This window comes from Ipomoea triloba, chromosome 1, assembly GCF_003576645.1.
Source record: "Ipomoea triloba cultivar NCNSP0323 chromosome 1, ASM357664v1".
Lineage (NCBI taxonomy): Eukaryota > Viridiplantae > Streptophyta > Magnoliopsida > Solanales > Convolvulaceae > Ipomoea > Ipomoea triloba.
Window position 1 is genome coordinate 37,890,393 of NC_044916.1, and position 65,285 is coordinate 37,955,677.

Here is a 65,285-nt window from a genome sequence, read left to right on the forward strand (position 1 = left end):
CTTTAATTACTACTACTACTACTATTATTATTATTATTATTATTATTATTATTATTATTATTATTATTATTATTATTATTATTAATTATTATGATTATTATGTACTCAAATTATTTACTAATCATCATCATCATCATCATCATCATCATCATCATCATCATCATCATCATCATCATCATCATCATCATCATCATCATCATCATCATCATCATCATCATTATTATTATTATTACTAGTAGTAGTATTACTTGTGTTTCGTATTATGAAATTTGTATATGAAATCAGAAAATTGGAGAAATGGAAAACTGGAAAACTGGAAAACTGGAGAAATGGAGATGGAAAACTGGAAAAATTGAGAGATGGAAAACTGGAAAAGGAAAAACAGAAAAATGAAGTAAACGACCCCTATTTATTTGTATACCGCACAACAAAATGATGATCAAACGGTCAAACCATACATATAAATGTCGGCAAAAATCCTATTATATTATCATATAATATGACTAAAATTTTAAATATAAATTACAAATAAATTAAATCTAATCACCATGCATGTATTATTAGATTCGGTCCTCAATTTGCAAGAATGTTTGTTTATCAATCATTGATGTTTAATTTATAGTTATTTATCAATTTCAATGAAGAAGAAGAAAAAAGAAATTAGTAATATAATAGAACTCGATCTTCTTATGTCCACCCTTTTCCCATCCCAATACTTTTCAGGCTTTTTTTTTTTTTTTTTTTTTTTAAAAAAAAATTTGTTTATGCTGAAATTAACAAATAATCTAAATACTTAAAATAATTATTATTAGGTATAGACATATATATGGTCAGATAGATAATATTAAGTGTGGACAATAAGATCATGTCAATGCGCGACAATGAATTGAGACATTCTCAATTTTGATTAGTTTAATAAACTTCCAATACATGTATGATTTATATTACATTTGTTATCATATCCCTATTACTTTACACTAAAAATGTGAATCATTTGGGTGGATGTCAAATTGTCAATTGCATATCTTTTTCTTTGACAATACTTTTATATATATTCATGTGGGGCATGAAAATATCTTAGCTTCTCCATTAAACAAAATTATTATGATATGATATGATGAAGAATACAATTATGATGCTAATTAAGTTAGGTAGGAGATCGAACAATTAAATTTATTTTTACTTAATGAACAACTTATTACATATATATAGTCCATACTATCTAGCTAGCTAATTGAATTGTACATACATACATACATAATTACCTAGCTAGATTCATCTCACACAAAATAAATTGTACCGATCCGATCCAATCCCTAGCGGGCTGGCGGTATGTATACTATATCATGTATTCCATATATGCACGTACTGCACATTTATATATAAATAATGAAGTAGAGATCGATCGAAGATGGAGGATATGATGATGAGATCATATATTTCATAACAGCATCTTGATGATAGAGGTGGCGACAGCAGAGAGTTGGATTACATCCTTGTTAATCTCATCGATGGCGGATCCCGAGTACTCCAAAATTATATCTCCATTCTGCAGCTTAAACGCAGCCTCGCAGCTCTCCGCCTCCACCGCCGCATCCGCCATCCCATCCTCCGCGAACTTGGGGACGCCTCTCTTCAGAGCCGCCTCTGCTTCCGGCACGTCCGCGTGCACCACGGCGTAGTAGTAGTAGATGTAACACTGGCTGAGGGGAAGCCTCCACTCCACCGGCTTCGACTTTTCCAGTTCCCGAATCGTTTCTATCATCTCCTCCGCCTTCGCCTTCACGGCGTCCACCATCACAAGCCCTAAAGTCTCCACGTTCACCGCCTTGGAGCTGGTGCGGGGGTCGGACGCCAGGACGGAGACGCAGAGTGCGTAGTTGGGGGTGTTGTTGCAAGCGGTGTTGATCAGACCGCCGTTGCTACTACCATCATCATCATCACTACTGTAATTGTTATTGCCAATTTTTCCCCCATTTAGGACAGAGGAAATAAGCATCATCGCTGTGAATAAACTCTTCATCTTGCAGTAATTTGGTGTAGATAGAGACCAGATCGATGAGAAGCCTTTGAAGAAGAAGCTAAAATGAATTCAATTGAAGCCCGGCCTTTGAATATTTTAGCTAGGTTGCTGTATAGACTAGAGCGCTTCTTAATTGCATAGCCAGCCCTCTCTCTATAGTCTATATATATACACCAAGTCCAATAATATATGTATATATAATGTGGATGTATGGTTGGTACATATATACCATACCATTAATCAGAAAATCAAATTAAAGTTGTTTTTGTGACTCTGTTGGCTAACTAATAATAACACATATATTCACCTACTATTCAAGTATTCATCATGATATTTTTTGCTACCTTGTTTGTTGCTATATCTCCATCAATATGAATTCAATATATTTTTTTTTGTCTTGACAATTTTCAAGTGTTATTATCTTTTCTTTCCTTTCCCTTCACAATATATAATATAATGCAAGTTGGCTTAGTTTGCATTCATGTATACTAAGATTAGAGACAGATATAGTAAGGTGTTCCAATTTCTTATTACTCGAATATATAAATAGCCAATTTAATTTGTTGTTAATTATAGTTTTATATGGTCGATCGCTTATGGTGGACAAGGAGCCTCTGCCCTCTAGGCTCCCACACGGCTCCGACACTGTCGTTGATGAGACTCGACCCTTGGTATCTTGTGACAAATTTAACCTCTGCAACGATTAGTTGAGTTGCTCACACGGGCATGATCTGCATTATCTAGTTTGCTCAGTAGTTGTCATGGCCTTTATATATATAGTATAGTACATACATCACTAATTGATACAGAGTAGAATTTTTTGCTTTTTATAATAAAAGATAAGATTATAAGAGTATTATATAATACCGCATGTCATATTCAATAAACAGTTGAATTGTTGATTTTTTTAAAATTTTATTATTATTATTATTATTATTATTATTATTAAAGGTGGAATAGTTATATATTTAGATGGTATCCAACTATGGTGCGGAGTATAAAATATTGTTATATTGGTAGATATTTATACTTGAAATGATGGTTTTTTGGACTAGTGTGTAAACCAACAAAAACAGTGTGGTTGAGCATGGTGAAATGTCAAGTCTAGTCATTCTTTTTATTTTTTGGTGTGTCTTAAGTCATTCTTCTTTAAGTTCATTCGACAATGACAATTACTATGTATGATTTATTAATATCAATTAAAGATTACATAGATTATAATAAAGCAAAGCTAGCTAGCTGCCGTATTTTATTATTATGAATTAATAATGCTTATTTAAAGAAAAATGGCACTGTTAAGGCCAGATATTTAGAATCAACGGCGTCATTAGTGATCAGTAAACCACCAGGCCACTACGGGCAGTTTCAAGGATAAGAATGGCATCTTTTCTTATTTTTCTCTGGTTTTAGCTGTCGTGTCTGTCTTGATGGGTTCGGCATGAAGGACAATATGAAAGCTACACTTTCAAGTGTTTGGAAAATAACTTATTAGCCAAAATCTAGTTTATTTTATCAATTCTCACTTTTCTAAGTAATTAGTATGAGAATGCCAATAAGTTGAAAATAAAAAGAATTACTTTGATTAGTTTATTGATATCAGTTTATTGCATTATCGTTTTAAAAGTATAATTGTTGGAACACATGTACATGTTCATTATCACAATTCGTTTGTGAACAAAAAATAATGTATGTTCACAAACAATAATCAAACAAACAACACAACTATATATATATATATATTTGTTTATAAGCCGAACTCTAAAATTTATTCATTTATGTTTGTTTACCTTAATAAACGAACATAAATGAACATTACCGAACATGAACACGAGTAAGTTCTGTTCCCTGAATAGATGGTACATATGCATGCGGCGGCAGGCATCAAAACTCACAACCCTTTAAAATTTTGTGGCCCGCAGACCGCAGTAACTTTCTTCTTTTTCATGTTTCAGCAAAAGGGAAACACGTACACAAGTATTTACAAGACAGCATGAAATGAAATGAAATTTTACAATTAACCAAATCCATGCTTGTTTGTTTGTTTGTTTTGTCAGTCATGCATGTGTAGTACGTGTTGAAGAACAAAGTTACTCTTCCTCCGATCTATCCACCCTGTTTTCTGTTGTGTGTTTCTCTGAAATGTGTTAAACAAAGCTAGCTGTACAGCCCCCCTGCGAATCATCATCAACTTTTTTTTTTTTCTTTTCTTTTCTTTCTTTCTTTCTGCTTCTGCATATGAGAGAGAGAGAGCCTAAACTAAGCCCCCTCTGCACCATTTCCATTATTTGCACCCAAATATCTTCCTCCATCAATCTGTTGCCCCTTGTGCTTCACCGCCTTTGCAGATATTTCTTTCCAGCTCCTGTATCCACTGCAGCAGCTGCTGCTATTGCTATACTCTGCCTTCTTCAGCAGTTGGGACGATCTCACTATCGATAACTTCATTCTTCCAGTAGACCCTTGATATATGTTGCTTATATTCTTCATAAATTCATCCTCAACTGACTCTATGTCGATGAAGTTATTCCTTCCAGGTTGTAATCCCCAATAGAACACCACGTTCACCTCTGATTCATCAATGTCAATGTATTCTGTAGGGTTGGGATCACAAAAACCCTGTAATAATTCCTCCAGCTGCACCCACATAAACCAACACAACCCCCAACTCATCACTCATTTATTTCATAATAATAATGATTTGACAGAATAAACCAATAAAGATTATTATGATGAATAAAAGCCACTTTATAGTTACATCTTTTTCATTCATTTATGTCCACACAAATATACAAGCTACACGTAAACATACCTTAACCAGAAGCCAGCGGAAGCGAGACTTGACACAACCAACCCAGTTACCTAGTCCATCTTTGTCAGAAGCTGAAAGGTATATTTTGAGTAGTCGTCCGTACTTCTTTGAATAAGGAAAAGGTTCAAAGAGGATAGTCCAATCAAAAGCTGGACTCAACATGTCCTGTAACAAGAACCATTGTGCACAAGTATCCATTATTAAACAAAACAGGATATCCAGTAAGTATGCTATGCCTATGCTAGTGCAAGCACAATTGATCTTTACTATAGCAATTTATAAAAGTCTGAACTAGGAGTGAGTGTTTACTCAAGCAATGATTCATACCTTTGTCAAAACATGTCCCCTGAGAAACTCTGTTCGGATTTTCTGGAATGTACTTCTCGTAATGTTAGAATGGCAGAAATCGCATTCACTACCTGGCAACTGGATAGGCAGAAAGCCAAGCTTTTCGCTGGGAATGAATGGCCGTGTCAACCCATCGTGGAGAACTACTGGAGTTGGACAAGGCCAAAAGGCAAATGTCTTGAAAAATATAGAAACGAGGGTACTCAAGCTTGCTGTTGGATGCTTTTGACAAATGAATGCTGAAAGGACTGCTAAATGAATCCCTCCAAAAAATCCAACCAACTGAAGGTAATGCAATGCAATGTTAGACATGACCAAGACACAAAAAATGGAAAACCAGTATGATATGCAGACTGTAACAAATCAGTAAAACATGAACAAACATGGAAAGAAACAATCCTTACATTTCCATACAATCCTCGTCTCTTTGCCCATAATTTAATGCAGCGTAGCAGTGATTGGAATAGCTGTTAAACAGCAAGTTGAGAAATAAGAGATGTGAACACTTGTACCATCATGCTTGTATGTGAAAATAAACAGCAGATTCTGCTTATGGCATCCCCCAAAGCAAGATTGATTGATGCTACCAACTTATGATTGCCATAATTTTAAAATATTTTCAAGCAATCAATTTTCTGAAAGTTGAAATTAATATGCATATACAAGACAATTAAAGAATGCTTGGCTAGTATTTCAAAAGATTTTGGAACTCCATGTTCTAACACTAGATAAATGGTGGATTGATACAAACAAAATTGAATAACATATACTCAATATCATATAATTCTAAAGTTCTAAGAATCTAACATATCATGTTTGTTTGTATAATCATTTACCTCAATGTTTGGCAAAAGGTACATTATACTTCTATTAGCACGTATTCCGGATAAACTTCTCCAGCTGCTCTCATCAATATTCCTCATAAAGAATGGGTTGAAGACGTCCACATTCTGGATAACATAAATCAGTTGGCTTAGTAAAAAAACATTCAGTTGTTTATTCAGCACTATGCAACTACATTAGAGATGAAATAAAGGTCAAAGATCTTGATCAACAGAACCCCACAGCAGCAGCCATGAGAGAGATGGCATCAGAACTCACCTCTGGAATGGATACAACTTTAAGTTGAGCATATGGAAGATCAATGGGGATCCCATCAAATTTAAAACGCATTAGAGGAACTTTTGCATCCTTGATACATTGGATCTCTGATATTTCAGGTCTGCTTGCAAGTATGTTGTACAAAACAACGAAAAAATCTTCCTACAGTAGTCACAGTATAACACTAGTAAAAATTGTGGTACTGCAACATATGTGGATTGTGGACCCAAGAAAAATGATCAAAAGTAGAAAGACATACCACCATATTAGCAAAGCAAGGGACAACACACAATACATCAATGTCTGACTCTGAATTATGAACCTAAACAGAATGACACAAGTCAAAAGCAAAGAAATATCCAACCTTGTAAAAGTAAAATAAAATAAAATGATGCTGTTGTTTATCGGTGAGGCTATTGAAATTTCCAATTACAAACATCAAGAAATATACTTAAGTGGAAACAAAGTAAAATGGGACAGACTTACCCCAAGACCATACGATCCATATGTCAATATTGTAGCTGAAGCACTTCTGAGGTATCTTTTAGGGAGTTGGTGTCGATAAGCTACCCTCTTAATCCATTCCATTACTATCTGCGAGGTGTGATTGTATTTCATATGATACAAAAAAAATCATTCAGCTTACAGAAATTGAAGTCAACTTGGAATCACAATTAAAACAGAAAATTACACAACTTTAAAGAAGTGCCACTGCATTGCTGTAATATAAACAACATGACTATGACTTTGAGAAATAGCAAAAGATTACTATGTGCAGATTGTTGTTCGCAAAGAGAGGATTAAATGGGCATATTATATCCAAGAACCTTTTTTAGCTTGTGAATGGCATTTCTCCGCCTGATTTCCTCCTCTGGTGATGGCACCAAACCCTCGTTGATCATCATCTGAAACAAATTTGAAAAGAAAACAGAGAATCATAAAATGGAATGGAGGGAAATCAAGAAATAAATAAACGCGCATTTTTGCATCATACATGAAAAAGTAACCAACGAACCTGATACAGAGACAAGGACCTTTCCATCTCCATTCTGATGAACATATCAGGGCTGAATCCAAAGCCCAAAGGGGCAACTAGTTGAGGAAGCACGGGAGCAAGATTGATAGTCGCCAACCCAATTGGCTGCAGTCCAGGAATTACGCGTGGAACCGCAGGATTCCCAGCTCCAACACCAAGATCAATAGAATGCTGATTCGCAGGTTCCCCAAATTCCATACAAAACTTGAGCCAATACTCAAGGAAAATATCTTGAATCTCAACGATGGATTTCTAAAAGAAAAGGAAAAAAAAAACACAAAAAAAAAAGGAAAATCTTTTGCGATTATCTTCAAAAATAATGTTGGTAACAGTAAAAGAAGAAATGCATCAGAAATTCAAGAATTGTAACACAGTGATGGTTCTTTGTTTAACGAATTGAAACTGCGTGGAAACAGGGGAACTCCAGGGAGGAGATGGGTTGGGTTGGGTTGGGTTGGGGTTCCAAAGCTGGGGTGCCCGAAGTGACGAGGTATTTGGAATGTGGCTTGGGCGTTTTTGCTGACCACGTGTCTCCCTGCACTGCCTGCCAAGTGTATGAGCTGCGCTTTTCTTGGCACTCACCCTCTGCTCAATTCTCAAATGTTTCACATACTCATACTTACTACCCATTTTCATTACTTTAAATTATCAATTTCACAACTTTGATATATAGCATCAATAGCCTCAATTTTTTTTATAAAATTTGTGTATTTATATTATGAATTTTATAAAAATAGTATATAATGACCATCTTATTATATAAGATCAATCACCTCAAATTTTATCAAATTTGTTTGTATATATTCATTAATTCTATATAAATCGTATGTAATGTCTATCTTATTATATAAGATCAATCACTTCACTTTTATCAATTTTTTATGTATATATTCATGAATTCTATAAAAGTCGTATGTAATGTCCATCTTATTATACAATACCAATCACCTCAAATTTTATCAATTTTGTGTGTATATATTCATTAATTATGTAGAAATCGTATATAATATTGTTCATCATATTATATAAAATCAATCACCTCAAATTTTATTAAATTTGTGTGTATATATTCATGAATTATATCGTATACAATGTCCATCTTATTATATAAGATCAATCACCTCAAATTTTATCAAAATTGTGTATACTTATTCATGAATTCTATACAAATAGTATGCAATATCCATCTTATTATATACTACGTATTATATAAGATGAATCACTTCAAATACTATCAAATTTGTATGTATATACATTTTATTATATAAGATCGTAAATCACTTTGAACTTATCAAATTTTTGTGTATTTAACTATTTATTCATAAATTCTATACAAATCGCATGTGATGTCCATCTTATTATATAAGGTCAATCACATTAAATGTTAACAAATTTGAGTGTATATATTGATGATTTTTGTGCAAAATCATACATAATGTTTATCTTATTATATAAAATCAATCACTTCAAAATTAATCAAAATTGTGTATATTTATTCATGAATTGTATACAAATAGTATGTAATATCTATCTTATTATATATTATATAAATCGAATCACCTCAAATATTATTAAATTTGCATGTATATACATTTTATTATATAAGACCGTGAATCACCTCAAACTTATCAAATTTGTGTGTATTTATTCATGAATTCTATACAAATCATTTGAAATAACTATTTCAGTCTTAATAATGATCGTAAATTCTCTACATCTCGTTGTATGTTATCAACATCAAGGTTAATATGTTAGCGGATTAGTTTTCTCAAAAAAAAACAAAATGTTAGCGGATTAGTCCATCTAATTAATATTTTAAGTGGAGCGCAGCATATGGGCAAGCTAAGGTCAACCAAAATCCCTGGTGCTTAGTCCAATTCATCAAGCAACGATAAGAATGTAGCTGAGGCGGTGTGGGCCTAATGGCCTATTATAAATAAATTAAAGAGAAGTGATGTGCAACACCCACAGGTACCAAAACTGGTGTCGGTGGTACACACAGGCCGATTCACCCTCACTCCGACTGCTAAATTCCCTCCATCATTTATTTAATTATTTTAAATGATTGAAGTTGAATATATATGATATATCCCATTGTATGTATGTATGCGTGCACTTTTTTTTTTTTGAAAACTGTATGCGTGCACTTTGTTTTACATCTACTTGCAATTAAGTTGAAAACAAAGAAATAATTGCATGTTTGGCGTTAATGGAATTGGAGATGAATGCAAAATTTTAATGAGTGAAAATGTATGTATGTATTCATGCACCCAATTCAATCCCTTTCCCTTTCTTCTTCTGCTACCTGTTTTGCCTCAAATAAATTCCACATTTGAATGTATCACAAAAAGGTAATAAACGTGGTAGTACTTTTTTTTTTTTTTTTTTTGTAATGTTTTATTTGTAAAAAAAAAAAAAAGAAAAAAAAAAGTAAGAAAACAGGAAGAAGAACACACATAGATGCTAATTTCTCAACCAGCACACTCAGTACAGTAACTTATTTACAGCTCTGCTTCTATCTCTCGCTGTGAGAGTGTGAGGATATGGAGGAGTAAGAAGGAAGGGAGCAATTGTATACAGACGGAGACATCCTCCTGGCTTTAATAGCATTCTAAATTCACATATCCCTTTATTCCACACATTTTTTTTTTTTTAATTTTTCTCTCTTCCTCCATCAGATCCAATTCACATTCATCTCCCTCCCCTTCTCTTCATATATATAAATACATCATCTTGCTGCTTGTGTACTTAACATTTTGGGTGCTTTGTGGAGGAACACAAGCTCATAACCACTAATAATGTTGATCTACGGACCCCTAACACCTGGTCAGGTTAGAATGCTTGCTACTCTACACATCTATCTATCTGTAATCACTACTTGTATCTTAGATCTTGCACTCTTCTCACTCAAATTCAAACCCTAAAGCTGCTTACTTGCTTCATCTTTGCTTCCTGTTTTAATTTTCCTTGCTTAGCTTGTATGATCCATCCGGTGTTTTAATTTGTTTGACACTAGTTGCCTTGTTTTTTCAACAATTGCTTGCAGGTGTCATTTTTTCTTGGAATTATACCGTTATTTGCGGCATGGTTGTATTCCGAGTATTTGGAGTACAGGAAAAATACGGCTTCTTCCAAACTGTATGCCTACTACAACCTCTTCCTTTTCTTTTTCTACTTCTACTTCTAAGTTAAATTGAGCTATGTAAAAGATATTCCTTCTTTCTTGGTTGATATGCCTTTAGGTATCTCATATCTGGGACCTCTTCTAAACTAAACTTTAAGCTCCCATGAGTTTTAAACCACCTGGCTAGTATTCTTCTCACAATTTTCATGTGCAGGCATTCTGATATCAATTTGGTTGAGTTGGGAAATGAAGCTGTTAAAGAAGATGACAAAGCTGCTCTTTTGGAGGGAGGTGCTCTTCAGTCAGCATCTCCAAGACCTCGCACTTCATCTGTAACATCTCAACTCATCAGGTTCCATAAATGACTGCTGTTTTCTTGCTAAATATAATATTACTACTTCTCTTCACACATTCATGTCTTATCTTATGATATCACCAGGTTCTTCCTGATGGATGAAACATTCTTGCTTGAAAATCGGTTGGTTTTGAGAGCTATGTAAGTGCATTTATTTTTTCCAATTTCAAACTTCAGCTCTGAAAATCAATGTGAACTATATATTGCTTATTTTATCTTCTGTTACCAATGCGCCCTTTGCAGATCAGAGTTTGGCGCTCTTTTGTTCTATTTCTACATATCTGACCGGACAAATATCTTTAAAGAATCAACAAAGGTCTGTCAACAGCAACTTCTTCCTCCTCCTCCCATCCCCACCCCCCAAAAAGAATGAAAATAAACAACTTTCTTTTGCTTTCCTCAAGTGGATGCTAATGTATATTGAAATGTTTTTATGTGTTTGTAACCAACACTTTTTTATTTGTCTATGCAGAGTTATAATCGGGATCTTTTCCTGTTCCTCTACTTCCTGCTCATCATTGTCTCTGGAATTACTTCATTTAAGATCCACCATGATAAATCCCCTTTCTCAGGAAAATCCATAATGTATTTAAACAGGCATCAGACAGAGGAGTGGAAAGGTTGGATGCAGGTAAAATCTTTGCCATATGCATATCCATTAATTCTTCTGGTCAAGTGACATCTTTGAATGGTTGAGACAAGCCATTCTTATATCATCTAAGTTTCTTTCGGTCTTTCCTGTAAGGGATTAGAAGTTGTTGGACAAATCCATCTTGTAGGAGACTAACACTATGGTTTAAATTTTAAAAGCATGTGCAATTGTAAGATGCTTAAAATGCCATTTGACTTGCAGTTCACAAATGGGATTTAACCTGTTTCTTTTATACACACAGGTGTTGTTCCTGATGTACCACTACTTTGTTGCTTCAGAAATTTATAATGCTATAAGAATTTTTATTGCTGCTTATGTATGGATGACTGGATTCGGGAATTTCTCATATTATTATATCCGAAAAGATTTTAGCCTCGCAAGATTTTGCCAGGTACTATCTTCCTCTTGGTATCCTGAAATGATTCACAATTAAGTAACAAAATTAAAGTTTATTTGTGTTTGGACAGATGATGTGGCGGCTTAATTTCTTGGTGTTCTTTTGCTGCATTGTTCTAAACAACAGTTATGTGCTATACTACATCTGTCCGATGCATACTCTTTTCACTCTGATGGTTTATGGAGCCCTTGGTATTTTTAACAAATATAATGAAAATGGCACCGTGATTGCTATCAAGATTGTGGCTTGCTTCTTGGTTGTTATTCTGATCTGGGAAATACCTGGAATGTTTGAGCTTATTTGGAGCCCTTTCACTTTCTTTCTTGGTTGGTAGTTTATACCTTTTATTACTTACACTGCCATTGGCAATGCTGAATGTGAATATCTAAATGTCTTTGAATTACATCTTAGGATATTCCGATCCTTCAAGACCAAAACAGCCCCTATTGCATGAATGGCATTTCCGTTCTGGCCTTGACCGTTACATATGGATAATTGGAATGATATATGCATACTTCCATCCTACAGTAAGTTACAGTACAGATTTGAGATACATTACCTACCATTACAAATTTTAGGGAAAATGACACTTTTAATCTTTTTGTTGAACCGGTGGTGCAAATTTATCTTTTAGTTATTCACAATGTAGACTCAGGTTCTAGGTTTTTAACAATAGGATTTAGTCTCTAACGTTATGGTTATGTTAAAACTTAAAACCCTAATAATAAATCCGCCACTTTGCTAAGAATTTAGGGACAATCTATGCCACGAATAACTGAGGGGATAAACTTACACTAAGGTCACAACTAAAGGACTAGAAGTGTCATTTCCTCAAAATTTTAATGAATTGCTTAAATCCTGTGATTTCCTATCTCCCTACATAAAAGAATAAATAAATAAATAAACTTTTGTTTGAATTTCATACTTCAAGGTGGAGCGATGGATGGAAAAACTTGAGGAAACTGAAGGGAAGCGTCGGATATCTATCAAAACAGCTGTTACGATAACTTCACTGGCGGTAGGAGGCTATCTTATTCCAAATGTGTTAATATGTCCTTTCATGTGTTTGATGTTATAGTTTTATGAATTTCAGATTGGATACCTCTGGTTCGAGTACATATACAAGCTTCCAAAGAACACATACAATAAATATCATCCTTATACATCATGGATTCCAATAACGTATGCCTATATATACCTTGTTCAATTGCTAGTTTGTGAGTTACCCATTTTCATCTAGTGATTAATGTTCTGTGCATTCATTTGATCTATGGTTTTTTTTTTTGTTTTATCAGAGTTTTCATATGCTTACGAAATGTTACCCAGTCATTCCGCAGCTACTCATTGACACTATTAGCGTAAGTGACCTTGGAAAATTATAGAAAAGGTCATTGTGGGATTGCCATTAAAAAAATTTGTTTCGGTAGACAACTTACTTCTTTTTTTTTTTTTTTTTTTTTTTTCCTTTCGGAATTAATAGATGGCTCGGGAAGATAACTTTGGAGACTTACATCTGTCAGTTCCACATATGGTTAAGGTATTATGGATGCTCTCAAAAAACTGAAGAGTTTTCTGATATGGATTATTAATGCACTGCATGTTGATGTATGTTTCTGCAACACAATAATGCAGATCTAGTGTACCAGATGGGCAGCCTAAAAAGTTGCTGTGTTTGATCCCAGAGTATCCATTGCTGAACTTCATGCTTACAACTGTGATTTATGTAGCTGTAAGATGAGGAATTTTTTATTTTTTATTTTTTTTTGGTTTTATTAAGAAGTATAAAGCAGGGCAGAGTGCACGAATAAAGTTGGTCTTGTTACGCATTTACATTTGCAGGTTTCTTATAGGCTCTTTGAATTGACAAATACATTAAAATCGGCATTTGTACCAAGCAAAGACAACAAACGGCTGGGCTATAATGCAATTGCTGCCTTAGTAATAGGAAGTGTCATATACACATTGTCTTCTATATTCTTGAGGCTATCTCAGATAATGGTAAGTGAGTCTTTGAATAGCGTAAAATTTGATTTTTGAAAGCATTGTGTGCAAACAAAGCAGCTAACCATCATTTTCATATGCTATCATTGCTTATTATGCAGATATAATAAAAATATAAGCTGCTGCTCTGCAAAAGAATGGAAAGAGCCTAGATATCAACAACTGCTCCCTTACAGCATAATAGGCTGTTGGATACTTGCAAAAGAAAAATTATACAGTACTTGTTTGGATACATTATTATTAGTTGTCACTGCAAAAATGGTGAATTCAGGGGTGTAGTGTTATTCTTTGGTTAGGATTGTTTGTTTGTATAGTAGCAGCAAGTGATGATTCCATTTCAGAGGTTGGGTTCAGTTTTGTCATACAGTGCTGCTGCTACACATAATTGCCACTTGCCCCCAATTATAATACACACATATATACATGTACGGTACGGCTTTATGCTGCTCTGTATATATATATATATATATATTTTAAATTATAAATTTGGCTTGAATTGATGATTACAACTTTTATTCTTCTCTTTCGGCATGTCATGCATTCACAATGATGCAAAACACTAGTACTAGTTTTCGAAATGAAAAATTCTAAAAAAATAATGAGAGGTGAGGTGAGGTTTTTGCTGCAGCAGCAGCAGCAATGGCAGCTCCGAGATGGGATGGTTAGTCTGGTATTTCATCTTAAGAAAAATACTGTGTACTCGCATTTTTTACTCTTACACAAAATTTTGATGTAAACATTTGTATTGAGATAGGCATAAAAAAATTACATAACTTATCAATGCTCATCACATCACAAAGTAAGATTGTGAAGTCCATGAAATTAAACTCTTCATCCTACATACAATTTCATATTACACACACAAACCTCAGGCTAAGGGGGCTCGTGCTATCCTCGGAGTCCGAGATGAGATTGATTCTGGTTCTGGGAAATCTGCTTCCATTTTGGGCCTTAACGGAGTGTAGTCTATTCCGCTTTAAACTAAGCCCATATGCATCCCACAACCACAATTTATTTTAGCACCAACCAATAAACTAATTACAACTCACTCTCCAATCAAATTTTTGAACAACAACAGTCCGTCGTGGTGGCGGCGGCGGCGGTATCATCAGTACGTATATTTCGATATAATTAGATTCCGGTAGGTTTTGTGCCAAAGCTGTGTATAATAATTATTCAATCATTCTCTTCCTTCCATTAGCCTGTAGCCAGCTACACTTTATACTCCCTTTTGAAGGAACTAGGGAGTTGCTTATCCGAATTTTTTTTATTTTTTATCTATCATCCGAGTATAGTATTCTTTCTTTCGGCGTTGAAAATCACAAAGATTGTACTGTCTGTATCTTTTTTCTTGTAAAATGATTTTGAAACAGAAATGTCAGTTGCTCTTCAAGCTGCATAAACCTTCACTACCTTTGATCCATCAAGCAAACCCCATTTTCAATTTCGATCACCCAAATCATAAAATCCCAATAGCTTGTGAAGAATCTGAGGTTGTGAATAGGCTGAAAAATGAACTAAATGCCGGGATGGCTTTGGAGTATTTTAAATATGTTTCCAAATCCAACTCTTTCAACCATACTCTGCTAACATACCAAGTGATGGTTGAGAAACTTGGCCGCCATGGTGACATGGATGGAGTTCAGTACCTTTTGCACCAAATGTACTTAGAAGGGATTAATTGTTCCGAAGATATGTTTGTTGCTGTGATCAGTTCCTATAACAAAGCTGGGGCAGCTGAACACTCCTTAAAGATGTTTTATAGAATGCAAGACTTTGGTTGTAAACCCACAGTCAGGGTTTATAATCATCTATTAGATGCATTACTTAGTGAGAACAGGTTTAATATGATCAATCCTATATATAGTAACATGAAAAAGGATGGGATTATGCCGAATGTTTTTACATACAATATTCTTTTGAAAGCCCTGTGTAAGAATAACAGGGTGGATGGGGCTCACAAGTTGCTTGTGGAAATGTCAAACAAAGGTTGCTCTCCTGATGAGGTAAGCTATACGACAATTGTGTCTTCATTGTGTAAGTTAGGTAGAGTGAAAGAGGCCAGAGACATAGCTATGAGGTTTGGTTTCAGTATTGTTCCCGTTTACAATGCACTGGTAAATGGACTTTGCAAACAATGCAATGTCAAGGAGGCAATAAAGCTGTTGGATGAGATGATGGACAATGGTGCTACTCCTAATGTCATTACTTACACTACAATATTAAATGCTGCATCAGAGTTGGGGAATGCACCGCTCTCTCTTTCCATCTTAGCAAAAATGTTTGTCAGAGGATGTTCTCCGAATATTTACACTTTTACTACTTTGATAAAGGGAATATGTCTAGCTGAAAGGTGGGATGTAGCGCTTGATGTGTGGCATAGTATGATCAAAGAAGGTATTTTTCCTAATGTTATTGCATATAACACATTAATACGTGGTCTTTGTTTGTATGGAAATATGTATGCAGCTTTATCTATCTTCAACCAAATGGAAAGACACAGCTGTTCTCCAAATTTGACAACCTTTAGCACTCTTATAGATGGCTTTGCAAAATCTGGAGATTTGAGTGGTGCATCTGAGATATGGAACAAGATGATAACTCTTGGTTGCCGTCCAAATGTTGTGGCATATACATGTATGGTGAATGTGCTGTGTAAAAATTTCATGTTTGAAGATGCTTATATAATTATTGAAAATATGATGGCTGATAATTGCCCCCCAAACACAGTTACATTTAATACACTTGTGAAAGGTTTATGTGCAAGTGGTAGAGTTGATTGGGCAATGGTGGTCTTTAATCAAATGGAGAAATTTGGGTGTTCACATGATGCGACCACATATAAGGAGCTATTGAATGGGTTGTTCAAAATTAACAGCCTTACCCTTGGATTGGAGCTTGTAGTGGAGATGGAGGAAAAAGGAATCCACCTTGATCTGGTGGCATACAATACTATAGCATGTGGTTTTTGTCGCATTGGGATGCCTGAGGAAGCTCCAAAAGTTGTTGCAAAGATGCTGATAAGGGGAATTGAGCCTGATGTCTTCACATTCAACACACTAATAAATGCCTACTGTAAGGGTGGTAATGTCAAGCTTGCCTATCAGCTTCTGGATGTAATGAGTGCAGAAGGATGGAACCCAGATTTAGTTTCATATACTAGTCTTATAGCTGGGTTCTCTGAATTGTATGATTTCGAAACAGCTATCAGTTGTGTTTACAGAATGATAGATGAAGGAATCCCCCCAAACACATCCACATGGAACATTCTAGTCCGTGCTTTGGTTAGCAAGATTGGGTACGTTGATGCAGTAGGATATTTAGATATTATCTTGGTAAGTAGAGCAAGAAGTTAAAAGTTTGAACTGCAGCCGCCTTGATATTGAACCACTGACAGTGAATATGCATTGTTGTGGCTCTAATGCTGCAACAACGTACAAACTTTGAAAAGATTTCATTATAAAGAATGCAGGTCCAAATCCTTCATTGCTTTGAGTGCTTTATGTTGCTTGCTTTGGGCCGCCTACTATTGGAAAGAATTACTCATAAGGTATGGTATATTAATCTGTTATCTGCTGTGCGGTGATTTTTTCCTTTTTGTTTGAATTAGAATCCATTTTAACTTCATCTGTCAATGAATTTTTTAGTGAGGAGGGAGAATCTAGAGATTGAAGGGGATGATTTGCTAAAACTTAAAAGGTTGTTGCCCTCTGTTGTGCTGATTGAGCAAATACAGTAACAAACTAACAACTAGTTGCTGCCTGACGGAAGTATGGTGAAGATCCTGCTGAATGTTGTATGTAATTCATGAGATGGAGTGATTGGAAGTGGCGGGTGGGTTACCTTTAGATGATCTCATTAGTCTGCAATGTACATGAAGAGAAGAGAAGAGAGCATGAATATTGTTGTTTTGTTTTGATACGATGATGAGCATGCATGGTAATTGGTATGGTATGATATGCGGAAAACAAATTTCAGATGGTGTTATAATTGAGCAGCAAAAATGGAGATGGAGTCTGATTTCTTGTACTCTGATCTGAGGAAGATGAGATAAACATGTGTATGTTTGTAAAGGCAATATAGATAGATAGATAGATAGATACAATGGTCATGTTTCCTTCTGTTGTACTGTTGGCAATTGGTACTTTGCATCTGACATTGTAGAGCCAAATAGTTTTAAGCCTGCCTGAGCTATGGGCTTCTTGAGCAGGAGCTTAAAAGAACAGAAGATTTAAAGTTAAGGAAGAACACACAGCTAAAGAAGAAAGAATCATAATGTCAAGATCTTAACTCCAATGTTAATGGTAATGGTAATGGTAATGGATTGGACAATACATTCAAAGTGTACACAAATTCGCCTAATTTCACCACTCGCAGCATATTTCTTCCCAAAATAAAGCAGCAACCATAAGATAAGCGGAGCTAAGCTACTACATACTTAGAATAATAGAAGATTATAGATACAACAACCTACACTTGCATTTTCCTTCTCTCTGGCCTTGGAATAGTTGGGGGCTTATTATCTCTATGTTTCCTGTTATCATCTTCTTCTTCTTCTTCATCATCCACATAAATAACACCATCATCATCATCATCATACATTTCTAGCTCAGCCTCAACCTCATCATCATCCCATTCATCTTCATCATCATAATCCATGTCGTCCTCCTCCTCCTCCTCATCATCATCATCATCATCATCATCATCACCAGCACACAGTGAATGGTATTCAGGAGGAGGAGGACAATCCTCTGTTTCTGCCTTGTCTTTCTTCATGACAAGATGTCGAATGACTCTCTCATCTTTGTCAAGCAAGTTCTTGAAATCATTAATCCATTTGGCTTCCATTTCAAAATTCATCAAAATATAGTGAGCATTGCTTGCTTTTTGTATCTTGTAGGCCAATCTTCGCATACCCCAGTCACTGAATCTCCATACCTTTCCTTTCTTCTCCTCCAAAAATTCTGCAACAATATTAAAGTAAGTGCATCCATCCTTAAGAACAACAAACCAACATTTCAAAAGGACAGACTACATTTTTTTTTTGTGGAGAGAGAGGCAGGAATGAGCACAACACCATGTAAGATGAGGAGGAATCTATGAATAAAAGTCCCATCCTAATTTTCTATTAGTGCCAACATGTATCATTCCTAATACTATTAAAGAAGCAGTACACACCTCGAACCATCATATTCACACTCTCTACCTCTTCCTTGTGATCTTCGTGAATCAAGTATACAACCTCGTAGTGCCGCACTGCATAAGAAACACATTCACTATTACGAAACAAAATAGGCTGAAGTTCATGATTGAGTGAAAACAGTTTCTATTAGAATGGCTTACTTCTTTCCACATTCAAATCGCTCTCCAGCCGAAGATTTAAAGATTCAAAAAGTGCTCCTGCAAGCAAATGAAACAATCTCAACCACAACAGGGAATCCACTCACTTATCAACAATAAACAAAACAGTCACTTACGTTCTTCAGCATCTGCAAACTCGGGCAGAAGCCTACCATCTTCTTTAACCGTCGCCTGTTAAAAGTGATAATCATTTATATACCCCCCAAAATAAAAACCAATTTATAATCCACAAAGAAAAGGGGATGAATTTATATCCTCCAACAAATCTGGTATATGCACGGCTATCAGTAGAATAGGAGGAGAATAGCTTTATAATTTACCTCTTTAAGGAGGATAGCTTCAGGAAAAGGACCAGTGGCTTCGTCTGGTCTTGGAACGAAGCTGTGGGTGTCGGCCTTCTTCTTCTTATTTGCAGCCGCTATCAGGGAGGAGAATCTCAACTTTCTAGAGTAAAATGGAAGAGACAAAGAAGAAGGATGAAGATTCACTTTTGCTGAATTGGAATTGGAATGAAAGTTTCGATTTTGAGGATACCCATCACAAGAAGCGGCTATCAATTTCCCAACTTCTGGAGCAGCGGTGAGGAGAAATGACTCCATTTTACAAGCTCAAAACTTCTCAATCAGAGGAGAAGATAGGGAGGGAGGTTTTAGCGGGGGATAAGTCGATAAGGGCATAAGGGGGTCGCCTCTGTAGTTTTGAACAATATGAGGAGTTTATAAGTAATTTCATACCACTTTTTCCCCATAAATAGTATTTCAAAAATATATATAGTATTTAAAATATAATTCCTAATTTTTTATTTTATTATTTAAAATAAAAATTATAATTAAGTTAAAATTATGAATTATAGAAAAGCAAATAAAAGGGAAAATGGTCAAATAGGCCCTCGAACATTTCATAAGAAGTCAATTAGGTCCACGAACTTTTAAAACGTGCAATTAGACCCTCAAACATGTCAAAATAAGGCAATGAAGCCTATAAACAGGTAATTGACCTGTTATTACCGGTCATTTGGATTTTTCGGCGACCGGCCACACTTTCCGGCCACCGACGACACAGTCATCTGGTGGCCTTCTTCACGGAGAAGGCGGCCATTCGCCGGAGACGGCGACAGGCGACGATTCGGTCATCGCCGGTCGCCGGAAAGTGTCGTCGGTGGCCGGAAAGTGTCGCCGATCGCCGGAAAATCCAAATGACCGGTAATAACAGGTCAATTACCTGTTCGTGGGCTTCATTGCCTTATTTTGACATGTTTGAGGATCTAATTGCACGTTTTAAAAGTTCGTGGACCTAATTGACTTCTTATGAAATGTTCGAGGGCCTATTTGACCCTTTTTCCCAAATAAAATAATAGATGATGTGTAAGACTATCCTTATCTCAACAAGTTAACCCCTTTTAAGTTGATGTAATGATGTGGAAGGTAATGTGAATTTTTGTTTTCTTTTTTGTTAGCTTATGTGGCTTGCAAGCTTGCTGTAATAGCAAGTTTGCAATTGATTTTTATTTTTTATTTTAAATGCAAGTAAGATTGCTTTTGAAAAATGATAGAGTATTGTAAGGATGTAGAGAAAATAGTAGAGAACTTACAAATTTGATGATGTGAAAGTGAAAGAGTATTACAAGAATAATGATAGTCTAAGAATTTGAATGAGTTAAGGCCCAAAAAAAATGAGGAAAAAAAAAAAGAAGGGTCGAAAAGAAAATAGGAAAGGAGATTATAATCTGATTTGGAGCCACAATTTGGATGGAAAAAGGAAGAACCATTGTGAATGCACTATGTACTAACTTCACATCTACTTTAAATTATATATATTTGTTGTCCCTATAAAATAATGAAATAACCAACTTCACTACGTTTTGCCTTATAATGAACAAAAGATAAGGATAAAGCGATAAAATGTAGAGTCAAAACCTAATTCTTTCGACAAAAAACAGTGCTTGTAATACTTTGATGAACTTGAAAGCTATAGTATGGGTATAGTCTATATTGACCAAAAAGCTCGGTCAGCGCAAGAGTTCATCCAAAATCACGTCATTCGCCATCACCATCATTCATAGCTCCATTTTTTTTTTTTTTATAAATATCAAAAGTATACCCTGTGAATGTGATCGTATCTCAATTTATCATTGATCATCACATTTTGTGGAACAACCCTTTGAAAGAGACTCGCAATAATAATGCCTCAAAAAGTGAAACTAGAAAATTTAACCTGCCTGCCTGCCTCACCTGCGCAACCATAATCAACTCCAGAAAGAAACATTTACAGAGGCAATTCACTATTCAGCTATCCGTTGCTTCGTGCAGTCATGGTCTCCGGTATATTCAGTTGTTAAATGTTAAATTCTCTCAGCTTTCACTTTCCTAAACAATAGGGTGACTGCTTACCATTGTTTTTTCCCTTTCTTCTTTTTCTTGTTTCCACTGCCACCACTACCTTTGCAGCTGTTTCCACTCTCAGTACCTGGAGATTGTGATGTACTACTGCCACTGCCAGTAAAACTATTAAACACACCTGCTTGTACAGCATTCTGTAGCCACTCAACAAATTCCTCTTCTGTCATCGTCTCTTCCAAATTTGGATTTGGCATCCCACCTCTATGCCCTGAGGAGCTACCTCTTTTCCCATTGCTACTCTTTAACGTCATATTTGTGTTTACATGGAAACTTGGCTTGTGACTGTTAGCAGGACATCTCATTCCCTGTAACCAGTATATATATACACACACACACATAATGCCCCAAGTGAGGTTCTGATGTCAAAAACTACCATTAACAAACCAAGTTAAAATACATATACATACAATATAATTACAAGGAACGAAAAACCTACCTGGCAAGTATACCACTCAGTTGCATCATATATCTTGTTATCAGCACAAACATATGCAGAAGGAGTGTCTACCTACTCATCAACGCAGGTTGAAACTAGATCAAACTCAGTACCAGTTTACTATAGATATACAAGGTTTTCCATCTTCATATGATGTGTACCTTCAGCAGTAGTCCAAAAAAGAAGGGCTGTGAGGTCTGTTCAACCCATCCATCTCCATCTTTAGCCTGGTGGAAATCTTTGCATTCCTTTAAAGATACAAAAACAGAAAAAAGTAAGAATCCTTAATGATTAGAATTGAGTTCTAATATTTATTTCTGTTTTGGTTGTGCAAATTCGAGGGGATGTGCATATTTAAAACTATACGGAAAAAGGAAAACACCTGACACCATCTTGCTTTGTGTTTTACTCTGTCAGTGCAAATCCAGAGATGGAACTTGCCACACTTCTTGCAGGTAATCCGTTTAGACTCTCCAAGAGGATCCTCACCAACAGCTTCTGAATGACCAAATCTGTGGCCTCTATTCTGTAGTTGTAACACAAAGGTTGAGCATAGAAACGAAAAGTTTATAGTAAACCCTATAATAGTACTTGAGTCAGCACAGCAAAGATCCATTGCTTTCAAATAAAAGAGTATTGCATGAACCAAGTCTTTATGGATAACCATACACCTATCACAAGCTTATTCTTTATGAGAACCAAAAAAATCAATACACAATATAGCTATATTTAGGCGAGTGTATAACACTGAAATAAGGTTTTAACTGAAAAAAGCCTATTTGAATGTTTAATATAAAATAAATCAGCTTGTTAAACCTTTTGAGAAGTATTTTGGAAGCTACGGATGTAATTTATCAGTTCTTCTCTCCTCAACTCATCATCGTATGTTTTTCGCTTGAAAGAATCAAGTAAAACCTGAAAAAGAATATAAACAAGTTATAACCAAAGCATGGGAATAGCAAAAGAATAATAGAAAACCAAAATTGGAATGCAATTTGTACCTCATATGCATTTTGGAGTTTCTTGAAAGCCTCTGCAGCCCTTTCATTTCCCATATTCTTATCAGGATGGACCAGCATTGCCTGAATGCAAAAATAAGTTTAACTGATTGGCAAAACCCACATTTTTGTTTTCCCTTTCTCTTTGGCAAGGAACAAAAATTATCATGGCTAATCACTTGGGGGCAGTCAGTGAGTGGAGACAAAAGCCAATGTAACTTCATACAGTAGAGAACAATAGTGAATTTTGCTTTATCTTCAAAAAAAGTGAGCTGATGAAATTTAGTTAATGCTTGCCTTTTTTCTGTACTCCCGCTTGAGAATAGAAACATCCACATTCTGAAATCGGGATAAACCCAATGCTGAATAGTGATCTGCACAGTTCAACAATCTGATAACTTCATTTTCAGATGTCATTTCCGAGTCAGATCCACTGGTTGAAGGTATTCCTGCACTATGATCAGCAGGTAGTCCACCACCAACATCAGCAGACACTCCAGCTGTTTGTTCTGGAAAGCTGTCGGGTCTTCCTTGCTCATTTAAATTATTCTTCAAGAAGAATATCAGAACATCACTTGAAATGAATGACAAGTTTAAACCTAAGAGTAAACCAAGCCATCCAACATATGTCCGTCCACAATAGACAGAATACAAGGTCATAATGAACACTGCAATGCGCTCATGGCTCAATCTGAAGAGAACCCCTGAATTATGAAAATTGAAATTCTTAACCGGGCAAAAAGAAGAGATGAAAATGCTTATAAACAAATGTCGAAGGATCACCTCCACACAAGATGACAGGGATTGCTATAAAAAACCTTCCATAGATCCACAAGAAAGCAAGACCAATAATGGATAATGCCAGAATTGCAATAACGAAGCCAGAAAGAAGTCCAATTACAGAAACTGCTGCCTGAATGAGAATAAGAACCCATTAACATAAGAAAAATATGAACAATCAAGAAGCCAGTATTAGTTGAGTAAACACAATATAGATGCAGTTCACACAAACTAATTATTGGATATATAGAAAAGTAACTAAAACATCATGGACCATGGTGCATTAAGTCACTCATTGAAATGCCTTCAGTAATAGAAATACATACAAAATGGGAACCACATTAGATGAAGCAAAAATAAAGGTGAAAATATTAATGAGGTGAAACTCAAATCTAGATTGATTCTAAGCAGCATAACTGAACATTCAATATCAATGAGGTGTAATTCAAATCTAGATTACTTCTAAGCACAATGTCATCTCTTGATCCCAAGAGGAAAAGGAAGGGTTCTTACCAGAATCAATAGAAACTTTAATTTGCTCACTGCAATCAAAGAAAGAACACCCCACCACACGATTGAAAATAGTGAAGCTGTCCCCATGCATAGAAAGGAGCCCATGCCTCTAAGACTGCAGTCCAACCAAACCATTGATAGCAGAAGCAGTATATTGCCAAAATGCATAATCCATTTTAAGGCAACAGGATATGCTTGTTCAACCTTCTTTCGAGCATACTCACTAGCATTTGATATAATGCTCTTGATATGTCTAAGCAATGGCTTCCTCCTCTCTAGCCATTCAATACATGACCTTGACAAAGACAACGCTAAGGTCCCCAAATACCTAAAAACAACTTTAATGGAATGCTCAGCATTTTGTCGAGTAGTACACAATCCTTCTACTGAGGAACTAGATCTGCTATTTGGATCCTCAGAGCCATGATTATTGCAGGGAGGTGTTTCTTTCCCTTCTCTTAACTCAAGATCTTCTGTTGTATGTGGATGATTATCATGCTTTCCTGCATAACTGCTAGCAGGTTCTGCGTGCTCGGTCACTGTTGAGGCAACCACATCTTGCTTCTCCTTTTTTAGTGACTTTCTATATTTGTGTTTGCTTTTCATCTTTTCTTCAGGTTGAGGGGTACTATTCAGTTCCTGAGTTAAAGACACACTTGGTAGATTACCATTTAAAAGCTCTTCTCCAGTAATGACATCTGTCTCACTCGCAATACTCCTTTCTCTTTTATCTGGAAATCCAGAAACAGAATCTGAAAATCCTTTTCTAGAGTTTGCTAAATGATTATTAAACCCTTGCTTTTGTTGGTTTCCTTTACGAGCCATGAGTCATCTGTTATCAGTAAATATTTGGGCATGGAATCATTTCAATTTATTCACAGTGATGTCATTTGATTACACACCTGTTGCCATAACAAAAACCCAAATATTAATGTATGCAAATCATTTCCTAACTGCAGCTTAAACTCAAATATGATCTTGTTTTGCTGCTTACAATGATTTTGAATATGCAACACTCACCGCTTAAAACGCAGAGCATGCATTTTAATACGACAAAATTAGTAATAATTGCAATTACAAGTAAAAGTTCAATTATAAAATTTTGGCAACGCTTCAAAATTCAACTAATAATCTAGACAAACAGACGAAACAGTATGCATATCCAAACATACAGACAGACAGATAACAACGATGGCAGCATACGTGTTGCTGAAAGCCCCAAAGAATTGATTAGAGTCGGATTCCTATTAAAGGTATGCTAGAGTTCGTTGTTCAGCTCAGAACCCTAACTTTTCATAATTCTCTTGATAAAACGAGGGAATCTCAGGACAATAACAGTAGATACATGTGTGTGTGTGTGAAGAGAGAGATAGAGATGGCGCTTACAGTAAATTCCAGGAAGACGATGAGCAGAATCGTAGAGCGAAGTGGAATAAAGACTATTTTGAATATTATTTATATTTTGTTAAATTTTTAGAAAAACAAACACATGATACGAATGAAGTAAAACGCGGATGCGGTGTAGATAGGCGGGCGTTACTCTCAACGGGTTTTCTTCTCTCTGCGTAGGTGGGCTTCGGGTTTGGCCCACAGGCCACAACTGCAATCATGATTGCATGGACCATGGTCCACACAACTCCAAAAATTAAAAGTACATTATTTTTGTACTGAATGTACATTATTTTTATATTGTAGGTACATTATTTTAGGGTACATTATTTTTGTACTGAAGGTACATTATTTTATATATACTGTCAAATAATGTACCTACAGTACAAAAATAATGTACCTTTAATATAAAAATAATGTACTTTTTATTTTTGGTCCACACAGTTGTGTGGACCATGGTCCATGCAATAATTTGCCCCACACCAGCCACTTCTCACTCGCATCCACATATCACTTTTATTTTTCTTTTGTGCTACTCTTACCTTTAGTACGTAAGTACGTTCAAATAAACACACACATATAATTAATACGGACATTAAAGTTTGATGTCGCGCCGGAGTTATTTTATTACACATTTTGGAGGTTAGCTATATCATTTTCTGTGTTTGACATTGTTGATTTCACGGTCACAGCATAGCTGGACGGATGGTCAACACAACTGTAAAAACAAATCTAAAAGATATTAAGATGACAAAGTGACACTATTATTGTAAGATAATCAAGAATCCAACTCTTTTCAATGTGTCACAAAGGAGAATTTATACAAGATTTACATGCTTCGAAAAAGAAAAGAGTTAACAAATTTGATCGTGTGGAAAAAATGTTGTAGTGGATGGTTCCCCTCACTATGATGTTAAAAATAATAAATAAATAAATAAGACACAAAAACTAATACGTAGTAGTATTCTTCCCACCACATAAAACGTAACATTCCAGCAAGTGAGCGTCTAGTTGTACTAGCGCACATATATATTGCATTCACTTTTTTTTTTTTTTTTTTTTTTTGAGAAAAAAGACTTAATTTATTGAATCCGATAAAAGACAGTCAACAAGAAACTGAGGAGGGGTATCAAACCACTCCCCGCAACCTGACATAGAAACGGCCTCACGAGCAAGTAGGTGTGCGGCACGATTCGCAGATCGCTTAGCAAAATAGAAGTCTACACCCTCAATCATAGATGCAACTTCTTTTACATCATCAATAATAAAACCAAAACTAGAAACAAAAGAACTTGAAGTTAATGCATAATAGACAAGTTGAGAATCAGTTTCGATGTCCACATCTCCCATCCCAGTTCCCTTTAGCCAGCTTAACGCTTCTCGAATGCACACAGCCTTGGCCTCTTGGACACTAAAATTGCCATTGAACCGGAGAGACTTAGCTGCTAAAAAGATACCTCCTTCAGCACGTAACAACCACCCTAATCCCATAGCTTTGTTTTGGGAGTCCATAGCAACATCAGTATTTAGTTTTAACCGGCCATTAATTGGGGGCCTCCATCTCTGCAGTAAAGGTTCATTCCCAGTGGACACTACACAAGGCTCCAGCGCTGCAGTCCAGTTCGTCAAGAAAGAGATGGACGACTGAACCATAGCATTGCAGTTGAAAATCTCCCCTTTCCATACTGTTGCATTTCTGCTGTTCCATAGACCCCAACACAACACAACAAATTTACTTTTCATATCTTCATGCAAGGTGGCTATCAAATTTAAAAACCATTCAGAAGTAGTACCTTGAGCATTAACAGAGGAAGAAATTCCCAGATTAGTCCACATACTCACTGCATGCTGGCATTCCATAAACAAATGACAAGTTGTCTCCTCACTCTGACCACACATATGACAAACTAGTGAGCAATGAATGTTCTTTGTACGTAAAACATCACAGGTTGGAAGTATAGACATGGCAAGCTGCCAACAAAAAATCTTCACCTTGGGAGGAACTCTTAGATTCCAAATAATGCGCCATGGCCGATCATCATGCACCTCCCCTAGCAGCATTCGATAACAAGATTTTACAGTGTAAGCACCTTTCGGCTCCTTGTACCAAACCCATGCATCATGTGGTCGTCGTATGCTCACCGGAATGCTTAAGATAATATGAGCATCCCGCTCATTAAAAATATCTTTCACGCAATCCTCATCCCATCCGGTGCCCTGGCTGTCAAAAAGAGAAGAGACAGGCGCTTCAAAAATGGTCTCATGCAGCACTGTGCTTACAAATGGTTCATTGGCAACGGGTAACCAAGGATCTCTGCCAATCTGTGTAGTCCTCCCATCGCCAATACATCGTCTACAGCCCCTTCTCATCACCTCTTGGACTTCCAATAGGCCTCGCCAAATAAACGAAGGATTACTACCAGGTAGCGCATCAAAAAACGTACCACTGGGATAATACCGACTTTTGTATACCCGAGCTACAAGGGAGTCTGGTCGTGTTATTAGGCGCCACGCCTGCTTGCCCAGAAGGGCCAAATTCATCTCTCGGAGCTGCCTAAAACCCAATCCACCTTTTTCCTTAGGATGACACAGCCCACTCCATGCCTTCCACCGTATACCTTTCCCACGACCACAAGACCCGATCCACCAATATTCGTTCAAAAGTACCTCAATCTCTCGGCATAATCCAACAGGAAGTAAAAACACCATCATGGCATAACATGGCATCGCTTGAAGAACATTCTTAAGCAAGACCTCACGCCCAGCTCGAGAGAGAAATTTAGAATTCCAGCTTCTGATACGGTGAACTATTTTTTCTTTTATAAACCTCAAAATGTGTTTTTTATTTCTCCCTACCAACGATGGCAAACCGAGGTATTTTCCCGAAGTCTCCCCCTGACTGACTCCAAGGAGGTTTACAACTTCGCTTCGTACATGGTGTGGCACATTCGAACTAAAACACACAACAGACTTGTCAAAGTTGATCTTCTGACCGGATGCAAGTGAATAGCAATCTAAAACCTCTTTCATTCGTTGGCCCTCTTCCCTGTTTGCCCGCAAGAATAAAAAACAATCATCTGCAAACAGGAGGTGAGAAATTTGTGGGGCCCCACGAGCTACTCGCACTCCATGCAACCAACCTCTGCTTATTCTATTTTCAATTAAAGCACTTAATCCCTCAGCCACCAACAAAAACAAATATGGGGACAATGGATCCCCTTGCCTGAGACCCCGGCCTGGAATGATCGGTCCCAGATGGCTTTGGTCGTGGATGATATGATACTTAACTGAACTCACTGTTTCTACGAGGATATTCACCCATTTCAAACTGAAGCCCATCTTAATGAGTACTGCTCGTAGAAACCGCCACTCGACCCTATCATAGGCTTTACTCATGTCAACTTTGAGCGCCGCCACCCCCTCCTGTCCTTGCGTTTTCCGTTTAAGAAAATGATGCGCCTCATAAGCTAACATGATATTGTCAGTAATTAGCCGGCCTGGCACAAACGCACTTTGAGCTCCTGATATAAGATCATTCAATAACGGCTTCAACCTATTAGCGCACACCTTAGCTGCAATTTTGTACAATACATTGCACAAGGCAATCGGTCTGAGGTCCTTCATTGACTCAGGATTCGGTTTCTTAGGAATTAAAACCACATATGTATCATTAGCCTTAGCCGGCAACCGAGCAGTGTCAAGAAACTGGCGACAAAACAAGGTGACCTCGCTACCAATCACCCCCCAGAAATGTTGAAAAAATCCTGGGCCAAACCCGTCAGGCCCTGGCGATTTGTCTGGGTGCATTTGGAACAAAGCATCATGAACTTCCTCAGTAGTCACTGTCATTAGCAGGCGCTCATTATCAGCAGGTGTAACCATGCCTTTAATACACTCAATAACCTCCTCCATATCCCCATCTTCAGCAGTAAACAATTTACCAAAGTAATCCATAATAATTCCTCCAACCCCAGCAGCATCAGTAACCCATGCTCCTTCCTCATTTTGCAATCTATCAATCTTGTTCATTCTCCTTCTTGTTTTTACCGAGTTGTGAAAGAATTTTGTATTCAAATCACCCCCTCTCCACCAATGTTCTTTGGCTCGTTGTTTCCAGTATATATGTTGTTGTTCAAGCAGAGTAAGGAGCTCTTTTTCCACCCGGTTATACTCATCAACACTGGTCATATCCGTACGTGACAGTAGATACTCTAATCTGCCTTTGCACTTCTCTATGCGACGCTGGAAGTCCTTATTAAAGTTTTTACCCCAACGCCATACATCCTGGCCACATGCCTCAATCCGAGTAAGCACATCCAATCCCATGGTGCGGTGCCAACTGTACTCAACTATTTCTCTGCACACATCCTCCCTCAACCACATATTATCAAAGCAGAANATCCAACTTTTCTTCTACCATCGCTGGTGTGCCTCTAGATTTTCCCCAAGTATATTGGTTGCCCGAGAATGGAAAATCTTGGAGCCCACTATCTGAGACCGCGTCTTGGAAGCCTGTTAGCAACCAATTGGGATGAGGTACTCGACCTCTCTTCTCAGTTTGATGAAGCAGATCATTGTAATCACCCATCACTACCCACGGGAGGTCACTCAATCCAGCCAGAGTACGTAGGAAATTCCATGACTCCCTTCGGCGGTGCCTTTCGGGAAACCCATAAAAACCCGTAAACCGCCACACCGGCTTGCCAATATCAATCACCACAGTAGCGTCAATATGGTTGTGTGAAAAACTAGTTACCTCCACCTCCCAAGAGTCCACCCATAACAGTGCTAATCCGCCCCGGTGTCCCTGAGCCTCCACTACCAGCATGTTTGCAAACCCCAATTGCACACGAACCAACTCCATCTTCTGTTTACTGCAAAAAGTTTCCATTAAAAAAATCATACTCGGCCTCTTAGAGCGGACTAAATCCGCCAACACGCGAACTGCCGTCGGGTTGCCAAGCCCGCGACAATTCCAAGCTAAAATACTCATTGATCTGGGCGGGTTTGCAATGCCAAACCCGCCTTCTCCATGTTTTTTGAACCAACATGCTCATAGTCCATTATGGTAATGGAAGTTCCAGTACCCTCGCCCTCCTCCACGTGTCTACGTTTCTTCTGTTCAACACACACACTATCAGGCTTAGTAATAGGGTTACTCATTGGAACACACACTTGCATTAACTCCTTTCCTTTCCCGGCTTGATTTGCACCATCCGTATCAGTGTTTAAATTCCTAGACATGTCAGAATCGATAGCAATATCACCACTCTTCGCAGGGGCAACCCAGTTGCGTCTGTCAATGTGCGAAGCCGGTGCAACCCATCGCTGGTTAACTAACTGAGTTCCACGTCTCTGACCCGCACGCAGCGAGGGACCGTAGGGTTTCTCTACGTCTGCTCCACTGCCCCGAAACACCTTGTGACAGAATTTCTCACCATGACCCAAAATACCACAGAGGAAGCAGAACGTGGGCAGTCTTTCATAGCGGAACTCTACGATCGACCAAGCTCCATTATCACGTTTTAGTTTCATTTTAGTCTTCAGAGGTTTGCCAACATCAACAGCAACGCGAACTCTAAAGAAAGTATGCATGGAGCCATCGAAGTTGCGTTCATCAGATTTCACGAAAACGCCCAGAAAAGAACCAATAGCCGACACAACTGCATCAGATCGAAAACCAGCCGGTAATCCATGTATCTGAATCCAAAACTCAGCGCACTGCAAATCAGCCTCCTCCGGATCCTCATTAGGGAGAAGTCGACGCATCACAAATAGGTGTTGTTCAAAGCTCCAGGGGCCATCATTCAAAATACGGACAAGATCAGCCTCATGGTAGAAGCGGATTAAGAAACGGTGAGTCTGAAGTTGCTTCATCGTAAAGCCCATCCCTGGTCTCCAGACGCCTGCCATGGTGTCTTGAAAGTATTGGAACTTGACAGGTTTATCTGAAACCAACCTACCAACTGCATAAACCTCTTCATCGTTACCATGTTCTTCAAGGGGGATGTTTGGAAGTTGCATGGAAAGATCTTCATCATCCACATCCGCCAAAGTAAGGTTCCCGCACAATCCAACGATATCGGACGCCGCCATACTGACGACGGAGAAGAAACGAAACGGACAAAACCCTAGGGCTGCGGAGTTACGCAAGAAGGAAACTCGCGAAAGAAGCGAGAGAGAATTTCATTGCATTCACTTTTTTTAATAACAAAAAAAAAATTAATAAGTATCTTGTAGTCTAATGACATCATTATTAAATATATTGCATTTACTTTTTTCAATAACANGCGTCTTGGAAGCCTGTTAGCAACCAATTGGGATGAGGTACTCGACCTCTCTTCTCAGTTTGATGAAGCAGATCATTGTAATCACCCATCACTACCCACGGGAGGTCACTCAATCCAGCCAGAGTACGTAGGAAATTCCATGACTCCCTTCGGCGGTGCCTTTCGGGAAACCCATAAAAACCCGTAAACCGCCACACCGGCTTGCCAATATCAATCACCACAGTAGCGTCAATATGGTTGTGTGAAAAACTAGTTACCTCCACCTCCCAAGAGTCCACCCATAACAGTGCTAATCCGCCCCGGTGTCCCTGAGCCTCCACTACCAGCATGTTTGCAAACCCCAATTGCACACGAACCAACTCCATCTTCTGTTTACTGCAAAAAGTTTCCATTAAAAAAATCATACTCGGCCTCTTAGAGCGGACTAAATCCGCCAACACGCGAACTGCCGTCGGGTTGCCAAGCCCGCGACAATTCCAAGCTAAAATACTCATTGATCTGGGCGGGTTTGCAATGCCAAACCCGCCTTCTCCATGTTTTTTGAACCAACATGCTCATAGTCCATTATGGTAATGGAAGTTCCAGTACCCTCGCCCTCCTCCACGTGTCTACGTTTCTTCTGTTCAACACACACACTATCAGGCTTAGTAATAGGGTTACTCATTGGAACACACACTTGCATTAACTCCTTTCCTTTCCCGGCTTGATTTGCACCATCCGTATCAGTGTTTAAATTCCTAGACATGTCAGAATCGATAGCAATATCACCACTCTTCGCAGGGGCAACCCAGTTGCGTCTGTCAATGTGCGAAGCCGGTGCAACCCATCGCTGGTTAACTAACTGAGTTCCACGTCTCTGACCCGCACGCAGCGAGGGACCGTAGGGTTTCTCTACGTCTGCTCCACTGCCCCGAAACACCTTGTGACAGAATTTCTCACCATGACCCAAAATACCACAGAGGAAGCAGAACGTGGGCAGTCTTTCATAGCGGAACTCTACGATCGACCAAGCTCCATTATCACGTTTTAGTTTCATTTTAGTCTTCAGAGGTTTGCCAACATCAACAGCAACGCGAACTCTAAAGAAAGTATGCATGGAGCCATCGAAGTTGCGTTCATCAGATTTCACGAAAACGCCCAGAAAAGAACCAATAGCCGACACAACTGCATCAGATCGAAAACCAGCCGGTAATCCATGTATCTGAATCCAAAACTCAGCGCACTGCAAATCAGCCTCCTCCGGATCCTCATTAGGGAGAAGTCGACGCATCACAAATAGGTGTTGTTCAAAGCTCCAGGGGCCATCATTCAAAATACGGACAAGATCAGCCTCATGGTAGAAGCGGATTAAGAAACGGTGAGTCTGAAGTTGCTTCATCGTAAAGCCCATCCCTGGTCTCCAGACGCCTGCCATGGTGTCTTGAAAGTATTGGAACTTGACAGGTTTATCTGAAACCAACCTACCAACTGCATAAACCTCTTCATCGTTACCATGTTCTTCAAGGGGGATGTTTGGAAGTTGCATGGAAAGATCTTCATCATCCACATCCGCCAAAGTAAGGTTCCCGCACAATCCAACGATATCGGACGCCGCCATACTGACGACGGAGAAGAAACGAAACGGACAAAACCCTAGGGCTGCGGAGTTACGCAAGAAGGAAACTCGCGAAAGAAGCGAGAGAGAATTTCATTGCATTCACTTTTTTTAATAACAAAAAAAAAATTAATAAGTATCTTGTAGTCTAATGACATCATTATTAAATATATTGCATTTACTTTTTTCAATAACAAAAAAAAATAATAAGTATATTGTAATCTAATGACATCATTATTAAATATGTTAATTAAATTGTAGTAAAAAAAAAATTTGATATGCACACTTTTTGCAATCATGTATTTAAGATACGTCTGTCATTCTAAATTACGAAGTAAATATTCCCCACTTTGGAGACAATATGTGGGTGGTGCTGGTGGCAAATTATACCGTGCACCACGGTGCACACAGCAATGTGCACCACGTACGTAAACGACGTCGTTTTGAGCATTGTAAACTAACCGTTCCTTTTTTTAGAAATCACGTTTCCCGTTTCGGCTAGTCTGTGTATTTATGTTAATATTCTGTGTATTATAAGTAATCGTTATGTGTATTCCAAGCAATCATTTTGTGTATTCTAGGCAACCGTTTTGTATATTCATGTTAGTAACACATGTTGTGATGTGTTTGTACATTCGAAATGTTTAGGAGGATGAGTTCCGTGTATTTTGTGTCAATATTCTGTGTATTCATGCTATTAACACAGGTTGTGATGTGTTTGTGCATTCGAATGTTAGGAGGATGAGTTTTGTGTATTTTGTGTCAATATTATGTGTATTCTGGGCAAACATTTTGTGTATTCGACAAACATTCTGTGTATTATAGATAATGATTATGTGTATTATAGATAATGAATTTCATAGAGTCATTCGCGTCCGCGTCCACTAACATCAAAACGACGTCGTTTTGGACCAAGGTGCACATTGCTATGTGCACCGTGGTGCACAATATAAGGATTGGGTACTGGTGGCATATATATCCATATTGGTCCTAAGGTGAAAGGTCCCAATTTGTTTTAGTTTGATGCCAATAAGTGGGCTTTAATATAGGGCCTCTGATCCCTCACTCCATCAGTACAAACTTATCATCAGCCCATCCAATGGGCAGCTGATTGGGCATGTATGGGGTGTCATCGTTATAGCATCTTCATCCTGCATGGATTGCGGCATTTCTGTACCTACTTAAGTTGGGCCTTTGCTGTGCAGACTCAGATCACCCTATATAGTAGTATATATTTTGCTAATGAAGTGCGGATGGATCGGAAGAAATTTGTTTTTTAGAGGTCGAGAGGCTTATATTAAAGGCCGGTCGGTCATGAAAGTAATAATTTGGATAAAAGTTACAAAGGAATTGAAGAAAAAGAGATGAGAGTTAAATATATATAATTGAAAGCACAAAATAACGCACGTTAGATGTTACAGAAAGGTGAAAAATGGCCCCTCCTAGTGCCGGCAACATGCACCACACTACTCACTCATATTTGGGATGTGATCGAGGTGAGTGAGGCAAGCTAGCTAGGCAAATCATGACACTCCCCACAGGTCAAAGATTTGGTATTCCCATTCCCATCCCCATTATATATATTGTTCACAATTACTTGTGATAAATACGGAGTATATTATTATTATTATCCATTTTTACAATCTCAGATAAAATGCATTATTTTTAAAAATAGCAACCCAAAAAAATCAGTGAGTAAATTTCAAAAATATTTGTTTGACTATAATGCAATATTTTTCAAAATAATGAGATATGAGTTGTGTTTTGTTTGTTTTTTTCTTATTGAAGGAAAAACATAAAGATTTGGATGCATATGGGCAGTTGTGGACATCATCATTTTGTGCTAGAAATCATGACTTCCAATCACACCAATATTCACAACCTACACCAAATTCTAATTAGAGTCCGCAAGCACATGATCGAATATATATTATAGATACTAATCTCGCCTTAATCATCTCATATTTTTAACGTATTTCCGCAAATCTGGTCAATCAGGCCGGACCTAGCTACTTCAATTCTACCACCATCTACTCTATAAGAAAATAATATCGGAGCTAATTAAATATATCTAATTTCTTCCATATATATCTCCATAACAATATAATAATTTAATAAATTTTGTATTCATTGATGTATTTGAATTTAATTGTGACAAAATTCACCAAATTGCATTAGTAGTTAACTTATTTCAAATATCTGGGGTTTAACTCTTTCTTTAATGTGATGGCATCTCGTTACTATTTTAAATTTATGGTCATAGGTTCGAATTCCGGTGGTGAGAGCTTAGATTCTTTGAATTGAAAACACACACACACATATATAGGAGAGTTCATGTGCGGCCTGGTCCTTAGGTGTGGCCGTGCGGCTATTTTGCCGCCATTAGATTACAGCATGTTATCAAATCAACGCGCAATATATACGTGGTGAAATACATACCATTCTACGTACTAAAATGTAACAGAAGACAGATAAAACACATCATTCCACACTATAACCAAATGTACCTATTCACTTAAAATTCATTAATATACGCAATAAAACGCATCATTCTACTTATTAAAATGCACCACAATGTGCCTCATGTTAGATTATAAACATGTACTATTTACACATATTAAAAAACATGTGCTAAAATATGCATCATTCTACGCATTCAAATGCACCACAACATATGTTAAAATGCACAATTTAACTTATTGAAAATCCTCATCCCAGATTATAAATATGCACTATTACACTTATTAGAAAATACTAGTAATTGCACGCGTGCGATGCACGGCCAAAAGATGTATAGTTCATATTATAAATAGTGTTAAGGTTTTAGTTGAAGAGAAATTGAATGAAATAATGAGAAACAGTGGGCAAGTTGAATATTATTACACATTATTGAAAACTTCTTTGTAAACAACATTTTTAGTTGTAGTTACAGATTGAGGATTTTCCCCACAAATCAAAATTTTTAATCCCATAGGATTACTGACCCTTGAGATTGCTACATACAATTGGCCATGATTAAAAACGGGCTTTCTCAAAAACAAACCCACATGCGAAAGTGTTTGACCTTGACTTTTATTGATTGTCATGGCATATGATAGCATCAATGGAAACTGTTTTCTTTGGAACTTGAATGGCAATCTAGTGTCAGAAGGTGTTAACGACATCCTAGGAATAAGAACTTTTGTTCCTTTATGTGTTCCAGACATGATTTTCGCCTCCAAAACGTGATCAGCCAACCTTGTAACAATTAACCTAGTACCGTTGCAGAGTCCTAATGAGTGATCAATATTCCTCAAAAGCATAACAGGTGATCCAACTTTAATAGTCAAAGAATGGTTTGGTATTCCAGAACACCGTAAGCCATTGAGGAACTCCGGTGTATGCAAATCTCCTAGCGTATCTCCTGGATCGTCTGCTTTACAGACCGTATCACAACTGAGATATGTTTTGGAGTCTCCCTTGTTCATTTCATTCATATAATCGTTGATGCTATCTACCACATCCAAAGTTGGAGCCAAAATTGCACGGCTAAGTAGGAATTGAGAGTCAGTGCATGCAATTTCATAATTAGGAAAGGTGCTTTCTACAATTGCAGCAATAGGATTATCTACATACTGCAACAATATGTGATTAGGAATAATCAGATCATCTTCTTCATCAGTGCATGCCGAACTTACTCCGTCACCAATATCAGCAATCCACTTTGCAAATTGTTCAGTTTGTTGTCGTTCTTCAGGTGCTTGAATTGTTGTTAGACGTAGATTTTTTGTCAGCCTCAAAACTTTACAGTACCTCCATAAATACGAAGAGTTGATTGTTGCCCCAACTATATCTTGTCTTGTGCCCTTAGGAATAACTGGTAGGATTTGCCTGAAATCTCCACCAAGAACAACTGTTTTCCCCCCAAACGGCATGTCGTAACTGTTTTCATTCTTGAATCTTAACAAATCTCTCATTGTCTTGTCTAAAGCCTCAAAACAGTACTTATGCATCATAGGAGCCTCGTCCCATATAATCAATTTGCAATAAACAATAAGTTCCGCCAAAGGGCTTCCTTGACTAATGTTGCAGGTTGAATCTTCATTAATAGAGATGGGTATAGCAAACCTGGAATGTGCAGTTCTCCCACCCGGCAATAAAAGTGAGGCAATGCCGCTGGATGCAACATTTAGAACTATATCGCCTTTGGCCCTTAAATAAGAAGACAATGCTCTCCATAAAAAGGTCTTTCCTATTCCACCATAACCATATACAAAGAACAAACCCCCAGTGTTGTTGTCAACATTTTGAATGACCTCATTGTATATTGTCATTTGTTTGTCAGTAAGTTGGCTAACCAAAACTTCATTCTCTACCTTCTAAGCATCACGATCGTAACACAACTCCTCCTGTATGAACTTATTTGATGCCAAGTTGTAACATTCTTCATTCGCTAATGGCATATTAGGAAAATCTTTCAAACTTTTTCCCAAGGGGGATAGCAGTCTTTCTATTTCCAATAAAGTAAAAAAAATTTCTTCTTCCTCAGTCAATAACAACTCTGCACAAGCAATGAAATATAAAATATTAAATAACATATCTCTATTTAAAGTTAAAGTATATACAACATTGAAACCAAAGTATCTTAGAGGCAAAGTAATACCTGGCATGTTTAAATTTCTTCGCAAGTGAAATTGAGCGTCCTCAGATAGCAAGTGCCACACAGCATCCCAAACAGCATCAGGTCTTGCAATAGAGTTTGACATTAACAAAGTTACAAACAATCTTCTCAAATGAATTCCTGTTGCCCAATCACTGGCTTCTATAATAGCGTCGACGTATTCTTTGTCGTCATCTATTCACCCTCTGGCATAACATGCATCTTTGAAGGAACCAAACTGCACACCATCTACTTTCATTAAATTTGAAAAACTCATGGGCCTCCGCACCTTATTCAATAGGCATCTAAGATAATATATGTCTCCGGTACCAGGAGGAACATAAAAAACCCTACCAATTGCAAATCCTCTTTTCCTTGGACTCCATTTCCTAATATCTTTCTTCCACACAAATCTAGTAGGCATCTCAGCATAAGTCAATGCTCTTGCTTCTGGGTAGGTTCTATTAGCTTCAAACCATTCCATGAACATACTATGGGCTATAGTTGGCCTATTTACAACATTCTCAACAGGATCATCATCTGCAAATATGACACTTTGTTGCCCAGGAAGGTGGAAGCTCAAACGTTCAACTTGGGGAGCTCTCAATTGAATGTCAAAGCCAAACAATCTCCATGCAGCTTCACACGGAGAAATGTATCTACAGTCGTAGTACATATTGATTTCATCCACCACTTTACTAAACCCAGACATGCACGGGGAATTCATTTGTGCCTTTCCACAAGGTCCGTGCATCATGAACTCTTCTACGGCAGTGTAGTATTCGGTATCCATCTCCTTATTTGGTATCTCAGCCGATATTATGGCGTCCAAATTGCTGGTGATTGTACCTTCCCTTTTCTTTTCAAGAAACAATAAGATATGAGCATGAGGGAGACCTCTCTTCTGAAACTCAATGGTATATATTACTGTCAATAGTAAACACAAAACAACACGTTGGAAAATGAATAATAAAAGTATAACTTCCAAAATGATAAGCAAAATGCTACATACCTCCATTTACAGATCCAAACAACTTATTCTTCCGACAATCAGCAATCAAACCGTCCAACTCCATTTTGAAAACTCTACAAATAATGTCTGGTTGATCTTTAGCTCTACAATTTTTCTCTTTTAGAAATCTTTCTATCTCAGGCCACTTCGGATTGCAAGTGAATGTAATGAATAAGTTAGGGTAACCAATCCATTTGCAAATTGCCATATCATCTTGGTAATTCTGTATCATATACCTAGCACCCCCAACAAAACTTGACGGTAATATGATTCTTCTACCTTGTGCGTTTGGGTCAACTTCCCCTCGAGTCAAAGCGTCGGTCAAACAATTATAAGTTTCACACCTCAAATTTTTTTGATGTGTTCTAACATAAATTAATCTTCCAGCCTCGACCATTGTGTAACTGTCCACCAGAAACTGTTGAAATAACCTCCTTGCGACCAATAAAGTTGATATTTCAGTTAGGCGGGTTTGCATACGGTAAAAAAAATATCTCTTGGACTAATTCTTTGCCGACCACCACTACCGTTACATTTGATAATAGAGAATGGTATGTCTTCCCTATACCCGTCCTCACCATAGGGAAAAGCAACGGGTATTGTAGAGGTAAGCATGAAGGATTTAACTCAAAAATTCTTTGCAATGTGCCAGCCTTAGTTTCTACCATTATGTCACGCTGCCCCATATTTGTATCAAGGTCTCCAACAACTAATGCAGCAACTTCAGAAACTTGAGGTAAGTTGTATGTCCTCGCATCCTTATTTCGCTTTCCAAGCAACTTTATTTTGACCTCCGCACATGGATTCTTCTCAAACTCATCTCTGGCCATACGGAATGACTTGACTAAGACATTATGTTTATCCAAGTCATTTTTTATATCCTTAACTATTTCTGAATCAATATCCTTATTCTCACCATCAGGCCTACATTTTAAGAAAACATAATGTCAAACAAAAGCTAATGAAAGAAATAGTTAATGAAAAAAAAAATTTACGTAGCATAAAATTATTACCTAACAGCATTTACACGATTAGTAATCTCGTTATGAGTGTCATATATGTACAATTGTGCAAAATGCGGTGATTTCCCTTCCATAGGCAATAAACTAACCATCAAGGGAAAGTTTTGTCCATTCATACGAAAAACAGGAGGTGCACCACCTAAGTTAACACTGTTATCAATTCTTCCTCCCATCGATGTGAAGCAAAACATGTTGTTGTACGTCCTTATGTTGTTAAGGAATTGCTTAGATTTGTTAGTAGATCCAAAAAACAAATCAAGGATTCCTTTGGGAGGCATCAACATTGATGGTAAGGTGATCTTACCGTTATTGCAACAAATAGAAAACTTCGGAGTACCTCTCGTTACGCATTTGTTTTGTCTTTCTTCCATCCAAAACATCGCTCCGCAATGTTCACAAGTGTGAATTGCATCACCAAAATCCAAATACTCATCTAAAAAAATTACATGCAATTAATACAAAAAACGGGTGCAATTACGGTAACTTAAGTAATAAGAATTAAATAATACCATGGTTTAGTCGGCTCAATGTTTGGTTAGGTTGAGGTTGAACTTTTTTGTCAAATGATGTAAGCAAATCTCTACACACAACCTCTGCATTTGTGCTAAAAGATCGCGGCAATGATGTTCTTATCTTGTTGGTTGGAATTGTAGCTATTCGCATTGCATTTATTTAGTAGTCAACACAATGTTATAAGAAGTTTTATTGAAATACAATAAAAAAAAAATGTCTTAAAAAAGGTTCTAGAATTTCTTCAAGTAGAATGTAATGTTGTTAAGGAAAATACCTTTTGTTAACGTCTTCAAAGGTTCGCGGTGTAATTGTGTTACACATGAGTTCAATTCTACAAAATGTAATAACAACTTAATTAGACCAGAGTATGACATTTTCAAAAATATAAAGAAAAAAAATGTATTATTGAATGAGATGGAAAACTTTACCATTTAAACTAGGTTCACCTTGAGTTGAAGAATGCTGACAGAATCGGGAAAGCGCCGATCTTGTAATACAGGAATCATTTGGGTCCTCGTTTTCACAACTCATCAAAGGTCTTATAATAGTACCTTCATTTTGTTATGTTATAGACAAAGTTAGGCTAAAATTATCGTATCAAACATTTGTTTATGAGTGTACAGGATTATATAGTTTTATATATATAGAAGGAAAATAAAAATAGAGCGCCATCAATGAAACAAAGTGATTTAGTTTACCGTTTGTTAGGGTACTCATTGGTGTATCATTTCTAGGAGATCCATGTGGCACCAATCTTCTTTGAGACTTACTATATTGACCTTGTTGTGAGAAATGAGTTGTAGAATTACTTAACCCAAGAACTTGAACATTTTCTACAAAAATAAAATAAAATAATGAAACTGTTACAAACTATGTTAATATATGTTCATAACGATATTGTAATTAAACTAAACAAAATGATTATAATACATGTTCGTTATTAAGGTATGCTCAAATTCATTTCTAAAAGAAATAAAAGAATACAAAAGGCACATACTAAGTACAAAAACATCTAATTACCACCAAAACAGATGAACTAACATATGACCCAAATTTAGACCCAAACATTGGGCCAAAAACCCGGCCCAAAGAAAGATCATATATAAACGTTGCCGATAGACTACCGGTCGGCCCTTCGTCTTCCAGACTCGGACTGCGTTCTTCTCTCTCCCGACAGCTCTTCTCTCCCGCGACGGCTCTTCTCTCGTCCGCTGCCATCATACGCACAGTTATGTGCTAAAATTGACCGATCTGTTACACAGATCGGTCGTTTATAGTTTTGCGAGCTTTGATTTTAGGTACAAATTGGTGATGAACAATGGATTTAAGCACATCGGCCCTGATCCTGTAAACAACTAAGTTAACCTACTCTTTTGATGAGTATAATTCTTTGATTTGTACTACTATACCTCCAAATCTTTTGTTGCATGCTTAGCTAAAACGAATAGTATATTTTTCGATGTATGGTTCATATAGATTATGGTTTTCGTATTCTGTTTATCACACCATTAATTTCGAGCATTTTTGAATTCTAAATGTACGTCTGAACTCTCTATTATAGTAGGCAAGCAACATTTTACATCGAAGCTCATCAATTTAATATGTATAAGAAAATCATTATAGTTTATGGATGCTGAGACTAAATTTTCAAATACTTTTGCAGTGAAGAACATTTCAAATATGCATACAGTCAAAGTGTTGAAGAGAATAGCAAAGCAATGTGCAAATCAGCAACAAATAGAACAGTGAGATATGAATTTCTGATTATGGCTCCTAATTGAGAGGTAAGTGTTCGAATATGAATTACCTTTATCTGTAACTGCCTGTTTTCTCTTGTTGCCTATTGTGGTTGAAGTAAAGATTTGCCTCATAATGTTTTTTGCTGGTAAATTGCTGAACTCTGTGCAAAAGATTGAGAGTTTGATGTTGTGTACATGTTATTTCCTAAAAAACTAAGTAAAGTAATAATGATGGTTCATACTTATATCATTTATTAGAGCACAACCAATGACATGATGTTATTTATAAAAAAACTGAATAAAGTAATGATTAGTGTAATATATCATTTATTACTTTCTATCAAATGACTTTTCATTTTCCATTGAAATGTAAAATGTGTGCTGCTTATAGGGAATTGCAGACATATGTATGCCAAATGCAGAAATCTGTTTACTGTATATGTATATGTATTGATTTTACTAACATTTTTTTTTTGAGATTTTTGGCATATGATGATATTACAGTTCTGATGCATTGGGATGAATATGAACTGTTTGGCTATTATTTAGTAGTTGTAGTAAATGTAACATGTACGAAGGAAACTGTGTAATAGTTCTTTAGCATAAAGAGCCATTGACGGCTGGTGTCATCTAAAAACTGTGTTAGACAATTGGCAAATGATGACATCAGCATCCTGATGCCTTGTTTTAGTATTGAAGCTCAGTTGATTTTAGAGTAGATTATAAAACGAAGCTTTTCGTTTGATATTTTGTTTTCTTTTATTTAGTCAGGAAGAGCCAACACTTGATTGTAGAGTTTGTATGCTGTAAGTTGGCTCTTTTTTTGAACAACAATTGGTTGTTGTTACTTCCATAACGTGTATAAGGTGTTTAAAATGAAAGATTAAACAGCGTAATAAAGAAGTTATTTCTTTTTTCAGATTTAATGGTATAACTGTATAATACTATTGGAATGAGATTTGCATTCTCATAACTTTTTTTAGTATTGAAATTAAGTTGTTTATAAGGAATATAAAAAAAAATGATGGTGTGATCTTTTGTATTGCTTTTTTTACTCACCAACATGGCTAAATCTGTTTTGAATAGTGGTATTACATTATAACATTTTTTTATATTTTATGTTTTTGATAAAAAAAATGAATCGAAGTTCAACTTATTTATTTTTTTTAAGTAAGCTTAAGAATTCACATTTTTGCAAGTCAAGTACAGCTCAGGTAAGCGAAAAAATATCATGGTTTTATTACATTTGTTTGTGTTAAGTCTTTATTTTCATGTTACAAAAATGTTGGAGTTCAAATGTAACAACTATCATAAGGATGTAATTTTTAATTGTATAGTCTCATCTCCCATTTCAATACTAATCTTTTGAAGTTGCTAGTGCTCATGAAGTCAGTTGTATTGTTTGCATTTCTCAGTGGAAATCAAGTATTACAGTTCATTGAGAGAAAAATCTACCCAAGTTTTATTTATTTTTTTCATTTTGTTTGGTTTTTTTTTTAAGTACAAAACTCTTATAAAAATGTGAAAGAACTACAATTTTGTTAGTTCAGTTCATTGAGACAAATCAGTATACGAATTTGAAAGTGTCACAGTAAATAAAGTTTAATTTTTCATTGAGAGAAAAATCATCCCAACTATATGAAGAGAATTGTATTTTGGTTTTTTATTAAAGTAAGTATAAAACAGAGTTAGAAATATGTAAATACTAAACTGTTCTAATTTTTTTTTTTTACTTTTGTTACTTGCATAATGTGTATAAATTGTTTTAAATGATGGCTTAAACAATAAGAAATAAAGAGGAGAATTCATTTATTGTATGGAAATTACACAAAAAGAGTATACAATGTGCTAGCAAAATGAAAATGTAGATTGGAAAAGTAAATTGAATGTTTTAAGAATTCGCTAGGTCTTCAAATGGTTGTAACACACTTCTATATGATTCGTTTGCTTGTATCCATAGCTCTTGTCTTGTAATAGTGGTCATATACAATTGCTTGGGTGAACTGTTCTCCACATATGGCCTGGTTTGCTTCAATATGTACCTCTTGCCTTGTATTCATTCCTGTTTTATGCACATATATAGGGTGGACAATAATAGATGATAGTATAGTAAGAAAAACATGCACAGAAACAGTTAAGAACAACAAAAACATAGAACATAGTAATAGAAATGTCAGGAACTGTTGCGAAAAATTAAACATGCAAACAACTGATAACACTCAAACAGTGTTGCCAAGTAGAAAAGTCTAACAGAATGGGCAATAAATAAATAAAGTGTCTTGGAAACATCAGTTGCACATTTAAATCTTTTCAGTCTTCACAGTCACCATCCTCGACTTCTTCAGTTTGGTTGATGTAGAAAATTGGTCCATTAGACACCTCTTGATAGTGTCTGAATTGTCAGAGTCTGTCTCCTTTCCCTTCTCTTGAGTGGCATTCACCGGGCTGTTTACTTCATCACCTTTCGATCCTTCCTGAGACTGAGTTTTCATAGGAAAAGAGTTAGTGTACAGTATGACAATAAGTATATGAATATTAGCTTATTAGCCACTTGTTTGAATATCGTACCTCATCAGAGTCAAAACTATCATCATCATCTTCTTCAATCATTCTTGAAATGAGATCCTTCTCTTGGGTATCATTGAGCCTAGAACAATATTCATCAACTAAAGCCTGATCCCTTATAACTCTCATCACATTATATGCTGAAGTAGGTCCATGCATTTGGTCTCTTTTTAGTGACACCTTGAAGATCATTGACATTCCTATTAGTGATTCCAATTCTGGTGGAATGTCAATGTCCACCTAAAAATAAAAGTAAAAATTAGAACAGAATGAAAATGTAGAATACATTCTTTGTGTATATTTAAATGGAGGTTGTAAATAGTAAATTACCTTTAGATACTTTTCAAACAATAAGCTTGCTGGGACCCCAACCAAATCTACACACTCTCTATCCCAAAGTAAAAAGGGAGCATCATCTCTTTTATCCACCACTCTCACAACCACTTTATATCGAACACATCCTTCTTCCCACTTCTTGTTGCACTTGCCACAAATTAGGAGACCTTTATCTCTCACGCTTAACTTCTTATTGTAACCTTGTGACATGCATGATGTGTAATACCAATCACCTTTACGGGAACCCTGAATACCAACAATCTGAGCAGGGACATAGTACTCACCATCCTGAAAAAATAGGGTTTTAGGGGTCACAGTATATGAGAAATTATAGAGTTGTTGATGGTGCAATTACCTCCTCTTTCATCAGCAAATCAGACAAAGTGGTGATAGTTATAGAACCACTTTGGAGATCACCTAAGCCAGTTGAGTCAGATAGAACAGTTGTAGTAGTAATACTACGATGTGGACTATTCTCAGCAGCCAGTCTAAAAAAATGTTGCATTAGAGAGTGATATAGAGATAAACATATAGTGTTATGAAACATAACAGGTATTAGTACATACTTGGACCTAAATTCAGCAAACTCAGCAAAACTGTGATTAATCCACAGTTTTGTGGCATCATAGGAGCTAGTAATCCTGACTTCACCTAAAAAAAACATAATATATTTCAAACAGATCGTAAAGTGCGTAAGAAAAAGCAACAGAAACTTACCATTTACAATCTTAGCCCTACAGAGTTGAATGGCAACAATGATAGGTTGTTTCACATCTATGTTGTAGAATTGATGAATAGGAGCAACATGCTCGTCCCATACCGTGCATTTCAAATGCATGTCCCTAATCAAAAAACTCAATTATAGTCAAACTGTGGTGATAGTGTGGAAAAAAAAAAATTAAACTCACTGTGTATCAGCAATCACGAAGTCGATTAGAGTGACTGCTTTTCCATCAATTAGCTTCTGCACTGGAGAATAAATTTCTACCACTCGACCTATGACATCTGTTAGGAAAAAATGATCTAATTGTAGGTTCAGGGCATTACAGAATATATTAAAAAAAAAAGACAATAACATAATTACCAAATAGCTCAGTTTCATTGACTTCAACAGGATTCCTCAATGATTCAAACGACTTAATGCGAAGCATATGGGTAGGAAATTGTCTGCTTTTACTCTCTTTTACTACTGTTTTGTAGTTGAACTTGATAAGATACTTGTGTGTAGTTGTTTTATATTTGTAGTAGTTAGTCACCACCAGAAAGTTCTTTATAGAGTAGACCTTCCCCTCTTCAAATACTTTGGAATATTTTTCAACCTCTTCCTTTGAAATGTTGGCATGGATGTAAGTTCCCTACAACATTTGTAAACAATAACAAAGCAAGTGCAGATTAAAGAGAGGGAAAAAAAATAACAAAGCAAGTGCAGATTAAGGAGAGGGGAAAAAGAAGAGTAAGCATTCACCTTATCATCGTGAAACAGACACTCTTTACTTCTCATCAGATTTCCTCCTCTTTTTTCTGGTACTTCGTAGGTCTTTACTAATCTGAGCCTCATTGCTCTTCTCGTGTGCAGAGGACTAAGTTCGTGGGCAGAGACATATTGAGAAGGCATGATTTTAGTTCAATATTCAACTGCGGAGGTATAGTATGTGGTTGACAATGGTTCATGTTTCGGCTTCTTTATATACAGGTACAATATGATATGAAGTGTTATAGAGAAACGAAAAGACAAGCTTTGGAAGCATGAACCATCATCATTATCTTATTTAATATACACATCCTTTTAGAACGAATGTATTCATATGTAATAATCAGTTTGAAATATTTGTATTATGATCCAGCGATTCGTATTCCAACATTTAATGAGACATTGTGGGAGTGTTCTGATAGTTACTCGAAACTTGAGATGCAATTCATTGAGCCGACTAATACATACATCGTTAAAAAAAAAAAAAAAAGAATGTAAATACAAACCTACTGATGTACACGTATTTAATGTATATTAAATAATTTCAGCGAAAACATGATGACAGCTAAACGACGCCGTATCCATTGGGCGGGAAAACTACAACAGGACATTGTTGCTTTATTATAGAGTAGATGTGTTAAAATACACACCATTTTACAACACAGTTACACATCATTCTACGTATGAAATGCATCAGATAATGGATTAAAACACAACATTCCATAACACAGTTAATGTACCAACATATGTAAAAAAACACACAACATTTATTAAAATGCACCACACCATGTACTAAAATGCAACATTTCAATTCACGTAATATAGATAACCACTTAACATACACGAACTGCAATTGTCACCATTAGATTAATTCAATCAGGCAACATAGATACAGCCGCACGACTGCATAGTAGCTCATGGCCGCGTTCATTTGAGCTACTTTCTATATATATAATTATATATAAGGGAAATATAGCGTACAATATAATTGCAACAGGGTAGGCCGGGTAGGGTAGAAAACTAGAAATGAAGGGGGGTGGGATGGGAGTGGTGCAATAGCAATAATAGCGGAGGGAGGAGGATATTTTGTGGAGCATACAAACATAAGAAAGTAGAAGAAGAGTTGAAAAAGCAGTCACGAGGAAACTCCTTTACACAGATCTGCAACACAGTATTTATTCTCTTACTTCCTTGAGTTCCTTCAATTCAATTCTAACCACAACAACGTACTATATATACCTACTTACCTAGTATTATTAATTGCCTCTAATCATAATCAGGTAAGAACCCATCTTAACTTGTGAATTTGTGAATTTTTAAAAAATTATACTGCAATTATCACATGACTGCACTGCTATGACTCCCAAACATACCTTGCGGTGCAATCGTATTACTTTTCTTATTTAATTATTTTCTTTAGTATTTTTTATATACATATTTTTAAATTTTTAATTCTTGTGTTTAATATTTTTTTTCTAGTTTTTAAACATATTAACATATGTAGTTGGTAAAACGATACTTTTTGCCCTTAAATTGTTTAACTTTTAAAATTTTGGTCACTGTAAATTAATTTAAACAAATTTAGCCCATCAATTACTCATAATGTTACACTTTTAATCCCTAATGTTATATAATTGTCAAACTCTATTAACATAGGATGCTATTTTTATTATTTAGAATCAATACTCACTATTAAAAATAATGTTCCCATGGAGAGAGTGAGACTTTAACCATGAATATTAATTCTAAATGACAAAAATAATCTCATAAAAAAGAGTTTACTAACAAAGTTTGATCATTATATAGCAATATGAACTAAAAATGCAACATAATAGACAATTAATGAACGAAATATGTTCAAATGAATTAATATGAACCAAATTTATAAAAATGAAATAATTAAGGAGCTAAAAATGTTGTTTCCCTATGTTGTAATACATACATACATGTAGCTACATTATTTCTCCGACCATTGACATTGATAGAAATGTGTCCTTACTCAAAAAGAATATATACTGTACTGTACTACTGTATGTCTATATGTACCTACCAATACAATCCTAGCTATATACACAGATAAAGCTTTGTAAATAATTGCATTGCATCCAGTCATCCATATATAACTAACTTCAATTCAACTCCGATCCATCATCCATAAACATACACAATCAATATATCATTATAAAGTGTACTTGTGTACGTGTATGTATACATGTATGTACTCTAGCTTAATTAGCTTCTACTAAATTTTATAATGAATTACAAATAATCAGCTCATTCTTCTTCTTCTTCTTCATTCAATGATCTTGAAGTTACTCCAGATTGATCTGATCTTCAATTCAGCGGTGTTTATGCATGGATTTGAAACACAATATAATATAATGATATATGTTTTTGAGGAGGCCGGTGAAATGTGCAAATCTAATTAGTTTAATAGCTCAGGAGGGATAGACAAGGAAGGAGAAGACGAGTTGGGGAGGGAGGACGAAGATGCTGAGAAAACCTTGTGCCAAAAAATTTCGGACACAACGTTATTCAGACCACAAAATACAAGAAGAAAACACACAACAATGGGTCTTACAAGGTCAAGAAAAGGTCTTACAAGGTCAAGAAAATTGGGTGAGAATAAAAAATAAAAGGCAACAAGTCAAAAAAAAAAACAAATAAGAAAAGGTGATGAGGAAAAAGCTCAGGTAGGATAGCACCCAATTAATACAAATGAACCGCCGTCAAGGTGGAGCTCCCGGCGCCGGCGCCGGCACCCAATTCAAATCTCTGGCGGCCCAAACTTTCAACGCCCCAGATTTCATCAGCTTTCCAGTTTTGCGGGCGGATGGCAAGTCTTGAACTCATCTTTAAGATTGCCTGCATTCCCAGAAATAGTAATAAGTTTAATTTCAGTTGTTCATGGATAAGAATGACAATTAGATGGGGAGTTATACAAGGTAGAACACAGAGAGAGAGAGAGAAGTTTAAGGAAGAAAGACGTATGCTTTAATAAATAAATAAAATAAAAAATAAAAAAGATGAAGTAAAGCAGTAGAAAAGACACAATCTAATCTAATCTAATCTAGGAAACAATTTAAGTTAATATGTTTACTGTAGAAAAGCTAAGGATGGGTGATGAGTTGGAAGATTTGATAGATTTCTCTCTCTAGAACTGTGTTTTCATACCTTGCTGTGGAGATTTCAGTCTTGCTTTTTGATCTGCAATCTTTTCTCTCACCCCCATAAAAATAAAAAAGGAGAAATTTAGAGAGAGAAGTGCAAGCAGAGAGAGATGAATGGAAATGGATGTATGAGGAGGAGGAGGGGTAATGAATGAGGAAATTGAGAGAGTGGTGGGCTTATAAAGGAGGGGAGAAATTTAGGAGAAGAGAAGAGAGAGTGGGCTATGGCGATGGACCTGACAGTGACTGCTCCAAGGCCCAGAAAGAATGTAAGGAATAAAAAGTAAATGGAAAACAAAAACTTTAAAAAGTTCACAACTCTTTATGACGTCACTTGTGAGACGCCCCGCTCTACTTCAGGTTATCCCACCCAACCACTGCAGATTAATAATTTCACCATTTATTTTCTCTACTAATCTCCACAACAAGAACGATTGTTTAGGATTCAAACATATTAAATTTGTGACCACTAGCAATTATAAAAAGGACAAAAATAAAAATGAAAATCCCTTCTTATCAACAAATAATAAAACATGGAAGCATTTCCACGTGGCTCTTTTTCCTCCATTAACGTCTTTGTTTTTTTGACTGGCACAAACAAAAAACCTATGGGTATCTATCTGGTGTAATTTAACCACAACTCCGCAACCTCTATAACTTAAATAATACTCCGTGATGTATCTATATATATATATATATATATAGAATTATAATAACTATATATATAATAACCGAAGCGATTATGAAATTTTACTGCACAAACTCAAGAACAATTTAGTAATATCATATGAAGAGTTACTACATGTCATCTGAGTGCTTGGCATTCAATTCCTTTACTAGTTACAAAAATTCATTATTCTTTTACTCCTCTATTTTTGGAGAATGGAATAAAAAAAATAAGAGATAAGTTAATACCCATAGTGGTCCATTGATAATAACGAAATTCACAAATTGGTCATCGATTATCAAATTTAACAAATTAAGTCCTCAACTATTCAATCATTACTCAATAAGGTCATCAACTATTAAATTCTTAATAAAGTCATCAACTATTCAATTATTACTCAATAAGGTCCCCAACGAATGATTGATTTGTGAATTATTGAGAAAGAATTAAATAGTTGAGGACTTAATTGATAAAATTGATAGCTTATGACTAATCTGTGAATTAATTATAACATAGTCGACCATTTTAAATATTTACTATAAAAAATAAATAATAAATAAATAAATCATTGTCCATGCATTAAATATAGAATTTTAATCTATATACACATATATGTATTACATTTTTTAGATTTCAAAAAAAATGTATTATATATATTTATTTATTTATATTTTAATTAATTAGTTATTTATTTATTTATATTTTAATTAATTATTTATTTATTTATTTTAATTCAAATTCCTTTTTTTTTTGAAGGAATTCGAATTCCTATTTACTCCTAAATAAATTGACTTTTCCTACTTAAACGTGTTAGTATGTTACCCAGAGCCGATTTTTTTTTTATTTGCGTGGCCCTGTGTTGGTAAATAAGTAAGGCCCTATCAAAGAATAAATAAACTGTGAATTGAAAAACAAATTGTAAAGAAAAAAATGTAAATAAAACCTAATTTTAGGCCAATATAATCACAAATACATATAGTAACTATTAGGCCATTGTTGGATTAGGGGGCCCCAATTTTGGGGCCATGTGCGGTTGCACATTTTGCACGCTCTAAAATCCGGTCATGATGTTACCATTACTTATTTGATCCACTTTACCATTTGAATTCCAGCACCCTTAGTTATTGAATTCGAAAATCAAACTCATAATAATATGGTTTAAAAGAAAAACTCATAATAATATAATAACGATGTAGTGATAATGTAATCTTCAATTCAATTCCGTATATAATATTAAATACATAATTGACATTGTTTAAGAATACAAACACATACAAGAACGATAGCTATCAACCTAACCTTACCTCTACGCACTTCCATCACACCCATATATAATTCCCAAGCATCAACGTACGTTACCGACACAAGACAAGACAAGACAATCGGAGTAGATTATTGCTTCATTTAAGGTTCTACTTACCATTTTTTTCAATGAGCAAATTAAAGAAAAGTTAACCAAAATAATTAAGGGCATATATGGTTTGGCGTGTGACGGTGTTCTAACTTATAACTTATAAGAGGAAGATGCATGCATGCGCCATCCGGTCAATACCTGACCTAATTTTATTGGCCTGCGTTCTCTCATTATTATATGCTAATCTTCTTCCTCAATTTTGAACAATACCGAACTCCAACAAATTTTTTATATGGAACGCATTCCTATATATAATACTTTCCGGCGTTGAAAAAGAGATTATTGTTTTATTCTGCCACAACATATCTTAATGAGTTTTTAGTATATGTAATTTTAAATTTTATTCATTCACTTTTAAATATGACGGACAATAATATATTATTTTCATGATATATATTTCAAAAAAAAAGTCTATATTAAAAATTTGAAAGTAATTAAGAGTAGAACTTAAGAGTTCATGCCACATAATAATTTCGTATATCTTAATTTAATTACTTCTATTATATTGTACCAAATCTGTAATCATATACGTTTTGTGCAGTTATAAAATTAAAGTTGAACTAACGCAAATCAAACAGGTAGCTAAGTTACTACATTATATTATAATAGTATAATAATGAACAAACATAGTTGGTCTTTTTATTTGACTAGATAATCGTTAAATATCTCCATAAGTAATAAGCTAATACGGAGTAGCTTGTATCATCTCAGTTATAACCAATTTTACAAAATATTAAAATAAACCAAATTTATTTAAAAAAAAAAAGATATTTTATTCAAATATTAGCCAACATAAAATTGAGTACCGCACATGTATGATCTGCCCCTCTCAGAAAACCAAGCTAAGTTGGTGAATTTTGAAAATTCCAAGATATTTTGAAAATTCCAAGTACACTAAATATAATTAACGCTTCTCCATGACATGCGTTACAATTTTATTTCAAACTAAAAATATGTTGAAGGAAGATTTGAATAAAACTTTACTCTCTCTTCTTTTTTTTTTTTTAATCAATTACATATAATAGGTAAAAATTGAGATAGGGTAGGTAGCTAATTGAAGCTAAGACGTAGGAATATATATATATATATATATATATATATATATATATATATATATATATATATATAATATATTATGTGATGAAATGAGAATGAGAATCTCTAATTCCGTAAAAATTTGAAAATCAATATGAATGCACACAATCCTCTACATTAATACATACAAATTTTTACATGCAAATTAAATTGTGTACATTGTTGAGCACATGATTCAATTTAGTATCAGAGCCATGCAAAAGGTCATGGGTTCGAATCTTCGCGCCACCCGAAAAAAAGACTATGGTCCACGTGTTGCTTGGAGCCCATCAAAGTCAATCGGCCCGCATACGTGAGGGGGCGGTGTTGAGCATATAATATATAAACATAAATGTGCAGTTCAACTATCAGCTTAGCCTTTTAGTTGGATGGAGCACATGATTCAATTTACATTTATGTATAGATTCGGAGATTCTATCAGAATGAGTGGCTCTTATTGAAACATCACCCCACCACACACACACACACACACATATATATATATATATATATGAATGATTGTAGCTAGGTAGGAAGGGAAGGAAATGGTGAAATTAAAGTAGAGATAGGGCGGAATGGGAAAAAAAATGGGGGGAAAATGACGCATCATAGGTAGGTGGGTCTGGGTGTGAATTAATAGTGAATGAGGTGTAGCTATCTTCCCCAGAATTCCCTGAGCAATAGTAATGATTATACCATATACTTGTTCTTGTTGTTGACATTTTGTATGTACTGCCATAATATGGCAGATTGGCAGCTACCAAAATATCATCATCAACTTATTCATCTCTGAACAAATTCAATTACAGACTGGACCACTCTATTGATGTCCCCCCCTTAGCTATTACTTTCCTTCCCCTCCCCCTCCTATTTTGTCAACATAAAAGGCAGTGCACACACAGTAATGGAGGCAGGGAGGGAGCTAGGGAACGTAACCTTTTATTTGTATACTTGAACGCATTTAATTTGGATGCATATATATGCATGGCAATACAACTATATTCTATATATTTATATAAAAATTTCTCTAAGCGCGCTATTATATTGCATGTACAAATGTACATTACCTTTAATTTGCCCTATATTATATTGCTTTTATGGATCCATTACCTGGCACGCACATCCATGCTTTAAACTCAATGTATCAACCTATTAACTTTAAAGATATATACATACAAATCAAAGATATAACGAATTCACATCTATATAGCTAGACAGACAGTTAGTTCTTATACTGTGGATCGCGGTCCACAATGCATTGTGGACTAAGGTCACAAAACGACGTCGTTTCAATAAGTGGAGAAACGACTCCCGTAAATCTTCGTAATTGATACTACAGTTCATCTCAAATGATACTACAGTTGTGTTGAACTGATACTGCAGTTGTGTTGAATTGATATTGAAGTTGTGTTGAAATGATATGCAATTCTGTTGAATTGATACTGCAGTTGTGTTGAAAGGGAACTGCAGTTGCACGAATTAAAATTTGCGCTATGTCTGTCTAAGAACAATAATATACTCCGTAAAAGGGTTTTGATTGGATCTTACAAAATAAAAAATATAATCATCTAACAATTTAAAGCCCACTCAGTACATACTCTGGGCTTTGGATTAGGTTGCACTGGAGATCCAACAAACTAACATTTCGGTTTCTAGCCTCTTTCGTATGCACGTACGCTATGTAACTGCATGTTAATTAGATAATATTAAAAAAGTTTGAACATATAAAAAAGTAGTGTTGTCAAAACGGACCGGCCCATCTCACCGCAGACCGAATTTCAGGCGAGTTTTTGCGGGCTGACTTGCTAAGCCCTCGGGCTATGATTCACACAATGACACAACTCTAACTCGTCCCACGCGGGTTAACGGGCCCCGCGAACTTTAAAAAAAATTATTTTTATTATATTTTTTTAATATACATAATATAATTAAATATAAATAAACCAATAGTAACATTCAAAACTTTTTGTTTACACCTAAAAAGATACTCCGTATAAGGTATAAGAATGCGTGAAACACTTAGCTGTATGAATGAGTTGAAATGAGACAAATTTGAGGTTGAAATGGATGCTATCAGCTTATCACTTACGAATTATAATAGTGTGAGAAGTTTAATTAGCTATGACTTTTATATATTGGTTCAATTCTATATGCTTATTATTATTAGACAAGCTCGTTAATGTCAAGACTCAGGACTAATAAGTAATAAGTCTTTCCTAATTTAATATTCATTTTGTTTCCTTTGATATTAATGGTTAATTGTTACTAACAATAACAATAATGTGCGGTCCAGACTTGCAATGTTGGCATGCAAAGTTGAAAAGATTTATGACATATAAACCAAACGTTATTGTTATGTTGTGATTAAGCGTTATACCCCCACACCGAAAAAACAAAAAAAAAATCAATTAACTGCAAGTGTGCATTTCCGTTTATTCATGTTATGGTGAATTATTACTTCTCGTTCCGGGTAAGCTACTCCATTGATTGCTCTCTCTCTTAGGGTTTCAACATTTCTAGGTAAGCTAGACCATTGAGTCATTGACGTCCCGGCGACGCAATGTCTGCCGAACCACAGTTCAACAAGGGAGACAGAGTGGAAGTTCTTAAGCGCGACAATTTTCCAATATGGTTTCCGGCAGCTGTGCTCCGACATTCTGTGAGGAAGAAGCAGTGGGCAGGACAGATCTACGTGGCGTTTGAGACTTTGTGCTCCGTTGATGATCCCATGAAGCGGCGAAAGGAGTACGTTCACGTATCCGCCGTCCGGCCCGCGCCGCCGGCAGAGCAGCCCTGCTATTTTAGAGTGGGGGAGAGTGCGGATGTTTTCTATGAAAATAGAGGTTGGAGGAGAGGAACGGTAGATGAAATTTTGGAGAATTCCATGTATATGGTGGGTCTTGGAGACGAGGACGGAGAAAAAGCAGTGGAGAGTGTGAAGGTGGAGCAGTGGCAGTTGAGGGTCCGTAGGGATTGGAAAGATGGGTGTTGGGTTCCACCACTTGAAGAATCTCAAGTAGACCAACAGGTACCAAGTGTTGACTACTTCCATAACCATTTTAATAATCTAAATTATTTTAGATTTAGATATAGATATAATATAAATGCGCGCGCAAACACGTGCATACATAACTGGATATAAGCATGCATACACTTCATTCTCATAACTGGATATCATTTATCAATGTGGTCCTTTGGTGGGGGAATGTGAAACCAGTAACGTGCCAAAAGGATATAAATGTTTGTTTATTTTTACTGTCAATCAATGATTTTATCATTGCTAAGGAGTAAGGAGTAGCCAAAAACGAAAAGAAATGAAGACATGTTTTTCATATGCATAATTAACTGATCCCCCATGAGAGTGAGACTGGAGACGAGTCATTGCTGTTGACTAACTTTTGAAACCAAAGAAGATATATTAGCACAAGATTCTTTTCAAAACACACATGCACCTTTTTTCCTTTCCTCTAGATATTTGAGGAATAAGTTCTTCATGGATTCTTTATTGTTGCTTTCTCATGTTAGTTTCAAGTTTTGCTGTGCAGAAAAAATCAGAAGATTATTTAATGACACCAAGTGGAGTCAAACTCCGTATCAAGTGCACTAAAAGATCGTGTGTTAGAAAGTTCAGTAAGGAAATGCTTGTAGAGGTTATGGGTGGCAAAGAAGGTTTTGAAAGATTGTGGTATGCTTCAGTTGTGATGGAGGTATTAGGAAATGGAAAACTCTTGGTACAGTACCAGACCTTGAAGACAGATGATGGGACTGAATTTCTCAAAGAAGAGGTTGATGCCTCTTGCATCAGACCATATCCACCTGAAATTGAAAGGATCAGTCCTTTCAAACTTCTTGACAAAGTTGATGCTTGGGTTGGTAATGGATGGCGGGAAGGACATGTATCCAAGGTTCTTGGTGATGCAAAATACATGGTTTGTTTCAGGTCCATGAATGAATTGTTTACGTTTGAAGCTTCTAACTTGAGGCCTCATCAAGAGTGGAAAAACAACAATTGGGTTGCAGCTACAAAGGTATATATTAATGTCTTGTTTGTTGTGATTCCTACTCATTATTTTACTTATTTATTTATTTTGCTTTCTTCTCTATTTCAACTTTGACAAGTTTGATTTGCCAAGGAGCTCAAGTGATGGGATGCTAAACTCGAAAGTAGTGAAAGTCAAGATCAAGAGTGATAGAAAGGCATTAGGTCCAAAGTTTAGCATGGGAATGTTGGTAGAGGCCACAAGTTTTGAAGAAGGTTACCATGGTTCTTGGTACACTGCAGTCATTTTTGACTCTATTGGGCCGAACAAGTTTCTTTTGGAATATCAGACTCTGAGGACAGATGATGAATCTGAACCCCTCAAAGAAAAGGCAGATGCCTTCAACATTCGCCCTTGCCCTCCTTTGATTCACCGATTTGATCGCTTTAAAATGTTTGAAGAGGTTGATGCATGGTACAATGATGGATGGTGGGAGGGTCTTATATCCAAAGTTCTTGATGGCTTAAATTATGTAGTTTATTTCTGGACCACAAATGAAGAAATAGAGTTTGCACATCATGGTATCAGGCCTCATCAGGAGTGGATTGATCGAAAATGGGACATTGCTTTCAGGGTATGGCTGCATGCACTCTCATGCTACTTTACTTTGCAACCTCATACAAATAGATGAGGTTTAGTGTCTTTCTTTTATCATTGCTAGCTTACATATAGTTGCTTGAAATGCAGAAGTCCAACAACAACCTACCGAATCCCAAACCTGGGATAATGAGGAGACATAGTGGTGGAATTGCCTCAGAAACAACTTTTTGTATTGGAGCAAAGGTGGAGGTAAAAGATGATGAAGAAGGAAATCAGGGATCTTGGTATCCAGCTTTGATCTTGAGACTGATAGGAAACGGGAAGTACTTGGTAGAATTCAGAACACTAAAATGTGAATATGGAACTGATCTGCTAGTTGAAGAAGCAGATGCTTTATCTGTAAGGCCTTCTGCCCCTATACTGCAAAGAGTTGACAGATTCAGACCTCATGAGGAAGTTGATGCCTGGTCTAATAATGGGTGGCGGGTTGGTGAAGTGTTTGAAGTACTTGAGGGTGCAAAGTACAGAGTCTATTTTGGGACTACAAATGAGACATTAGAATTTCGGCATCATGGGTTGAGGCCTCATCAGGAGTGGATAAACGGCGCATGGCTGGTGGTGGGTGTTAAAGAGGTATGTTTTTTTTTTTTTTTTTTTTTGTATGATCGAGTAGTTTTGCAAGCTCTCCGAGTGTGAAGTACTCACTCACCTTGTAAACTAGGTGACTAACTTTGATGCCAATATCCAAAAAATGAGTTTAGTGTGAAATACTACATTCTAATATATTTTTCAGCATATTGCTTGCAGGCTTAGATCTTGTGGTGCAGACTGCAGTAAAGGTATCCTCATCATCCATTAACTATTCATCTCTCCTCTACTCTACTCTACATATGGTGGGTGCAGAAGTTTTTCGGGTTCAGCCATTTAGGTGACTATTAAATAAACACGGTGTTGTTGGTCCGTTCCAGTGTGCAAAGCTGTGACTCAAGAAAGAATCAGTTTTTGAAACAACTACCAGTGTCTGGCTGCTGTATAAAAATAAAAATGGATTGTTATTAATTCCAGAGAGTTCTTTAATAGCTAACTCTTTCACTAACTTATGCCATGTGGGGATTTAAATAGTTAAAGCAAGCTTCAGCTTATATAAGTTCCGTATAATCCCATTATTAATTGACTTGGGTGGGTGGTTTATACGTACAGAAATTCATAAGGATGCATCAAACTTTTACCCTAAGCCTATTTTTATGGCAAATTCTCTTAGAAGATGGGTTGGGTTTTTCACATGAGTATTACTCCATTTGTCTTATTTTACTTGTCATGTTTATTATTATTATTTTGATTTATTTTTATAGTATTTTCTAAAATTATTTTTAAATTTAATTTTTTGTGTGTTTAATAGTGCTTTTAATGTTGTTTCTAAATATATACGTAATACATTTTTATATACTAATAGTCTAACTCTAAACTTAATATTATGAAAAATTGAATTAAAAATAATTTTAATCAAGTTTAATTAATTGAACTAGACACATAAAATGAGAAATCAGAATACAATTTTAATAAAATGAGACATATTCCTTAGATAATCGCCTTGATGCAACTGTCATTTTTATTAAAAGTTATTCTTTAAAAATTTTTGAATAAAATAAAATTAAAAAAACAAAACAAAACAAAAAGCTTTCTTCTTCGTTTGATTTTCATTTTTTTTTTACAAAATGCTTTGTGAGCTCCTTACACTTCTCCTTTGATTTTCAGATTTTTCTACCAAATGCATATGGCTGCTGTCAAATATATATATATATATATATATATATATATTCCTTCTAACAAAAGCAAGATTTTCTTCTCTGCAAAGGAATGGATGGAAGTGTTAAAATTTAGGCCTTACCTTATTATCAATTACTCAACCCATAACGCACCATGATAAAGGAGGAATAGAGGGTTGTGTTGGGGCTTTGTCCTTCTCCACATCATCAACAATTAAGTACAATCATAGATTAACAAGCTGCTTTGCTATTTTGGATAAAAATTGAGATTTCTCTAGTTGACTTCTTTTGTGATTTTGCTGTGTTCAACCATGAAATCTATATTATATATAAAAACAATTTCCTCCTCCCAAATTTTCCTCCCAAAACTTAGGGGTATTTTGGTAAAATCATTTATTTTATTTATTTATTATTTTATTATTTTATTAATTATCCATCCTATAATATTATTATGGTAATATATGATGATGATAATATGATAATATGGTAATATTGTTAATATTAATGGGTGATGGGTGATTAGTGATATATAATTGATAATTGATAATATGGTATATGGTATTATTCTTAATATTAATATATTAATATATACTAATATTAATTAATTAATTGGTGATTATTTTAAAAAAGAATAATTAATTGGTGATTGGTGATTAGTGATATGGTAATATTGTTATATATTTATAATTAATTAATATATATATATATATATATATATATATTAATTAATTAATTAATTGGTGATTGGTGATTAGTGATATGGTAATATTGTTATATATTAATATTAATATTTATATTTATATAGATTGATGTTGATATTAATTAATTAATTGGTGATTGGTGATTAGTGATATGATAATCTATATCTATATCTATATATCTATATATATTTATATAATTGACATGTAATTAACTATATTAGAATGAAAAAATTATATAATATTGTAGTAAAATTTTTACATGTCAATCATCTATATTTACATAAAATTAAAATTAATTATACTTTCCTTTTGAAAAAACTTCCATATTATGTTTATCCTCCACTATATAATGATGAGAAATGACTCTTCTCTCACAACGTACCAATATCTGTGCTCTCACTATTAGTTAGAGATCTATAATCTGTAATTCTACGAAGTCGAAGATCGAACTTTAACACGCGTAGAATTGTTATGGTATGCGGTATGATTTAATTTTTAGTTGATTCATTCTGCATGTTGGAGATCCTTATGGTGTAGTCTGCATTTTGTAGTACTGTGATTTAGTTTGATTTTAACAGCTCAATATGCTTTAATTTTTGCTGATAAGGTTTCAAGTAGCTAGGCCAATTTTGCCATGTGCGTATCACGTATGTAAAATTACAATTTTTAGAGTGATTGTAGTGAACAATCAAATGTTTTCTATAATTATATATTTTAATCACATTACTTTGATTGGTAATTTCTAATGGAAAAACATTGTATTGTAACTTTGTATTACAAGATTTTGAATGATAATACCTTATTTAACTATCCATCTTTTTAGTTGTACTGTGTAAAATAACTAGCAATCTACGGATGCTCATCTATATATTGTAGAATTTGCAATCTTGATCTTCCCCATTTACGGATGCTTATGTAATTTGGTAAAAATGGTGGTTACTATACTTGAATAAATCCTCAATTATTCATTCCAATTGTTCGTTTTACCATTCCAATTCTTCATTTTATAAAAAATGGTGCATTGGAAGCTAAACATGGGTCATTGTATCATTGATTGTTGATTCCAATTATTATTAATCTTTATCATTAATTGCACAATACTAATTCACACTTATTAGTTAAAAAATGGTGATTACTATATACTTGAATAAATGAAATAATAATATTAAATTTTGTAACCTCGATTTAAAATCTATTATGTTAATATAATAATAATAATAATAATAATAATAATAATAATAATAATATAATACTCCGTAGTAATAATAATCTAAAATTCTTAATATAATTTTCCTAATCTATACTATATATAAAAATAATATCCTCCTCCCAAGTTTTCCCGCCCAAACTCAGGGGCATTTTAGTAAAATGAAATTAATAATTATTTTATGGTTATTTTATTAATTAACTATATATATTTTCATAAAATTTATTTCCATAATCCCAAGAAAATTAAAACATAAAGCATTCTTCCTAATTTTATTCCATATATATATATATATATATATATGGTTATTTTATTAATTAACCATTTATATATTTCCACAAAATTTATTGCCAATTACCAAAAAAAAATTAAAACCTATACTCCAGTATCATTCTTCCTAATTTTAAGTATCATTCTTCCTAATTTTATTCCAACAGATTTAAGTTAACGGCAATTTCTCTCATATAAGTTCCGAGCATGAGAGATTGTTCCCTCACAACTTCTGAACTCGGCAAAGTCGGCATTCGTTTCATACGTTTCCGATCACAACTCCGATGGACAAGCTCAAGACTCACGAGTAAGTGAAAATCCTTTGATTTCTTTCTTTATTTTCATGGTTATGCTTTGTTGTTCTTCCTTTATTTCATCATTTAGTTTCTGATTTCGTGTTAACAATTTATTTTGAAATTTTTTGTAATTCAATTTGGTGATATATCGTTTCCTAGCGATAACGAAGCCATCTAACTCCTCTGAGAAAGCTACGGTGGTGCATGCACCGACCTACTTGAATCGGTTTAGAAAGATGGTTTCCAATGTGTCGTCTCCGGCACCGGTAAATCACAAACATTCATCGGCGTCATCTAGGGTAAACGATAGGGGTTAGCGGAGGAAGAGGAGAAAGAGCATACCATATTCTCCCCCACAAGTGAAGCAGAAGAAAGATTTTGTTGACTACAAGTGAGTGGATGGGAAAAAGGTAAACGTGGTTCAAGGTCGTGAATTACATATTGGGGTTTTCGACGCGGAAGAACTGATGAAGATTGTTGAGTGCTTTTACCAGTATCAGCAATTGGGTCAGGAAGGGCAATGGATGAGGATCAAATGGAGTGCAAGGGTTTAATTCAGTTGTTGTTACAATTATGTAGTGTGGTAAAATTACATATTTTTCTATTTCTAAAAGTTATTTTTTTGGAGAAGTTTTTGCGTGTTTCTTTTTTAATTTGGTTTGGTTGTTGTTATAAATATTTTGTAGTAAAATTATTTGCTATTCCTATCCCTTAATTGTGTTTCTTTTGAAAAGTTTATCTTAAACTCTTGCATATTATTATGATTTTGTGATACGATAAAAATAGTAATCCTCCCGGCATGGTATAATCAGAGATGAAGAAGTAGATCTATTGCATGAATAATAATAATATAAATTTTATACATTGATATAATCTTGTGTTAAGATAATAATAATAATAATAATTTAGAATTCTTAATATAATTTCCTAATATTAATAATAATAATAATTCAAAATGCTTAATATAAGTTCCTAATTAATTTTTTCTATTAAATCTGTTTATAACGGTAATTACAAATATAGTATTAAGAAAAATTAGTAGGATTGATAATCAATTTCCTAATATAATTTTTTATCTTACCTAAAAGGCTTCCTCCCAATTTGTTCTTTTAGTACTACCTATCATATTTTAATTAATTGATACTTTTCCTAATATATCTAACCAAAAAGGTTTCATCATTTTTTGATAATACTGATCCATATGTTAATCTGTTTATTTTGGTAATATATATAGGTAATAACCATACCATCTAAATAACCTCGTGGTAATTACCAACTGTATTTAACATCTAAATTTATTATGGTAATTAAACATTGAGAATTTCTTCTTATGATGATTATATTTTTTTTACTGCAAATAATATCAATTACCTGTGCATTTCCTTTGATTACTTTTAAATAATATAAAATCTTAAAAATTACAGAAATAAATGAATTAATACTTTCCGTTATTTAAATTTTATATTTTTATATAATCAGTTAAGGAAATTGATAATACACCTATTAAGTCCATCATATTAAAGGATATTTAAAAAAATTATGATAATTGTTCCAATTCACATATTATTACGCTAATCCACAAATTATTACGTCCATACAATTATGCAAATTATTCAAATTCACAGATTATTACACATAAAATTATGCTAATAGTTACTTTTGAATAAAATCTTTAATTACAGTAATTAAGAAATTAATTCACACATTATACTTTTATTAAATTGTTTTTTTTATACTTGCCATAATATAGCTTGCCATACTACAGATTTTTTTTATACTTGCCATAATATAGCTTGCCATACTACAGATTTTATCTAATCAATTAAGAAAATAAGTGGTACACATATTACGATTATCTAATCAATTAAGAAAATAAGTGGTACACATATTACGACATAATTAAAGGAGATTAAAGGTACACGTACACATATTACGACATAATTAAAGGAGATTAAAGGTACACATATTACATCAATAATTAAACAAAATTAAACTTACATGTATTATCTATACTCTATGGCTCTGTTTGGCAGAGCTTATTTAGGAGCTTATAGCTTATTTTAAGCTACTAATAAGCTATAAGCTCTGTTTGGTAATGTTCCTAAAATAAGCTAGTAGCNATCTGCAGTGTTTTTGATATAATGTAATTTGAAGAATTAAAGTAAGTTTCTGCAGTATTTGTAATCTGTAGGATTCTACCCAAGTTTTATCAATGTAACAGATATGATGAAATGGTTTTCAAGTATTTAACACCATTGTTTCCTTTTGTTTTTGTTTTTTATTTTTGATATGTATATTAAAGATATGAAATAATTTTCAAGTATTCAATCACTGTTTCCTGTTGCTCTTTTTTTTTAAAAAAAATACTTATATTCAAGTATTCAACTACTAATGCTTGTTTAAATTGGANGGTAATGTTCCTAAAATAAGCTAGTAGCTTAAAATAGGAGCTTATTTTTTAACGCTACCTAAGGTAGCGTTTCAAAATAAGCTAGTAGCTTCCTAACTCTTTTTCCATCTTTAACCTTATTATTTTAAAGAAATGACATCANTTTAAGTGGACCAATGAGTACATGGTGGTCTTTTGTGAGATTTGTATCAAATATATTCGAAAGCATGGGCGTGGATTAATGAAATGGAAAGAAATTAAAGAAGAGTTTGAATCTACCGCCAAACGGAAAATTTCACATAAAAGTTTAAAGAATAAGTGGGATGCTATGAAAAAAGAATGGAGAACTTGGAAGCAGCTGAAACGTGAAGAAACTGGTTTAGGGTGGGATCCTAGTACACATAAGATTAGTGGCTCTGATGAATGGTGGGAGAAAAAAAATCAAGGTTAGTATTAGATTTTTAAGATTAAAACATNAAGCTTGTATATGATATATATTTCATTGTATTACTTGTATTACTTTGCATTATTTGGTTATATTGTACAGAAAAATTAACAAATGAAATCCAATATGCATTGTACTCCTATTGGACAAGCAGAGCTTGATATGTTGCCATAAAATCTCCGAAAAGTGATTGTGTAAATGTCATTGTATAATCTAAACCTGGTTTGGCATGCATTGGAATGACACTCCAATGTTGACATTGTATTACCATTTATTCATCTGTTTGGTTTGTTAAATGTTTTGCCTTGTTTCTGTTTGACATTAACCGACAATCCTATTGTGATTGTGAATTAAGATTTTGAATGGTTGGACTGCGTGTATATAATATATATTTCATGTATTC

The 65,285-nt window shown here is 35.2% G+C and overlaps 11 protein-coding genes and 1 long non-coding RNA gene across 17 annotated transcripts; 3 read left to right on the plus strand and 9 right to left on the minus strand.

Annotated features, from left to right (window-relative positions):
- Window positions 1-1,147: 1,147 nt before the first annotated feature.
- On the minus strand, window positions 1,148-2,190 carry LOC116016351 (cell wall / vacuolar inhibitor of fructosidase 1-like). The gene has a single exon (XM_031256581.1). It carries the CDS (start codon window positions 2,021-2,023, stop codon window positions 1,442-1,444), a length of 582 nt encoding a protein of 193 aa, XP_031112441.1. The 5' UTR covers window positions 2,024-2,190; the 3' UTR covers window positions 1,148-1,441.
- Window positions 2,191-3,815: 1,625 nt separating this feature from the next.
- Window positions 3,816-7,884, minus strand: LOC116016199 (nuclear poly(A) polymerase 3). Its single transcript, XM_031256362.1, has 10 exons — window positions 7,297-7,884; window positions 7,109-7,186; window positions 6,768-6,875; window positions 6,541-6,603; window positions 6,282-6,443; window positions 6,017-6,130; window positions 5,585-5,647; window positions 5,160-5,462; window positions 4,833-4,997; window positions 3,816-4,657 (listed from the first exon to the last, which is right to left on the minus strand). The coding sequence occupies exons 1-10, from the start codon at window positions 7,513-7,515 to the stop codon at window positions 4,280-4,282; spliced, it is 1,653 nt and encodes a 550-aa protein (XP_031112222.1). The 5' UTR covers window positions 7,516-7,884; the 3' UTR covers window positions 3,816-4,279.
- A 1,875-nt stretch (window positions 7,885-9,759) lies between these two features.
- Window positions 9,760-14,285, plus strand: LOC116016209 (protein REDUCED WALL ACETYLATION 2). Its single transcript, XM_031256371.1, has 16 exons — window positions 9,760-10,148; window positions 10,364-10,455; window positions 10,656-10,793; window positions 10,881-10,937; window positions 11,040-11,112; window positions 11,269-11,427; window positions 11,690-11,839; window positions 11,916-12,171; window positions 12,257-12,372; window positions 12,777-12,863; window positions 12,939-13,027; window positions 13,141-13,203; window positions 13,326-13,382; window positions 13,478-13,574; window positions 13,685-13,843; window positions 13,948-14,285. Exons 1-16 carry the CDS (start codon window positions 10,116-10,118, stop codon window positions 13,951-13,953), a joined length of 1,632 nt encoding a protein of 543 aa, XP_031112231.1. The 5' UTR covers window positions 9,760-10,115; the 3' UTR covers window positions 13,954-14,285.
- A 557-nt stretch (window positions 14,286-14,842) lies between these two features.
- Window positions 14,843-17,997, plus strand: LOC116016146 (pentatricopeptide repeat-containing protein At3g48810). 2 transcript variants are annotated; one of them, XM_031256316.1, is made up of 3 exons: window positions 14,843-16,243; window positions 16,388-17,396; window positions 17,494-17,997. In XM_031256316.1, the coding sequence occupies exons 1-2, from the start codon at window positions 15,205-15,207 to the stop codon at window positions 17,200-17,202; spliced, it is 1,854 nt and encodes a 617-aa protein (XP_031112176.1). In that variant the 5' UTR covers window positions 14,843-15,204; the 3' UTR covers window positions 17,203-17,396; window positions 17,494-17,997. The 2 variants fall into 2 exon arrangements, with proteins under 2 accessions (XP_031112176.1, XP_031112172.1); XM_031256312.1 differs by having other exon boundaries at window positions 14,844-17,396.
- A 122-nt stretch (window positions 17,998-18,119) lies between these two features.
- LOC116016277 (prostatic spermine-binding protein) lies at window positions 18,120-19,825 on the minus strand. Of its 2 annotated transcripts, XM_031256472.1 has the most exons (6): window positions 19,742-19,821; window positions 19,528-19,651; window positions 19,324-19,378; window positions 19,190-19,246; window positions 19,025-19,102; window positions 18,120-18,810 (listed from the first exon to the last, which is right to left on the minus strand). In XM_031256472.1, the coding sequence occupies exons 1-6, from the start codon at window positions 19,804-19,806 to the stop codon at window positions 18,317-18,319; spliced, it is 873 nt and encodes a 290-aa protein (XP_031112332.1). In that variant the 5' UTR covers window positions 19,807-19,821; the 3' UTR covers window positions 18,120-18,316. The 2 variants fall into 2 exon arrangements, with proteins under 2 accessions (XP_031112332.1, XP_031112324.1); XM_031256464.1 differs by having other exon boundaries at window positions 19,528-19,825.
- Window positions 19,826-20,950: 1,125 nt separating this feature from the next.
- On the minus strand, window positions 20,951-25,837 carry LOC116016125. 2 transcript variants are annotated; one of them, XM_031256290.1, is made up of 10 exons: window positions 25,720-25,837; window positions 24,334-25,235; window positions 23,824-23,953; window positions 23,338-23,744; window positions 23,044-23,124; window positions 22,859-22,957; window positions 22,425-22,568; window positions 22,204-22,290; window positions 22,043-22,114; window positions 20,951-21,911 (listed from the first exon to the last, which is right to left on the minus strand). In XM_031256290.1, the coding sequence occupies exons 2-10, from the start codon at window positions 25,156-25,158 to the stop codon at window positions 21,594-21,596; spliced, it is 2,163 nt and encodes a 720-aa protein (XP_031112150.1). In that variant the 5' UTR covers window positions 25,159-25,235; window positions 25,720-25,837; the 3' UTR covers window positions 20,951-21,593. The 2 variants fall into 2 exon arrangements, with proteins under 2 accessions (XP_031112150.1, XP_031112154.1); XM_031256294.1 differs by lacking the exon at window positions 25,720-25,837 and adding an exon at window positions 25,537-25,674.
- Window positions 25,838-30,711: 4,874 nt separating this feature from the next.
- On the minus strand, window positions 30,712-31,818 carry LOC116013573. The gene has a single exon (XM_031253408.1). It carries the CDS (start codon window positions 31,816-31,818, stop codon window positions 30,712-30,714), a length of 1,107 nt encoding a protein of 368 aa, XP_031109268.1.
- A 684-nt stretch (window positions 31,819-32,502) lies between these two features.
- On the minus strand, window positions 32,503-33,609 carry LOC116013581. Its single transcript, XM_031253420.1, has one exon. The coding sequence runs from the start codon at window positions 33,607-33,609 to the stop codon at window positions 32,503-32,505; it is 1,107 nt and encodes a 368-aa protein (XP_031109280.1).
- Window positions 33,610-36,485: 2,876 nt separating this feature from the next.
- Window positions 36,486-37,919, minus strand: LOC116013589 (ATP-dependent DNA helicase PIF1-like). Its single transcript, XM_031253433.1, has one exon. The coding sequence runs from the start codon at window positions 37,917-37,919 to the stop codon at window positions 36,486-36,488; it is 1,434 nt and encodes a 477-aa protein (XP_031109293.1).
- A 6,912-nt stretch (window positions 37,920-44,831) lies between these two features.
- LOC116013595 lies at window positions 44,832-46,990 on the minus strand. Its single transcript, XM_031253444.1, has 9 exons — window positions 46,898-46,990; window positions 46,517-46,787; window positions 46,341-46,437; window positions 46,150-46,274; window positions 45,999-46,083; window positions 45,788-45,920; window positions 45,427-45,720; window positions 45,100-45,336; window positions 44,832-45,011 (listed from the first exon to the last, which is right to left on the minus strand). Exons 1-9 carry the CDS (start codon window positions 46,988-46,990, stop codon window positions 44,832-44,834), a joined length of 1,515 nt encoding a protein of 504 aa, XP_031109304.1.
- Window positions 46,991-48,982: 1,992 nt separating this feature from the next.
- On the minus strand, window positions 48,983-50,220 carry LOC116016411. Its single transcript, XR_004097743.1, has 2 exons — window positions 50,078-50,220; window positions 48,983-49,768 (listed from the first exon to the last, which is right to left on the minus strand). It is a non-coding gene; the product is annotated as an uncharacterized LOC116016411 (long non-coding RNA).
- A 5,501-nt stretch (window positions 50,221-55,721) lies between these two features.
- On the plus strand, window positions 55,722-59,587 carry LOC116016160 (protein AGENET DOMAIN (AGD)-CONTAINING P1-like). 3 transcript variants are annotated; one of them, XM_031256338.1, is made up of 6 exons: window positions 55,722-56,256; window positions 56,774-57,256; window positions 57,348-57,842; window positions 57,956-58,441; window positions 58,616-58,647; window positions 59,564-59,587. In XM_031256338.1, the coding sequence occupies exons 1-5, from the start codon at window positions 55,789-55,791 to the stop codon at window positions 58,619-58,621; spliced, it is 1,938 nt and encodes a 645-aa protein (XP_031112198.1). In that variant the 5' UTR covers window positions 55,722-55,788; the 3' UTR covers window positions 58,622-58,647; window positions 59,564-59,587. The 3 variants fall into 3 exon arrangements, with proteins under 3 accessions (XP_031112198.1, XP_031112185.1, XP_031112190.1); XM_031256325.1 differs by lacking the exon at window positions 59,564-59,587 and having other exon boundaries at window positions 58,602-58,892; XM_031256330.1 differs by lacking the exon at window positions 59,564-59,587 and having other exon boundaries at window positions 58,616-58,892.
- The last annotated feature ends 5,698 nt before the right edge of the window (window positions 59,588-65,285 follow it).

What these genes read in the sequence shown, in the direction of transcription:
- LOC116013581 (XM_031253420.1), bottom strand. Translation starts at nt 33,609, where the DNA reads ATGGCGGCGTCCGATATCGTTGGATTGTGCGGGAACCTTACTTTGGCG.
- LOC116016160 (XM_031256325.1), top strand. Translation starts at nt 55,789, where the DNA reads ATGTCTGCCGAACCACAGTTCAACAAGGGAGACAGAGTGGAAGTTCTT. An exon ending in AATCTCAAGTAGACCAACAG is followed by an intron (nt 56,257 to 56,773) that starts GTACCAAGTGTT and finishes TTTGCTGTGCAG; the next exon opens with AAAAAATCAGAAGATTATTT. An exon ending in TGGTGGTGGGTGTTAAAGAG is followed by an intron (nt 58,442 to 58,601) that starts GTATGTTTTTTT and finishes TATATTTTTCAG; the next exon opens with CATATTGCTTGCAGGCTTAG.
- LOC116016146 (XM_031256312.1), top strand. Translation starts at nt 15,205, where the DNA reads ATGATTTTGAAACAGAAATGTCAGTTGCTCTTCAAGCTGCATAAACCT.
- LOC116016277 (XM_031256464.1), bottom strand. Translation starts at nt 19,806, where the DNA reads ATGGAGTCATTTCTCCTCACCGCTGCTCCAGAAGTTGGGAAATTGATA. An exon ending in CGATTTGAATGTGGAAAGAA is followed by an intron (nt 19,103 to 19,189) that starts GTAAGCCATTCT and finishes TTTCTTATGCAG; the next exon opens with TGCGGCACTACGAGGTTGTA. An exon ending in TGTGAATATGATGGTTCGAG is followed by an intron (nt 18,811 to 19,024) that starts GTGTGTACTGCT and finishes ATATTGTTGCAG; the next exon opens with AATTTTTGGAGGAGAAGAAA.
- LOC116013589 (XM_031253433.1), bottom strand. Translation starts at nt 37,919, where the DNA reads ATGACAATATACAATGAGGTCATTCAAAATGTTGACAACAACACTGGG.
- LOC116013573 (XM_031253408.1), bottom strand. Translation starts at nt 31,818, where the DNA reads ATGGCGGCGTCCGATATCGTTGGATTGTGCGGGAACCTTACTTTGGCG.
- LOC116016351 (XM_031256581.1), bottom strand. Translation starts at nt 2,023, where the DNA reads ATGAAGAGTTTATTCACAGCGATGATGCTTATTTCCTCTGTCCTAAAT.
- LOC116013595 (XM_031253444.1), bottom strand. Translation starts at nt 46,990, where the DNA reads ATGAGGCTCAGATTAGTAAAGACCTACGAAGTACCAGAAAAAAGAGGA. An exon ending in CAATGAAACTGAGCTATTTG is followed by an intron (nt 46,438 to 46,516) that starts GTAATTATGTTA and finishes TTTTCCTAACAG; the next exon opens with ATGTCATAGGTCGAGTGGTA. An exon ending in ATTTGCTGATGAAAGAGGAG is followed by an intron (nt 45,721 to 45,787) that starts GTAATTGCACCA and finishes CTATTTTTTCAG; the next exon opens with GATGGTGAGTACTATGTCCC.
- LOC116016209 (XM_031256371.1), top strand. Translation starts at nt 10,116, where the DNA reads ATGTTGATCTACGGACCCCTAACACCTGGTCAG. An exon ending in ATGCATACTTCCATCCTACA is followed by an intron (nt 12,373 to 12,776) that starts GTAAGTTACAGT and finishes TCATACTTCAAG; the next exon opens with GTGGAGCGATGGATGGAAAA. An exon ending in CAGTTCCACATATGGTTAAG is followed by an intron (nt 13,383 to 13,477) that starts GTATTATGGATG and finishes ACAATAATGCAG; the next exon opens with ATCTAGTGTACCAGATGGGC.
- LOC116016199 (XM_031256362.1), bottom strand. Translation starts at nt 7,515, where the DNA reads ATGGAATTTGGGGAACCTGCGAATCAGCATTCTATTGATCTTGGTGTT. An exon ending in CTTGCTTTGCTAATATGGTG is followed by an intron (nt 6,444 to 6,540) that starts GTATGTCTTTCT and finishes TGACTACTGTAG; the next exon opens with GAAGATTTTTTCGTTGTTTT. An exon ending in TCCGCTGGCTTCTGGTTAAG is followed by an intron (nt 4,658 to 4,832) that starts GTATGTTTACGT and finishes ATGTGGGTGCAG; the next exon opens with CTGGAGGAATTATTACAGGG.
- LOC116016125 (XM_031256290.1), bottom strand. Translation starts at nt 25,158, where the DNA reads ATGGCTCGTAAAGGAAACCAACAAAAGCAAGGGTTTAATAATCATTTA. An exon ending in CCCTGTCATCTTGTGTGGAG is followed by an intron (nt 23,745 to 23,823) that starts GTGATCCTTCGA and finishes TTCATAATTCAG; the next exon opens with GGGTTCTCTTCAGATTGAGC. An exon ending in CTGAGTGGTATACTTGCCAG is followed by an intron (nt 21,912 to 22,042) that starts GTAGGTTTTTCG and finishes TACTGGTTACAG; the next exon opens with GGAATGAGATGTCCTGCTAA.